Raw genomic sequence first — 72,089 nt, 5'->3', positions numbered from 1 at the left:
TAAATAGTTTTGTTTTCACTGCAACCTCAACATGACATTCGTAAAAAAGTTCATTTATTTTTATCCAAATTCATGAAGTGAAGCATGAGGATGAACATCAGGGATGCTTCTAGATATACAAAGCTGTGATCCTCTGAAACAGCAGCAAGAGCCAGGACAGAACAATATTCACTGGTAAAGGACCAGGAAGTTCATTACAGATCAGGAAGGGTTTCGGTTCTTGCCCAAGGGTAAGAGGAGAAATGCGGGGAGAAAAAAACCTGCTGTTTGTGTCATCTTCCGGAGTGAAGCAATGAGTGATGAACAGCCAAAAATGCTTAATGCTTTTGGGTTCCATGTTACCCAGAGGATGCACCTCATCCCCAGCAGCATCACAGCCCTGCTCAAGGCAGAGCAGCAGTCCCTGCCTGGGAGGTCAGTTATATTGTGACCTTCATGAAAAAGCCAGTTTTCCAACCCAGAAGCCAAAAATCTCCAGCCACAACCCAGTCATCTTCCCCCTTGATTTGCACCAGCTTGGGATTTCCTGCCAGCTCCAGGTGGAGCAGCAGGAAGTTGGGGAGAAAGGCCATTTTTCACTCTAAAATTGCTAATGCACAGAATTCATGTTGGATATCACGTCCCCTGCCAGATGTGGGGCACCCTGGGCATTCGGGGACAGAAAGAGGGGTGGGAGTTATTTCAAAATCCCCCTGATGGTCATTGCTGAGCCTTTATGACTTCATCCCAGTAACTGTTCTGGTTTTGAGAGTCAAGAACAACATGAATTTTTCCATATCTTGTGGTTTTTGGAGGGTGTGAATGAATTTTCCTGCTGTGAGTTACTTAGGTATCAGCATCCCGCCCAGCAGTGGTGAGGCCATTGAGCAATACAAAAACCCCTTGGTGGAGATGTGGCAGGCTCACCAGGATGACACATCAGGAGGTCCTAAGTGTTAAAAACCATCAAGAATTGCAGATACTTCTCATGGTCATGTTAAGTCTGCTCAGAGATGTTACCTAAACTCAGAACTTGCAGAAAATTACTTTACCTTCCCTTTCTACATTTGGTTTCATACCTTGTACACATTCATGAATACAAAATGCCAAAAGACAACAGACTTGCACCCTTTCAGACCATCAGGAATGAAGTAACCCCCCAAATCCCTCAGAAAAATAGCTTGTTGATATGTCAACAAGAAAAAAAAATGCCATTGTTGTCTCCCACCACCATGTTGTCTCTTCCTAAAGTTATATTTCAGCAGGAGCTTTAAACTGAAGGACAGGAGTTGGACTTGATGGTCTTTGTGGGTCCAACTCAGGATATTCCGTGATTTTATGATGCTATAAACTGATCTTTGTGAGTTCTCAGGGTTGGAAGAAGCAGGGAGGGCACAGTGAAGGGTGGATCCCAAAGCCTGAATGCTTCCCAAAGGCAAACTTGTGGCCATGGTGGTGAAGGCTACTTTACTCCAAAAACATCTCTGTTTTTCCATGTGTGCTTGTCAGCTCTGCTAAAGCCCACAAAAAGATGTGGACCTGCTGAGGAGGCCATGGAGATGCTCCAAGGGCTGGAGCCCCTCTGCTCTGGAGCCAGGCTGGGAGAGCTGGGGGTGTTCACATGGAGAAGGGAAGGCTCTGGGAGACCTGACGGCCCCTTCCAGGGCCTAAAGGGGCTCCAAGAGAGCTGGAGAGGGACTTTGGACAAGGGTCTGGAGGGACAGGACAAGGAGGAATGGCTTCCCACTGCCAGAGGGCAGAGTTAGATGGGATATTGGGAAGGAACTGTTGGCTGTGAGGGTGGTGAGGGTGGTTGCCCAGAGAAGCTGTGGCTGCCCCATCCCTGGAGGTGTCCAAGGCCAGGTTGGACAGGGCTTGGAGCAAGCTGGTCTAGTGGAAGGTGTCCCTGCCATGGCAGAGGGTTGGAACTGGATGGTCTTTAAGGTCCCTTCTAATCCAAACCATTCTATAATTCTACAAAAAACACACAAAAAGCCTCCGTTTTACTCACTGGCCTTTTGAATCCAGTTCCTCCATAAAAAAGTGCAGGAAGAACAGGAAGAGGAGGAGAGACCTCATTTAAAACTATACAAGGGGAAATTGCAAAAAAATTACCTAAACCTTTAGGACCATATTTATATTTTGATTTCATGTAATATTACTTCCTGGTTTCCAGCACATATTCTCTGGGCGTCCCCTATCAAATATCAGGCAGTATTAAATCACTGATCCCTGATCCCCGTAGCTCTCAGAAAAACATCTGTACTAATTTGTTGGTTTTCCTTAACACAAGGGCCAGCTGAACTCCTCCAGGGCTCAGCCAAGTGAGATCGCTGACAGATGCAGAATAGGAGTGCAAAGATTTTTCCTTTATTAAAAATAAGGTTCCACACTCCAAGCCCTGAGTTTGTCATCTGCCAAAGTGATGAAATGACACGCGGCAACCTTGATCCAACACTGTTGTGGAGACAAAAACAGGGTCTTACCTAATGCAAACGATTCCTGACAGCACAGCCAAAGTGGCACTGGCCAACAAGGTGAGGGGTCTGGCAGTGGGATATAGCCCTTTTCTGCTCAGGGTCTCTGAAGTGTCTCAAAGGGAAAGAGTTACTTAAGTTCATCGACCTGGGAATGCAGCAGATCTGGCTCCTTGCTCACCACTTTGAGGAGCTTGACTCTATTTAGGACAAGCTTTGCTGCAGCAGCTCAGCACGAAGCTGCTTCAACAGGGACAGAAGTTCAGGTAGGGCAAAATCATCAAGGACTGGTGGAATAAACACCAAAGCCCCCGAGGGATGAATCAGCAACATCTTTGGTGTGCAGCTCCCAACACCTTCCAAGGCTTTTGCACATACAAGTTAAACTCATGGCACAGGCATCCCAGGTAACCTACAGGAGCACATGGAATTAAGAGCAGCCTTCCCTTGAAACAGAGTAGTTTTCCTAAGAAAATTTTCCAAGTTCAGAAGAGTCCCAAGTGACAACACAAGACCTTGTTTTACTCCTTGTCTGGTGGGCTCTGTGATATGGACACTCCTCTTATGCAGAACTTACACATATCATACAAGATGAAGAGGTATCAGAGGATGCCCTTGAATTAATGGGAATATTATCTGAGTGCAATCCAGCTGCCAGAGAAAGACCTACTAGCATGAATAACCTCAGCCATGTGTTTCACCCCAAAAGACTCACCACAGAACTTGTCAGCACCATGTCTCAGCACAGGACTGACTCACTCCCTGTGCCAGTGTTGGTGGTTCCCAGCAGTCATTTCCCTGCAGGAAATTCTCTCCCCAAGGATGACCCAGTGAAAATGCAGGAAACCCCGCACACCCACATCCCTCCTGCAGCAGCCTGGGGATGATTCCCAGCCGGGGCACTGAGCAGCCCATTGACAGGCTGTATCTGCTTCCAATAAACTTTTATAGCCTGTCAATGCGCTGAATCCTACGCAGTAAAATCGGTGTCAGAAAAAAGTCTTGCAGTGCCAGTGTCCTTTTGGTTTTTTCCCTCTCTTTTTTATTTGAGGACAGCTGGGAGGGACTGATTCAGAGGCCAAGTTCATAAGATTATTTTTTTTGAGGGGGAGAAAAAAAATGACTCTAAATTACAGTGGGAATTTTCAGAACCTCCTTCTGGGGAGAGGAGCCATTTTCAAAAATGACTTCATTTCCAGAGCTGGCTTTCCTCCCATTATTTGAACAAGCAAGGAAAAAAAGAGTTCAGAAAGTAGATGAAGATTTCAAATTTGGCTTGACTGGTTTCAAATTTAACGGTCATAAACCAGCCTTTAGAATTCCAGGCAAATTTTAGGATGGCTTCTCTTATCAGGCTGCCAGTCCTGAACCTCAGCCCACTGAGCAGAGATGACCCTGCACAGCATTGCCCTCAGGAGGCATTTGGCACACAGGCAAGGAACCTGAGGACCTTCAGCTGGTAGATCTGTGCATTTAGCCGTGCAAAGCTTTTCCTGGGCTTTTATAAGGTATAAGGTGTGAAAGCCTTGCTTTGCATCTCTTCCCTGGGATGCATTTTTGTGGCAGTCGTTAAGGGCCATATTTAGCCAGACCTTTCAAGTCCCTGTCCCAGTGAAATAGGGAGCAGGGGACATTTAGGAACAATTCAGACTCCAGTAAAGCACCAGCTGGAGACACTGAGACCAAGGAGACTTTTGAGCAGTAAAATCTCTTTAGTCCCAACTTTTAAAATGCAGATAACATTGTTTTCTTAACGAGCACATTAGAAGATAAATATCCTGCCAGTGGTTAATAGGCTCCTTGTCTCCCAGGATTTGCAGCCCAACTCCCAATCCCACCCGGGACTGTTTAGGGCAGTTTCCACCCTGGCTCGCCGCTGTTTGTAATTCTTGGTTATCAGGAAAAGCTTTCCTTGGGAGGAGCAGGGCTTTGATAAAGCTCCTACAAAAAGCTGTAAGCAGGAGGAATTTTCCCCAGCTTGGATTGTCAGTCACCCCAAGATTTGTTGATCCATCCACAGCAGTGACTGATGGTTCTCTCCCCTAGATGTCAACTTTCACTAGAGTTTTAGAAAAGATAAGTCAGTAATGATCGCTGTTTAAATGACTCTTGGCAGGGAGAACAACACCAAGAGCCTTTATGAAGAGCTGCTCTTTGTCAGAATAGCAGAACCCGTTAATTTTATTTCTTTTGTTTCCATCCTATATGTTGTCTCAGGGGTGGGTTGGGGGATGCATGGCGGGGAAAACTGTTTTCCGAGTCTTCTAGACTAGATGTTAATGTCCAAGATGTGGTGGACTGGCTGCTGGAGTTCCACAGCTTCATTTCTGGATATCACATCTTCAATTTTAAAGTGTTGGGGTTTTTCTGTTTGTTTGTTTGTTTTTGGTTTTGTTTTTTATTTTTATTTCTGGTGAAAGGGGTGATTGACAGCTGTGTTTGAATGGCCACAGGAAAGAAGGAAAGCTGCTCTGCTCTGACAGAGGGACCAGCTTATTGACCACACTGAAGGGGCTGATGGGTGGTCTCTGTCCAGCCTGGTTTCCCACAGCATCCCACAGAGCAGCTCCTTGGAGAGCTCTGCCAGCAGTCCTGCTGGCCATAAATCCAATTATGTAACATAATCAATGCCTGTTCTCCAGGTGGCACTACAAGGAGAGAAACCAAAGACAACAAGCTGATGACAGAAACCTTACTCCTAATTTCTCATGACTTCAGGAGTCATTCATTCCTGCTTTCCTGCTTACCCTGGATGTCTCCTACCTCTTTGGACTTCAACATCTTCAGTACACAAAGGTTTGCATGGCAGCAAATACCAGATTTTGATCCAAAATAAGTATATTTAAGTCAGCATTTCCCTTTGTAAGGAGCAGGAGAGTAGACAGTGAAAGGGCACTGGAACTGCAGTGAAGAGAGCAGGTTTTGGGGAATCTGGGTTTAAACCTGTCCCATATGACCTCTAAAAGGCCACACTTTCCCCCTCAGCCTCCCCATCTGCAGGGAGATCATGGAATTCCAGATTGCCAGCCTGCCCTACCAAGTGGTGAGAATTAACTGGTGCCTGTCCAGCTCATTGGGAGCCTGGGATGACAGGTAGTACAAAACTGCAAACCCTATTATGTCATCCCACCATCCCCTTGGCCAAAAACCTGCCTTTGCAGAGAAGATCCAGACACCAAACACGTTATTAAGTGAGGATATCTGACAGTAGTTCAGCTACGTAGAAATGTTAAATAGCAATAATAATGAAACTCTACTCAGCATTTGAGGATGCTGTACATCTTCAAAGCACTTCACCAAAACATTAACTGATTATACCCAGAATAAATTGCTCACAGCTGTTGGAGATCCATGAGGTGTTCAAAGAAATGGCTGGAACATCATCTATCCTGGATCATACAGAGGATGCATGTATTGCAGCGTGTAGTGGTTTGGTAATCAAGAGCTCTAATGAAACAACTTGCAGGGAGTTCAGCTTTTAGTGCTCTTCTGTACACCTCAAAACATGGTTTATTGTTAGAGAAAGCAGCACAGACCTGAGCTCCCTCCTCTCAACACAGAAGAAAAGTTGTGACAGAGCCAAAGCCTTTATTTAAAGTCCAGTGTCATCCTGTGAAAATTCCTATTTCAACCTCATCTTTGCAGAAATAGCCCCATGCCAGACAGCTTAAAGCATCTCTACAGTGTTGAGACACAACCAAGATTTGGCTCTTCTGTAATAAACACAGCAGACCCCTCCAACAACCCCTTCCACACTTGTCTGTCTTAATTTGAGTGTGGATTTCACTACTGCAGTTCCACACTACATCAAAGAATTAAGGCTGCCCCAACCAGATCCCATTCATGGCTCATAAAAGCATCCCAGCTCAACTCTCTCATCCCAAACCATTCAGCTGGGAAAAAGCCCTTGCAGGTGCCCAGCAAAAAGCTCGAAGCTGCAAGTGCCAGGTACCACAAACACCCTCAAAAGAGCACCAGAGCACCTTAAATAAACCCAGAAGGATTATTTCCACACACAATTGCTGGCTGGCTTTCCAACACTGGAGCAAGTTCCTGGGCTGTTCCTACCCAGACAGATGCCTGGAAGGACACAAGGAAGGACCTGGCATCTGCAATAGCCATTAAGGTACAGAAGGAGGTTTGTTCCCAGAGCTGCAGCCTCAGTTAGAGGCACAGCTGGTCACTGCTCACTCTTGACCCACTTTGTGGTTTGCCCACATTCTCCCATGGTCCCTGAGGGCAGAGCTCGGAAGAAAACAAGCCTGGGAAGCCCAAAACCAACCATTTATTTAACACCACTTGACCACAGCATTAGGCTTGGCCTGTTTAGTCTGTCTCTTCCAAAAGCAAGGCAGGTCACCCAGCACAGCAGCAACACCTGATCCCTGATCCCCTTGCAGCATGAACACCAAATTCCTGATGTCCTCACAGCAGAAGTACAGCAAATCAGGGCAGATGTGCTGTAAAATAACAGGAGAAAGGATGGAATATGCCCAAGGGTGAGGGTGAAGGGCACACAGATCATCACCCTTGGTAAAACCTGCAGCAACCAGAACAAATCAAAACTGAGAGCTCCACCAGAACTTAATTTTGGGGGATGAGGGCAGCAAAGGACAGAAAGACTGCAATGTTGCAGTGGAGAGATCAGGTGAGATGCAGTTCAGAAATAGGTCAGGACTAACACAGAGGCCCAAAAGAGGAGCTTTCCACATGCCAAAGGCCAAGATCAAGGCAGAGCAGCCAAACCTGCATCTGCACAGGGAGCAGGCAACAGAGAAGCCAAGCCTTGCTGGGAAAGGGGAACACAAAGCAAGAGTGAAGACACACTGACACATCCAGAGGAAAGCAAAGCAGCCCCTCATTTTCTTTAATATTAAAGCTCAGTGTGCAGGCTCTCACAGGAGTTTTGGTTTCAGCTTTCCCCACATTTGCAGGTCATGTCCTGCCACCCATCATCACCATCTCCACAGAATCCTGAGGTGAATGCCTTAAAAACAGAAACCCCAGCATCCTCCAGGGATCCCTTGGAGACAGCAAAGGATGAGCTATTTAAAAGCAGTAGGCTGTGATGCTTTGCCAAACCCTCCTCACCTGAAGAAAGCACCATAACACATTTCTTTGTTTGCCCCAGTTCACCCACTCAGAAGCAGCGGGGGGGCTTGTTTTGCAAACCACAATTTAGAAGGGGGTCTATGTTTTTTCAGTGATTTAGGCTCTACAAGAGGGAATCACACCCTTAGTGTGCTACAGCTTAACTTGGTCTATGTGGATTATTTTAAGGAAACTTTTAACACCCAGCTCAAACCAATTTGAGATAGGGGCTCAAGGGCTTGAACATGAAATAGGGGCTGAAAAGGCCATCCCTACCCCATGCATGGCACAAAATATCCTCAGAAAATCACACCAGCTTGAGGTATCAGGTCTGGTCTGATATCAAGGGACATTGCTACACTGGAAAACATGCTGCAAGGGGCACTGAGGATGTTGGTCCAAGACTCAGCTTCCTGTGCAGCTCTGTCACTCAGGATCTGCAGCATAAAACCCAAGGCACGCTGTCAGTAGGTTGCATTCAAGTCTGAAAGCACAGCTAAAAGATCTCTGTGTGGGCCATCAGAGTGGGAAGAGCCAAGACCTACTGGGAATCAGCCCTGGAGTGTGTTGGCAGAGCTACACGAGAGCTCCCAGCGTGGGTATGAGCCATGCCCAGTGCCCAGTGATGGTCAGAAAAAGGTAGATTTGAGGAGCTTCTTGTGGCCACCCCTCACCCCAAGTGCCGCAGGAGGGTTTGTGCACCAATAAGGGAGGAGAAACATGGAAGGGCAAAGCACACACACCACCTGCTCAGGCTGTGCCTGCATCCAGGCAGCTCTGTCAGCCTCTCACTTGGAAAAAAAGCCACCACAAATATAGTTTCTCCCATCCAAGCCTCTCTCCTTCCCCTTCTGAGCTCATTCATGGCTCAGGCTCCGGGACAGCTGCCAGGTTGCCAAGTACCCCCAGATCCCAGAGCAACACAATCAGGATGATGGCAGGGCCAGCTGCTGGAAATCACTGCAAGATCCAAACAACTAAAGGCCATGCAGGGGAAAACAATAAACCACCAGAAAGCCCCTCACTCCTTTCCCTCTGCCTAGACATTGTGGGCTTGTTGTTACCACTATCCTTAAATGGCCAAATGAGCCCTGGCCAAATTGACAACTCATAATGAATTTTTAAAAATATTTTTAAAATACGCTGTGTGGGGACTGAATAGCCCAGGGAACAGGCAGTGGATTTTTTTCACATCTAAGTGATTGTTTTGAACGCAGCTCAGGTCAATAGAAGTGACCTTGACCGAGACCAGTGCCAGGTGACTCCAGTGCGAAATCCCCTCCTCCAGGCATCATCAGGAGTTTGTGGAATGGCAGAAAGGTGAGCTGTGTGCCTAAGGGATCTGTTAATCCTGGTTTAGTAGGGTTCATACATTTCCATATAGGCTCTGCTTGTAAGAGCTGCCCAACTCAGCAAGCTTAACTCAAAGGCAGAATCCCCTCCCTACGAGAAAAAAATCGCTTTCTAACTACAGAATTACTGTCTCCTGCAACAAAACTCTCCAAATTAATTTTAAAACTTTAAAATTTTGTTTAAATTAGAGCACATTAAAGCAAGCAACAACATCCCTGTATAAATAACTGTAAGCACGTGTCTTCCCATGGTGGTTTGCACAGTGGGCTACCAAACGTCCTCAGCTGACACCAAACATCAGCCAAGGGACATGGAGAGGATGGAGAGGAGAAGGATGCCTGCTCTCTGAACACATGGGGACCAGGAACAACACAGCTCAGTGAGGAAGATGGGATTTTGGGACACAAATCGCCACAGGACCCCCACTGACAGCAGCTAGGCTGGGACTCTGGCTTGTTCTTCCCAAAAAACAAGGGCAGGGGAGGGAACCAACCAAAAATATTCATTTTAGTTCCAAAAGTATCGGGGATGCTCCTCATCAAGATGGGGGGAACAGAGGACAGGTTGGGATGGGCCTTGGATGCCATAAACACTGGTGTGCTGGTTTAAAGGTAAACCGGCAGGAGAAATGAACCCAACTCAAAAGAGATTATAAATCAGAGTTACAATTTAATAACAATAATACAATAAATACAATTGTACAGACAAACAATTGGTTTTAACTCACAAAACCCAGATGTATAACCCAGCACCCTGACCCACGAACAGAGTGGTGTTCATTGGCCCCCGTGCTGAGCCCCACGTGGTCCCCCTGAGTCCAAGGGAATAGGGGAGGAAAACTTGCTGGTCGAGAGTGCTGGTTGCAGTCCAGTCAAGGGTGGTGGTTGCAGTCTGGTCGAGGTTCTGGTCCTCCTCTGGATCCAACGAATGGGGCCAGAAGTCCCAAGACCCCAAGATTATATACCCTCAGGTTTGAGTGGGAATGCCCAGTACCTCCCCCAGGGCAGGGAGTTCCACAATGGGTGATTGTGAGTAGTGAGATATTTTTGGAATCCTTGATGGCCCATTAGCAGACATGACCCCTTAGGCTGGGTGTGGAGGTGCTAACGACTCCCTGGAGGGGAGTTATCACACCTGAGTCATTGGTGTGAGGATAGGAACATCCTCCTATCTCAAGGGCTTTTTAAACACCCAGCTTATAGCCTGAGGGGTCAGGTCTCCTCTGGGCAGCTGCTGCAAATGGTCTATTGTTAGCAGTTCCTGGGAAATGACAGAGGATGTAGAATACGCAGTGATGAACTGGTCCCGGCTGCTCTAACTAGGACAACTGGTGATGGTGACAAAGGACAGCTGAGGAAGAGCAGCAGCACTCAGGCAGTTAAGAACATAATATGTTACCAGCATATCACCCTACTCCAGCTCCACAGCCTTCCAGGCAGGGCTTTCCAGCTCCTGTTTCCAGCAGGCAGGATGGGAACTTGCAGCTGACTTGAATTTGAAACCAGAACTGCGGGATAATGTTGTTGTCCCCCTTTCCCTCTGCTCTCTGTCAGGGCTGTCCACAGTGGCAAAGCCACTCTTTCTACACCCCACTACTTCCACGCCAAGGCACACAAGTCTGGGACTTTCCCTCAAGATTTTAGGTGCCTCTGGGGGTGGGAAGGGGATCTGACTAACCTGGCACTCTGCACCACCAGCCCCACAGGTGCCCAGATATATCCTGAGCATCAGGACGCTTAGGAAAAGCCCCCACACACCCTCCATGCTGTGCCAGCTCCACAGAAATAGAGCCCCAACCTGTCAGCTCTGTTCAGCTTTGCTCCAAGCACATTAGATGAGGCAAAACCAAAGGTGCTGCTCCCCATTACAAACCTGGAAATAAGGAAAATAAACCAGAGGGGATACAGTTCTAGGCTGGGCTTGTCATCAATGTGCCTCCTGAGCCATTTTCCACCACCGTGGAAAATGCAGTGTATATGTGCAGAGTGTTTCTCCAGCAGTGCACTACAGTGTATATGTGCAGAGTGTTTCTCCAGCACTGAGTCCTCTCCAGTTTCACTCCCCTTTTAGGGCAGCACATTAACCTTAGTGTGTGGCCATCCAAAACACCCTGTTCCTTGTGGTGTTCCATGAGGGAGAGGAAGGATCTGCACCTTTGCTGTTCCAGAGACTCTTGGTTTTTCAGAGGAGCAATCACTGTATGTGCAGTCCAGCAGACCCGTGGGCTCCCACATCTCAGCACGTTAACAGCTGACTAGTTCATTATTAGAGTCTGGTCCAGCTGAACTCCTCCCTTCCTGTCCTCTGCCTTCCAGATAGAGGGGGAGTTCCCTATGGAGAAGTCTCTCACCTACAGCAAAGGAGAGCAAAGGGTTTGTCATTTTTGGTGGGAACAGGAGCCACTACAACCTCTCGCTGAAATTGCTTTTCTTCACCCAGCTTTCATCAGAAGCATCCTGACAGCTTGTTACCCTCATTGCATCCCACAAGCTCACCCCCACTGTCTCCACGTGCATGACAAGCCTGTTCCTGCCTAAACACCACTCCTGGGCAACTGGCTTCTTTCTCATCCATTCCTTTATCCTCCAAGGCTTTGCTGTGTGCATGGAAGACAGGACAGATGTCCAGGCTGCTGCAGTCCAGGGTGCCCTGAGGGACAGGAATTGCAGGATGAGGTAAGGCAGGAGGAAGTGGGTGCTCGGGGTGCCCTGAGGGACAGGAATTGCAGGATGAGGTAAGGCAGGAGGAAGTGGGTGCTCAGTGCTGAAGAGAAGGACAGCTGTGGCTGCTCCCAGGATCTGGAGCAAGTTAATTGATATATACCAGAGTTGGACCAGAAGGAAAGCTGGGCACTCACAGCCAAGAGAGCTGAACTGCTTTGGAAGAAGCCCTGGCCTTTGTTGGGCAATCTCTATGGAAGACACTCACTGTGCTCCAAGAGCAAAAGGCAAATTAGGGATAAGTAAACGCACACCCCCTCACTCAGTCATGCACAGCCCAAAACACAGCTCAGCACAGCCCTCCAGCTTCCCACCTCCCAAAAAACAGCCTCCAACAGCCAGCCCGCAGCTCATCCTGTGCAGCTGCCCCTGAGGAGCTCAATGTGAGAAACAGCAAGATTCCAGCCTTTCCAGGGCTCGGGGAAGTCCAATGCACATACCATCTTGTACAGCCAGGGCCTGTAACTCCCAGTGCCTGACAGTCTTTGAGAGCTCAGGGGAGGGTCAGCAGCAACTGGGACCTCAAGCTTTCTTTACAAGGCAACATTAAATACACAGCCAACTGCTCAGTAAATAAAAACTGCAAACCCTTTATTTGGAACATTTACAACAGTCAGCAATACAACCTTGCACTTCTTTGGACTCTTGCAGTTATAATTCAATAAAAGAAAACTCCAGTTGGTTCCTGCCACCCATAAGTTCAGCCAAATCCTATCCTGTCACACAAGCAGCAACTCAGACCCAGCCAGGACTTCCTCTGTTGCCATGTAGTAGTTCAGGATGCTCTGTTACAGAAAGGATCTGGAAACAGGGAAAAAGAAAGGTATAAGCCTTCAGAAAAATATAAAACACTCCTCCTTGCTGCTCCTCAAGCCTTTAATGTCCTCAGTCACTGCAAGCTTCTTACTGCAAAGGGAACATCAAACACACCAGGACAGCTGCTTTTCTCATCCCTTCCCTAGAAAACTCAGCCCCCCCCGAGCCTCATTTATACAACTTCATGCCCTCATGCACCTGTGAGGACAGGTTAATTGGAGCCACAAGCTTAACCTCCTTCTCTCCTGCAGGTGGGACAGTTCAGTTTACTTTGTCCTCCTCGTTTCCCAAACAGTCAGAGATGGCCCAGGGAACTGTCTTTGAGATGCACTTTAAAGCCTTTGTGGGTGACTGATACTGGAAGATCTGGGAAGCCCTGTATGTTTCCACTGTATGTAAAAAGCTTCATAAGGCTTAGCAAGAATTACTGAGCAAGAGAACTCCTCTGAGCCACACGTGCACCCAAACCACCTATACATTAAGCTTCCCTTTTTGCATGTGCTGACACATCCACAAAATTACAGATTTAATTAACAAACATCACTGCTGTGCCCTTCCAGATGATAGAAACCCCCTCTGTGCATGCACACGCAAAACCCTTGTGCACACCCTTGTGTGCAAATGATCTGTGCTCCATTTGTGTTTGGCTTGGCTGCACAGCCTGCGCTCCGTGGGCTCAGCCAGGAGATATCCAGGCTAAGATAAACACCAGGCAGCTGCTGGGAGCCAGGGATACTTTGGTGATTAACAGCTGTGTGGGGTTTACAAATGAGCCCTCCAGAACAGCCTGTGTCATTTCAGCTTTCTGTTTGTCAGGAGAAGGCTGGGAGAGATCAGAGGACATTGTCTGTGAAAATCACAGGTGGGAAACCTGATGAGGAGAAGCTGTTGCCTAAAATCCTGTCCCTTTCCTAGCACTCTGGCTTTGCCCAGCACCTCATGTGCAGCCACAACTGTGAATGTGATTATTTCAAGGTTACTTGAATCTATTAAGCTCTTTAGAGAGTGGCCAGAGGAGGGCAACAAAGATGGTCAAGGGCCTTGAGGGGAAGCGGTGTGAGGAGCAGTTGAGGGGCACTTCAGCTTCAAGGAGACTGAGGGGAGACCTCATTGCAGTTAAGTTTTCCATGGGAGGAGAAGAGGAGGGGCAGGCACTGAACTCTACTCTGTGGGGACCAGGGACAGGACCCCAGGGAATGGCCTGAAGTTGTGTCAGGGGAGGTTTAGGTTGGAGATTAGAAAAATTTCTTCCCCCGGAGGGTGGTTGGGCACTGCCCAGGCTCCCCAGGGCAGTGGTCATGGCCGCAAGGCTGACAGAGCTCCAGGAGGGTTTGGATGATCCTCTGGGGCACAGGATGTGACTCTTGGGGATGGTCCTGTGAAGGGACAAGAGTTGAATTCGATGATCCTTGTGGGTCCCTTCCAACTCAGCATATTCTGTGATTTTGTGAATCCATGAACGAATAGCAAAAAGCTTCTGGAGCAGCCTGTTCTCTCCTGGTTTAACATAACCAAATATTTCAGAAAAAGGTCCTATAAGTGTTCCATTTGTGGCTCTTGACAAATGGGCTCTTCCAGTGTGGACAAGCAGCAAGTGACAGGCTCGTCCTGGAAGAGGAGAAGCTGGGAAAAGGAGATGGACCTGGGCTTTAGAATAAGAATGGAGCTTATGGGGATATATGGGGAAGATATATGGGGAATATGTGGGAAAGACAAAAAACAATATTATTACCCCTTCATACCAAGAAGGAACAGGATCATAGATTCCCAGAATGGTTTGTGTTGGAAGGGACCTTAAAGATAACATAGTTCCACCCCCCTGCCTTGGGCAGGGACACCTTGCTCAAAGCCCTGTCCAACCTGGCCTTGGACACATCTTAGGCCTTGATGCCTAATGACTGTAGCTGATCATGTCCGAAGAGCACTAGGAAATTCCCAGTCTGACTTTGCCACAGCTAAGGCAGGACTGCTGAATGGAAACCCATCTCAGCAGCCCAGGATGCCTTATGCACCATTCCAGAGCCAAAGATGTTTTGATGGAGAAAAGGGGTGAGAAGTGAAAGTTGTTCACAATGCGACTGTAAAAACAAAGTCTGGGGATTAGTTAATAATGTGTGGCCTGAGAAAACACATCTCCCCATAAAGACCCTGGTTCAAATGAACTGGGGCTGTTATTAAAACTCACCATCTGCATGTCTGTTTTCCACTGGGTCTAGTGTGAATTTAAAGGGAGAAATAGTCCTCTCAATATCATCCTTCAGGGCACTTCGAAATCCAGATATGGCTGAAATATGCTGTGGCTTGGACTCATCCCTGCATCCCGTTTATATTGAAACTAAATGTAGAGAGCTGCAAGCCCTCAAGCTTTTATCTAGGAAGCCTTTGTTGAAGGCAACAGCTCCTTGTCTTCAAAATGCTGAAGGATCTAGATCTGGATCTCTACTCCTCCTTTCCCTCTTCCCCACTCCCAGCTCTCTCCTTGCCCCACACCTGAAAAACCAGATCTAGTACTAACCCACCTGAGCTCAGGGGGAGTGGAGGCCTCCCTGGCTTGGCTCAGGTTGCCCTTTCATGCCTGATTGCAGCTTATCAAGGACCAAAGTCCTTGGAAAAATGGAAAAAGGAGAGCTCCCTCTGACAGCTTAACTGATGGGTGTAACTAGGGACTGGCCCACACAGCTTTTCATTAGTGCAAGGCACAGCATAGGCATTATTATGGCTGTTGTGGAGGAGTCCAGGAAAATGGCATCTCCCCCAGCCTGCAGGGAAAAGGGGAACAGAGAGGCATGGTACAACCACAATGCTCTCTGTCCTCTTAGGGATTCATAGCTGGCTATCAGGGTGTGTTTCCAGTGCATCCTGGGTACATCCAAGCACATTTTGGTTTCATTGCATGTGGTACATTTTGAATTTTTTAAACTTCTGCAGCACCCTGGTCACCACTGTCTGAGTCTCTGAGTCTGGAGTCTGTGCTTCCTTCCCTCCAGACACTTCCTTCTCTCTAGAAGAGCCCGACCCTCTCTTTCCTGAGCCCACAGGTTGCTGGTTTTGGCTGTGGTTCCTTCTCCTCCCCTCCTGAGTGCTGAGATGTCCTCCCTCAGTTGTTGCTGCTGGGTACCTGAGGTGTCTGTATCACTTCCCCTGCTTTCCTTCCTGAAATATTATAAATATTTTCTTACATAGCAAAACACAGCCATACTAAGAAATACACTACTTTTCTAGGTAGAAACAAAGTCCCTTGTCTCCCTTCCTCCCTCTGCCTTTCCAAGCAGAACTGGGTTCTCTCTCCTATGTTTCAAACAAGATTTGGGATTTGTTAGTTTGATTCTGCAGCTTCAAGCTTTCTTACTCCTGGGCAATGCTCTTCTCGTGGCTGCTTTATAGAAGAACTTGTGATTCTAAATGGCAAAGTGAAGGAAAAGGAAGTAAACTGAATATTGTGCCAGAATCACTCCTGGCACTCCTCCCATTTCTATTTTCCCTTACTTCATAAAGCTGGAATAAATCAAAGTGAGCAACACACCAGTGAACTGATGAAAGGGTAGCAGAATCAGCACTCTGGTCCCTTGTACTGGTATAAAAAAGGTGTACTCCCAGTTTGCCTGAATTACAAGTGGTGGGGAAGGAGAATAGCCCTGGAGTGTTTATTAGCAGTCATAACCTTAATCAAATAACACTCAAGGATATGTAAAGGAATCTGTTCCACTGCAGCCTCCCAAGCCAAATAAAGGAGTAAATGGGACTTCTATCAAAAATCCCTTTTAAAACTCATGCATGTTGGGCTCTTAAAAAAAAAAAAAAATTTCTCCCAATGTCTTGGGGAACAGCCAAAGCTCCAGAGGAGCCACCCTGGATGAAGCCAGAGTGCCAAAGACTCAGGCTCTGCGGGAACCATCTCTAGCACTGGAGAGAAGTGATGGGACAGGGTGATCCTGCCTGCTTGGAGGAGGATGTAGAGGATGAAAAGGATGCTCTCCAGAAACATCAAGGTCAGGTTGGACAGGGCTTGGAGCAACCTGTCCCTGCCCAAGGCAGGGTGTTGGAATGAGGTAATCTTTAAGGCCCTTTCCAGCCCAAAAAATTCCAGGATTCCATGATTATATGATCACTGGCCTTACAGGCATCTCCTAGCTCAGAGATTTCCATCTGCCCATTTCACTTTTCATGGCAGGAGCCTCATTCACTCCCTCTCCCCGTCTGTGGGGCTGCTTCAGTCCAGGTTTATATTATTATGTAGAATTACTTGGGGGGAAAAAAAGGAAAGAAAAGAAACAGACTCTGTGTAATAGAGGTACATTAGTAAATAGTCACTGCCCTAATCCCCTCTGACAATGAAAGATATCCAACCAGAAAATGTTCGAGCCTGTAACTCAATCTGAAATTTAAGCACAAGGAAGTCATGTCAAAAGGGGACTTGGGTTCCCATAAAAGCCTCTTTACTTCCAGACCCTGGGCCCCTTAGCCAAAAAAACAGAGCAAACTTCCAGACATAACATCTGAGAAGTGCAGGCCTCACAAAGGGAGTCTCTAACCTCTGACAGAGAGACAACCACCAGGAAAACAAGTGGAGCAAAGGAAGCCTTTGAGCCCAGATAAAGGACCTGCCACAGAACAGGGGCACAGTTTCCATCAGAGATCAAGCAGGCAGTGGTACACTACCCCAGGAGGGCTGGAGAAAGCCTTCTCAGGGGAGTAATTCCAAACCAGACTGGATAAAGCCCTGGAGAAAATTTGTGGCTGGAGTCTGTTCTCCTTCACTTTTGTGCAACAACCCTGAAGAATGACAGAAGAAACTGGCTTGGTGTAGGAAGAGGAGCCCCTGGGCAGAGAGAGGGGGATTAAATAACCTAATTGTGGTTTCAGTTCTCTAGCTCCATCACTTCTATCCCACTAAGGACACGCAGAGTGTGAGGTCCCCCAGCATGGCACGGGCAGGGCTGAAAATCCTCCTGAAAGCAGCACATGTCACCTGGGGAGGAGAAGGCACCTCCATTGGAGAGATTGTGAGGACACCTCTGTGTGAGGGCACCTCTGTGTGAGGGCACCTGAGATGAACACCTCCTCTGCAGTCAGTGATGATACCAAAAAGAAGGATTATGGGCCAAATTTCAGGCTACTTTTAAGAGTAGAAGACCAGCCCATGACCCAGCCTTTGTTTTTTCAACAAAGGAAGAGAACCCCTAGGACAGCATCATCTTTTCCAGGACTGGCAGCCATACTGTTCCATTCCATGTCTCCACTCACTTTGCCTTGCCTGCCTGACCTCAGCAGCTTCTCATGGACTGCCAGAAACCTAGATCCTATTCTTCCAGCCATGAAGCACCTGCCCAGAGTGTTTCAGAGTCCCCCCTTACAGCAATGTCCCACAGTCCATCAGAAAGATCCCTTGGGGGTGCAATTATTGCTCTAGAGGAACCCCAAACCTAAAAAAAGAAGAGCTGCCTCCATAGCACACACAGAAATTTTCCTCCACAGTCAAGCCACAGGACTAGGGACTGTGAGGGGATGTGGGAACAGCATCATTCAATGAGAACAGGTAACTTAGAATCCCAGAATGGTTTGGGTTGGAAGGGACCTTAAAGCTCATCTCATTCCAACCCCTGCCATGGGCAGGGATACCTTCCACTATCCCAGGTTGCTCCAAGCCCCATCCAACCTGGCCTTGGACACGTCCAGGGATGGGGCAGCCACAGGTTTTCTGGGCAATCTCTGCCAGGGCCTCACCACTCACAGGGAAGGACTTCCTCCTAATAGCTAAACTTGCTAATACCAGAACTTGTTAATACCAAATTTGCTCACCTTGGTTTCTCCTGTTATCTCAAATTTCATGGTCCCTGTTTAGCTCAGACCCCCACCAATGCAGGATGAGCTACTGGAGCACCAGCTTGTGCTCCCAGTGCCTCCATGGCCCTAACAGGTCCTGCATCTGTACTGCTGGCACACTGCACCCTCTGCCTACACGGAAAGCAGCATCACCCTGATGAAAAAGGAATGTCTAGAGGAAAGTGTTGGGAAAACAAGGAGCAGCCTGCAGAGAACAAAAGCTCCTCAACTGCAGGACTCCAGAGTGTGCCAGGAGCAGTGCTGGCTGCACTTCACCCCTCTTTATCCCAAGCCTCCAGACACAAGACTCCACTGGTGTTGAATTCCCACCGCATGTGACAGGATCTCTCCCCTGATACACCAGGAAGTCCCTCTCTGCTTGTTGGGAATTTTCCAATATGATGGTTTCTCATCGGAAAATGCCAGTACACTGAAATCAAAACCTGTGGTGGGAATGTACCAGTTGCAGGGAAAGTTTCATGGGAAACTTTTCTTCAAGCCCAGGCTGGAGCTTCCCCCTTGAGAACTGTGAGCAAGGGCTCTCTGCATCCCACATCCCCATCCCCTGGCAGAGCTGGTGGTCCCCCGGGATGGGGACACCCCCACCCCTCTCTGTATTTCCTTCTCCTCCTCTCCCCACCCCAGGACCCTTCACTGGGAGGCTCATGGCTCTGCAGACTGATTTTATCCTTTATAGATGCTGTAACCCCCAGGGACACAGACCCTTCACCCTGCAGGCAGGACGTTATTTCAGAACATGGGAAGTGCAGGGGGGATGTGAAGCCACACTTGTTTCTCTTCAAGATTACTTGTCCACCAGATTTTCCTGAGAAAAACTGAGCAGAGCCTTGGGATCACCCTGAAGGAAACAGGCTCAAATCTGGGAGAAGCTCCCATCCAAGAGCTGGGCTCTGGCCTGCACAGAGCTTGCAGGATGCTGTGGTGGCAGAAGGTTCACGAGTGTCCCCTGTCAACAGTGGCTTTCCCTTTTCCCTCGCAGGATTTGCGGTGGCTGAGACAACAGCACCATCTTGTGCCTCTGCTTGGCCTGGGGAAAGATTTTAGTGACAATCACAAAGCTCCCTCTCGTGGATCCTGCAGCCAGCAGGTCACACCAGCCTAGATGCTCCTCTGCACATCCAAAGTTGCGCATCAAGGCCAGGTTGGATCCCCATGGCAGGTGGTGGAACGAGATGAGGTTTAAGGTCCCTTCCAACCCAAACCATTCTGGGATTCCATGATCCCTTGAATTGGAAAGTTCAGAGCAGGTGTGAGGGCAAAACCAGACCTTGCACTTTGCCTGCTCTCCAAATCAAAGTGAAGAAACCACTCCTGGGCATGGCAGGATGTGGCATGTTCATGCCCTAATCAACCACAACACCTGGGGTTCCACACAAGGACATTGTGCAGGCAAAGGTTTATCCTGTGGGTGGGGAAGTCTGTATCTGACAGCTCAAACCTGCCCCTGAGGATCACAGCACATTATTTTAGGAGCTACCAGGTTAGGTTTAGGAGCTACTAATTTTGTTCCCAAAAAAAATCTGAAGGGCTTGGGTCCTTCTAGAGCTGTTTGAAGACAAGGGAGGTATCTCCACCCATGATCTGCAGAGCTGGGGCCCACAGGCACTCACGTGACAGGCAGCATAACTTAAACTGACAACTTTTTTGGAAGTTTAAGGTTGTTGCAGGAGGATGCTCCCTGCAAACACTGTCGGTGCCTGCCAGGCTTTCCACACCTCCAGGGTCAGAGCTGGCACTTTAACCGGATTCGGCACAGCACCAGGGGTTATTTGCTCATACAAAAGTGTCCCTACCCCTACTGCAACCATTTTCTAATTTCACATCGTGATGAAATCGGGTCCTTCTGAAGTTTTTCCCCCAGAAAAGGATCAAGATTGCAAAATCTCTCAGTGCCATCTCATCTGTCAGTGCTTGTGCTGCACTCCAGGCTAAACACAGCTGCTGCCAAGCAGAAGAGATAAACTTTTTCTTAAGGACAATACAATCCACAGACCAAACATAAAGAGCTTTTAAAAGGGTATTAGTAGCTTTAGAGGGAACTTTAGCTCTGTGTTTGCCACCTGAGTGAAGCAATGACTGTAGCCCTGCTCTCTCATGCTGATCTCACACCCTGATGTCTCAAGGCACCTGATGTGTCCTCCTCTCTCCCACCCACAGAATTTTCCTCTCAAGACACAATAAAGAAGTGCAGATTTCACACAGAATCACAGAACCACTGAACTTGGAAAAGTTGATCTTCAAAGATCAAGTCCAAACACCAACCCAGCACCACCATAACCACCTCTAAACCATCAAGGGTCACATCCAGAAGCCTTTTGAAGACTTCCAGAGACTGATTCCATCACCTCTCTGGGCAACTTATTCCAAGTTCAGCCTTCCCCACGTCCCTCACCATGCACACTGAACCTTCCAGGGAATATCAGGCCTGCCAGCCTTGTTGTTGTTCACTATCGATGAGATAATGTCTCTTAAATCTGGATCCCTGACACGAGAGTGTTCAACCTCCTTTTGCCTGTGGCTGCGTTCCAGTTTCAGGACAGAAATGACCAGGAGAAATATGAGAAGTTAGTGACATTCTTGGCTTGGGAATCGTCAGCCTGGCGTGGAAAGGAATGTGATCAGAAAGAGACATTGCAGTGGTTATTTTCAAGGCCTTGCTGTGTGAAGTGCTTTCATCCATGCTGTTCTAAAGTGGCTTTTGGGCTCCAGGTGAACCTTAGGGGTAGAACAGGTTATTTTCTGTTGGGTCAAGAACAACCTTTAAAAAGGAATTGCAGCCCATTGTGGCTATTTATACCCTGGATGCTGTTTACCTCAAGATGGACAAGAATGTATCCTGCTTTTCCAGGCAGGTGCTGGCAGGAATATTGCCAAGTAACACTGTGCCTGCCTTGAGGGATAGGGGGCGTTTCAGATGGGGCTGCTTTGGAGATGCACATGAATCTGGGATAAAGCTCCTGGAACATGCAAGGATGTGTTTGAGCTGAAGTGTGTTGGGAGTGACAGCCATAAAAGCTAGTTTATTAGAATTCACTTGCACGGACAAAAGGAAAAGCTTAATGGAGCTTGATGGAGTGTCGGGAGCCCAGAGCAGCCTTGGTTCAATAAAAGCACATTGGCTTTTGAGATAGTGATGAAGTGCAGCCCTGGGAAGGCTCCTCACATGGCAGGAGAGCTCCAGGCGCTTTGTCTTCATCATTTTGTCACAAAAGGAGCAACAAGAAACAATCTGCGTCCTCTTAGCGTTACTCAATTGTTCCAATGGCAACTTCCTCTCCCAAGGCCGCATCCAGAGGAGCAGGTGAGGCAATCTGGGTGAGAAATAAAGCATGTTGTTTGTGCTGGTGGCTGGAGCACATGCATGGTGGTGGTGAGGGAGGAATACAAGAATTTTTATTGGTCTAATTACTCAAAAATGTGAGATACTTCAAAAATTTGAAATCCCCACCGGCACAGGAGCACACGCTTGTCACACAGACAAATTCTCTAGTGGCCCCGACTATACAGGAGGCAGATAAGCATCAGAGCATCTGTGGAGGAGACTACCCAGAGCTAATGCTCTAAAAGGGACTGCAAACATGAGCAAACTAGAGAATATGTTGCAGACAGAGCATCCAGCAGCATTTTTTGCAACAAACACGTCATGAGTGCCATCAGATGGAGGCCACTCGCTGGCAGCAAGAGGGGAGGTCAGGACCATGTGTCCTGCATGCTGTACCAGCCAGACATGGAGAGGATGAGCCCCCAACATCATAACCTGATATTAATTAACACCAGCTCAGCTTCCACAGCTCTTTCTCCCCATCCTGTACTGCGAGAGCTCCCGAGGCACATAGGAATGGCATTACTTATAGAATCCTAGAACAGTTTGGGTTGGAAGGGACCTTAAAGATCACTTTGTTCCACCCTCTGCCATGGGTAGAGACACCTTCCACCAGGCCAGGTAAGGGGAATTCTAGTCCTTCTAGGGGAATTTTAGTGGATTTCTCCAAGAGAAGCGGCTCATAGCTGCCCTCACATGGATGTCACCACCTCACAGCCATCAAGTGAAGCTATTAAATACCAAGCACTTCCCATGAGGCTGACATTTTTAATCCCCACTCTGCATTCTCTTTTCACACACTGGTGACTGAGGCCTTTCCCCACTGTGAGGGCTTTCCCTTCTTCCCCATTTCTCCAGCCTTATTGCTCCCTCCCACTCGCAGCTGAGAATTAAAAGACATAATAAAGAGCCCTTGAACCGGACGGCGGGGTGGGGGGTTGAAAAAAAAAAATCAGGTCCGTTGTTTGAGGCAGGGATTCATCTGCCTCTCCCTGTGGAGATGAAGAGGCCCTTTCACCCCAGCAACCAGAAGGTTGAAGCTGGATATGTGCTCACCAGTCTGGCTGTGGCTGGGAGCTGCCAGCCCAGGGGCTGACAGCAGTGACATTTCTACCTCAGATTAGAGGGGATGGTGCAAAAACGTATTAGAGTTGCTGGGGAGACTGGCCCTTCATAAGGCTGCACGCCTGGGAGTGGGCTGGGGTAGCTATGAAATGGGGCCACAGCGTGGCTTCAACCCTCTTTGCAGATTAAGGTTAATCAGAGCCTCACCAGCCCATCCTGCTCTCCCAGCAGAGTCCAGACCAGCTGGAGGTGGGAGACCAGTGCTTCCAATATCCCCACCCAGTGCCCCTGCTTTGTTCTTTGCTTCTGCCGAGTGACTTTCATTACAAATATCCTGTTATTATGGAGGGAGAGAGGGGGGGGAGAGGGCCCACACAAAGAGAAAGAAAAGGCTGCCTGCTAGAAACCCAGTAATTACAGGGCTTTGGCTTTCCTGGAGGAGGATTCATACTGATTCGACATGGCTGTGGTTCACACGTACAGCTCCCTCTGGGGGCAGGCTCCTGGTTTGATTTCATTATCAGCTGCCAGGGGAACTTTTGCCCCAAAATGAGTTCCCAAAAGGGGATAGTTGCACTTTTATTAGTTGCTTTGAAAGCAGTTTTGCTGTGCCCCCAGAAGCCTCCACGTTGGAGGCTTGGCCACAGGATGGGAGAGCACAAGTGCCACGAGTTGGGCTGTCAGAGCAGCCTTGTTATGGTCAAAATGTATGGAAAAACTTCTTATAGAATCCCAGACTGGTTTGGGTTGGAAGGGACCTTCAAGATCATCTTGTTCCAGCCCCCTGCCATGGGCAGGGACACCTTCCACTAGATCAGGTTGCTCCAAGCCCTGTCCAACCTGGCCTTGGACACTTCCAGGGATGGGAATCCACATCTCTCTGGTCTGTTATTGATATGCAGTCACCACTTATTTTAGCAAAATCTGGTTGAATCAACCTTTCAAATCTCTCCTAACCCCACACATGTGAAGACACTGTTCTCACATTGCTTATAAAGATAAGTCAAATCTCTGTTTGTCCTTTTACAAGGCAGGTAAAACATAATTCAGGTATAAATGTGTGCAGGTAAAGTCTGGCAGGACCCAAATTTGACCTTTCTGTATTCATTCTTAAGTGTTGCATGATTTTTTTCAGTTCAAGCTCAGCACCCAGAACATTCACTGTCAGGACTTCTGCACAGCTCTGGGTCAAGTACCAACCCCATTTTACACCTGGGTGAAACAATGGCTCAGATTAACCAGGCCAAGTTCATGCTGGAAATCTGAGAAAGAACAACCCAAACTGCCTCTTCCCTGCTCAAAAAGCATGTTAGACACCCTCTCCCCCTCCCTAATGCATCTTTACATATTGTACACAAACCTGAAAAGGGGCCTGTTTGGGGTAATTTTACACCATTCCTCTGGGAAATGTATTTCAGAGCTGGTTTTTCATCTCCCCTGGTGATTTACCAACAACTCTAGGACATTTGTAGGACACCTCACAGCAGCAGGGCTGATGATGAGACAGAAAACTCAACAGGAAAGATGTTTCTGCCAACAGCACATGGACCTTTAGGCAAGTTACCTCAATCCTTTGTGGTTTTATGATGTGCGCAAGACAAGAACCAGCACATCAATTCACTACAGTCTCAGAGGGGAGTATAGTCATTAGATGACAAATAGAAACCTCCTGTCATGGACAGTGCCCCAAAGTACCAGTACTTCAATCCCTGTAAGCTCACAAACTCCACTCCTGTGTGCTTCCAGGTGTCCGGATCCATTAGTCTTGGAACGAATGCAAAGTGCAGAGCTGGACTGAAGTTTGGGCTTCAGGCAACTCCAATCTGCTACTAAAAAATAGTAGAATGGTTTGGGTTGGAAGGGATGTTAAAGCCCATCTCATTCCACTCCCTGCCATGGGCAGGGACAACTTCTCCTAGACTAAGGTGGAGGTCGCTTCAAGTCCTGTCCCAGCTGGCCTCGAACACTTCCAGGGATGGGGCAGCCACAGCTTCTCTGAGCAACCCGTGCAAGGGCCTCCCCACCCTCACAGGGAAGAATTTCTTCCCTCTATCCAATCTAAATCTACCCTTCTGTGGCTTAAGACCAATCCCCCTTGTCCTTTCCCTATCCTTGTAAAAAGCCCCTCTTCAGTCTTCTTCTAAAATCACTTAGGTGAGCATTGGAACTGAGTCCCAGGTTTATGGTTTGGCTCCTTGTAAAGACAGGCCCACTCACAAAACTCAGCCCCAAGCTCAGCATTTGGTTTCCAAACATGCTGAACGTTGCTTTGGTTCTCTCTCTTAATTCCCATCATCTTTCTCTTCCTCTCTTTATTTACTTCTTAATTTCCCTGGGTCTTAATTTCCTGCCCCTTGAGCCCTCCTGCGCCCAATCCCTGCCTACATGGGATTGACTCCACAGCTTTTCCCTCTTCAGGAGAGGTCAGGGATGAAAGTTGGTGTGGGGAGAAGAAAGGCAGGAGCAGACAGAGAGGGAGCTGTCATAAAGGTCTGGCTGTGAAGCCTCTCTGAGAGAATGCCACCTGGGGAGGCTGTAACAGCTTTAGTCTGCAGTACAGGGGGATTAAAAGACTAGTTCTCACAGGACAAAAAGGAACGGAAGGAGCAGAACAAGGGCAGAATGAAGCTGCAAGGGGAGGAAAGGAGAAAGTTAAAGAGCTCAGCTCTAAAGAGCATCGGGGTTTAAAGAGCTCCAGTTGGAGCGTAAAAAATGTGAAGTGGCCTGCACAGAAAAGGGGCTTTGGCCAATGGTTCTGCTTTGCTTTTTCACACTAAGCACACACACTTCAGGCTGCTTCAATCAAGGTAATTTGGGATGTTTGGCTTTGTTCATTTTCAGGGGCAAAGGAGTAGGAGGGGGCAGCAGAAGGTTAATGAGGCTTCACCAGATGCGACAGACACTCGAAAGGAGCAGTGGCCATTCTGTGTTCTAAATAGCGGCTTATGGCTTTGATCCTCACCCCTCCTGTCCCTCAAATCCCCCTTGTCCTTGAGGGCCACGGAAGAGTGAAGGGGTCTGGGAATAGGAAGGAAGTACGTGGAATTGTGGGATACCCTCCTCAAGTGCTGCTTGAGCAGCCTTTTCACCCCTTCCACGAGGCCTGGAGATGGAGAGTGTGACTGAAAAGGTAAGGAAAGAAGGAGACTTGAAATGCTTTCCAAAAGAAAAGAAAAAACCCAAAACCTCAATGCATCAATTGCAGGACATGTAAAGGCCAAGGAGCCACCAACATGGACAAGCAGCTGCACTCCAACAGGGAAACCTGGCACTCCAAAACTTCTTGGAGCATTGCTCAGGTATTGCAGGAAATGGGGCTTCTTAGGGCTGGGTAACCTCAAACCAAGGACTGCTTTGCCAAATTAGCAGGGTTTGGACATGGCCAATATCCTTGTGAATAATACAGTATATTCTTCTCAAAGACAGGAGGATTTTTCCAGTTTAGTCTTCAAAAACCTTTGAAGCAATGGCAGCAGAGGAAGGTGAGACACCACCCATGAGTCCAGAGTTCCTCCCATGAACACACGCCCGAGCCTAAGGCACTCAGAGAGTAGAGAAGCAGGTTTCCAAGCAGCCACAGGACTGTAACATGTTCTCTCATCTTTGATGTGACCCATCTTCCCAGCTTCACAGGCTTCCAAGCCAGGAGAGATGCTTCAGGCACAGTCAAATGTCTAAGGCAGGTTTTCCAGGCTATTTCAGCAGCTCAGCAGAGCTGGGGGCTGGTGGTGCTCTGTGCACAAATTCTACTCAGAGGGGAAAAAGGAAAGACTTTGTAACATAATAAGCAAGTTCCAGACAGGAATTAGAGTGCAGCACATCCAGCGGAGACAGGGGCTCGAGTGGCATTAAGGTAGGAAGAATATAATTACCTGACCTGGACTGTGGCCAGGATAAAGGTATTAATTTATTTCAACAAAGTCACAAGTGCCAAACCCTGGATTTTACATTTAAACCCAGATGATAGCAAATCACAGCACCCTGATTCTATTCTTCCAACTTTTGGCTGGAAGGGACAGTCTTCCTGATAGGTTTTCATCCCTAATGCCTACCTTGAGAGCTCACCCTCAGCTTCATTTGGGAAGATCAATGCCATCCCAGTAGCTATGGATCTGCAAGGCAATCCCTGCACCTTGCAGGACAGAGGAACATCTTCCCAGTCCCCACAAATTGCCTGCAGGAGGTGAAGCCACACTCGGTGTCAAATTCAGCCCCAAGTTCGATCTGGTATTAATTATCCCCTGCTCTGATGAGATAAACGCTTAATCCTCTGGCTGTTGACACTGGAAATGGCCCAATCCACGCCGGGGTGGATATTATCCCAGGGAACTAGGCTTCAGCCACGATTCCCACATCATGTGCCATACGAATGTTCACTAGCTTGCAGGGAATGGATTCCATGGGGTGAACAGGATCCTTCTGTGGCACAGCTAATCCACAATAATACATGACCCAAGCATTGATTGTATCAGGTTTTTCTTCCTCCATTTTTTTTCCTTCAACATAGTATTTCAAATTTCACATGGAATTTCTCCTTTTCAGACATTCCCTACCTCCTTAGAGCTTACCAGCTTTCCTGCTCCAAAGGGAACTTCCTAAGCTCCACTGCCCAAGGGACGTGGGGATGGGTCTGCACAATCCCTGCTTCTCTGGGAGTCTTTCTCTGCCTTCCAGGAGAAAGGCAATAGATCTCCACATGGCTTCCCTGGTTTCACATTCCCTGGCAAGGCTAAACCAAGGAGTTTGTGTTGCAGGGAGAAAGCAGGAATGCTGATGCTGCCAGAGGTGGGAAACTGTCCTGATTCCTGATGAAGCTGTTAAGGACTGTGGTCTTTCCTGTGTCTGAGCATGTGTGTGCCAGGAAAGAAAACCACTGTGTGCCAGGAAGAAAAACCACTGTCCCACACCCCACTGTCACCTGTCCTGCATTTTGTGACACCTGGGAGATGCTTGTCCCCACCTTCCCACTGCCACCTGGCCTTTCTGGCTTCTCCCCTACTTGCTCTTCTCTTCACAAGGGCTGCCTTAGAGACAGTTGCTGATCAAAGGCAAATTTCAAACCCAGACAAAGAAATAAGTTTGAAATAAAATATCATTGCACACAGGTACTTGGGAGCGCAGGTTTGCTTCCCATTCAACAACAAAACAGGTTTTCGAGACAATTCTACCCAGATTCAAACAGCAGCACCATAAACAGCTGATACAAAGGGTTGAATATAGGAAATACAATGGGGAGTCAGTGCGTGGTGGGACTTTTCCCCCTAAAGACACAATTAAACAACCAAGCTTTGTCTCAACACAGGAATGTTTAGCTTAGAGTGGTGCCCTGAAGTTCTTACCACTGTATTCTGTTGTCCACAGGAGCAGCTCCTGCTTCCAAGGAGCTTCCAGTCAACTAGGGAGAAACTGAGGCAGGGGGAAATAAATTCTTTCCTCAATGCCACAAAACCAGCACGAAGTGAGATGGAAGAGATCACACACATGCAGAGGGACCCTGGAGAGCTGTCCCCCACCAGAAGCACATGCTGCTCTATATGTAACGTGACACAAGGCTGCAACTCTTTGAGATCAAACCTGGCTGCTCTCCCCACCCTCCCTTTAGCAAGAGGTGGCTGAAGTGTTCTGCAAATTCCTTCTACAAATTCCTGCAGAAAAAGGGAATACGACACATACAAAGTGAGCTAAAGTTATTCTGTCAACCTTGCTTGTTTTACCAAAGCAGTTTTTCTAGTCTTAGTCCAATGGAAATAAACTTCCAGCCCATCTGAATACAGAAGTTTGCCTTTGCCATCATTGTGCTCAATTTAATCCCAAAATTACAGTGAGGCAAAGAACTAGCAGGAGAAAAAAGCTGAGCTTTTTATTGGATTTTTTTATTCCTTAACAACAAGATCCAGAGAGGGGCTATTTGCTCCTGGGCAACTTCACCTCAGCTGTGAGACCAGACCAAGGAGGGAATGGGAGATTGAAGCCCAGCCAGTGAGAGCATGAGAAAGGGCTCAGCCTAAATGAGACAAGAAAGGGGGTTCTGGAGATTAAAACAAAGATCTCGCAATCCAAACTCCTAGGTCTGTTTCCAACTCCAATACTGACTTCAAAGTGCATGTAAGTAAATCTACTTCATCTCTCTCTGCCCCAGCTCCTCCCATGTAAATAAACACAGAGGGGGATGTTCCTGCTGGTACAACCCCAAATCATGGCTACACCATCCCAGCAAAGCATCAGCTCCCAAACTGGCAGTACCCACAAATTATTTCCTGAATATTCAGTCATTTGCATAATTGCAGAGATGAGGTTTAACAGCAGAGATAACTTGGGCTTCCTGGCAAAGGAAAAGCATCAGCTCATTCTTCCAGTGCCATATCCAGTGTGTGTAAGGACTGTGCTAGACTTTTGCCCTGACCTGGAGCTGGTAGGGCATAATTTACAGTCCTTAATTTAATCCTTAATATTATCCCTAATTAATGACAGACCAGGGTCCTGGAACTCCAAACCACACAATTAATTAGGAAGCAATAGCAAACAAGCACAACAAGAGCATCTGGGAAGGCACCAAGCACAACAGGGCTCTGCTGCATCATCCCTGGCCAATGGCTCCCGCTCCCACTCCTGACAGCTGGGACAGTAAATGGAAGCAACAGGAAAAAGAAGAGAAACGAGCCTAGCAGTGAAAGACAGGGTGAAGCAGCTGCTCTCCAAGTAGGTATTTAAGGATATATTTGAGCCCTCCTTCCCAATAATGTCTGCTTTGGGACTATCCCAAAGCACTCTCCAACTCTTTGCCTAATACACTTTACGCCTCCCTCCTTTTCCAAGCAAGTGGCCAATCTACCATCTCCCAAGTGTTACTGCTGAGAAACAGCTCTGATAAAGTGATGCAAAACTGCTTTGCTTCATTATATTGGATTTTGCCTAATCTTGGCATGTCCTTAGAGCTCCCTAAAAATATATTTGCAGACAGCAAGCCAATCCCTTCCTGTATTTTCACAAAACACACAGAAGCAGGAAGCAGCTCACACTGCTGTGGGTCCATTATTAAGCAGCTCTTCTGGGAAGAGCAGAACAGGCACATTGGAGCTGCATTGCCTTCCCTTCAAATGTGCCATGGAGCATACAGCTCCAAGGAACAGCAGGCAGTCTCTTCCTACCTGATACTTCACGATTCTATGAGATGAAATGCCTCATGTAGTACTGTAACAGACAGTAGCTGTGATCCTGCATGATTCCCTCTCCTTTGCTCTGTAGAGAATGCCTTGATCAGCTACATCCAGCACTGCTCAGATTATATTTCTCCCAGAAATACACCAAAAAAGATCATCAATCCAGTCTGTTGGTGCATTTCTGTCCTTTTGTACTGAGACCTGAGCAGCATTAGCTCACAAACCACTCAAGTCTTGGACAACCTGGGGAAGCAGCTGCCAAATCCATGTCCATTCTGTGCCAGGTAGGACATGGTGACCTGACAAGCTTCCCAGAGCCCTCTGCACAGAACTATTGCACAGCAAACCAAAGCAGGTGACACACAATCAACACCAGAGCTCAGGTGGTACTCTCAAGCCCTTTGCTGTGATCTGACCCGCTGGCTGTTCATCCCTGGCTGTTTCCTCCTCTTCCAGAACTTCCCGTGACAAGCACTTTTGTGTGGGAGCTGATTTCCTTGCTGTGTCACACATGGGTCAACTTCTTTTCTCCTGTGCCTGCCAGGTGACAGCCCCAGGGACTAAAAGGTGACTCAGAAGGGGAATCCTACAGTCTAGCCAAGCTGCCATTCCTCCTTAGCCTGAGGAGAGTTCTCTTTCCCAGGATCACAGTCCACCTGCATCCTACTGATCAGGAAGATGATGAAGAACTAGACCATGTCAGAGCAGTGGCAGTGGGAAGCAGCTGATCTTTGTCACTAAGGCAGGACAGCAGCTTTGATTCCTGCACTGTTCTCACCTCCCAGGTATTTGGGCAGCTGGACACTGACTTCAGGACTATCACCACATCTCCACACTCCATTCCCTCCCCATCTTCTTTCTAGTAACACCAACTGGGCATTGCAGGCACAAGGTAGGATGATTAAAGAGCAGGGACAGCATTTCCCCTCCCTTCACCTTCCTGCAGGAACAACAAGATCCCATCACATCAAGTCTCTCTGTGCCAGTGCCAGGTGAAACCCGATGCCACAAAAGCAAATCTTACGTGCTATCTCTGCCTTCAGATGTTACAGTTGTTCAGAAATATGGGCAAGACTATAGGGTTTGAAAGCAGCCTGAATATCCTTCTCCAACTGCTCAGGCATCTTCATTCCAGGCTCTCCATCAGGTCAGCAATGGAACAGATACACAGCAGATGTTCAGTCCCTGACACTGGGTTTAATCCACCATCTGGCCGGAAGAGAGAAGCCTGGAAGTAGCTTCCTTTAGCACTGGCTGGAAATATTCAGTACAAGAAGCTCCCAGACATGGTTAGTAAACACTGAAAATCAAATCATCCCATGCCTGTGGCTGCTTCTCTCCCCCACTGCTGGCTCAACCAGTCCTAGTGCTTTGTCCAGTCCACCATAGGCAGATGGTGCCACAGCTGCAGCCTTGGGCTCCTCACTGGAGCCCTTCAGGACCAAGAACTCCAGAAGAATGTCCAAGAGGCAGAAAACCAGGTGCCTGAAAGAGAGAGAAGACAAAGCTTAGGCTGGTCAGGGCACAGGAAGCAAAGCTCACATGAGAAAGGTGTGTTCTGACTGCCATCAGGGGAAAGAGGAATGATCTCAGACCCTGGAAGAAACGTTTTAAGGGATGATTCAGCTTTTATTCCACCTCCCCCAAACCCTTCAGTGTGCATTGAAGCTGCTGAGCAGCACAGAAAACACAAACACACCTCCTGGAGGGAGGTGGCACATGTGTTTCACAGGATCACTGAGGTTGGAAAAGACCTCTGGGATCATCGAGTCCAACCTTTGACTGAATGCCACCTTGAGCACCGAGTGCCATGTCCAGTCATTTCCTAAACCAGGAATGAGGACTTCAGCACATCCCCAGCCAGCCCCTTCCAGTGTTTAACAACCCATTCAGTGAAGAAATTCCTCCTGATGTCCAGTCTGACCCTCATTTCTCTGCAGTCCATTACCAAACCCTTGCTTTCCAAACTCACAGCGCTGGGCATAGACAAAAATACCCCCCTACATGGATCTGCAGCTCCTCCAAAAACAAACTAAACTAGGATTTGTCTTACTTCCCTGACATCCCCTAACTAAGCAGGCCTAACAACATAATTAATATGACTCAATAACCTCCAGCCAGACCAAGGTCCTGGACATGCACCCTCATCACAAACAAGCCAGATGCCCTCTAATACTGCAAGTCTGGGATAATGAGCCGGATAAGTTTCGTGCCAAGCAGCTGGAAGCAGGAATTGCATGGCAAAGCCCTGAGCACAGCTCACAGACCCCATCAGAGGCCATCAGGGTAAAGACTAAAATCCACATACCTGTTTATCACAGGCTGGCTCAGGGACTCCAGCACCAGGTTCCAACTCATCCGACACTTGCTGGTCCCAAGGATTTCTTGGATCACATCTGTAAAGAGACAGTGCTTTAGGAACTGCACATTTCCACAGGTCAGTTTTCTCCTGGTGGGTGCTGAATCGCAGCTTGTGATGGTGCTCTGAGCCCGAGGCATCTCATGCCCAGCATCACCATGACAGGGAACAGCCAGGGACAGGACGGACTGCCAGGAAAGTGTTCCAGGCTGGAAGGGCACATACTGGCAGTGCTTTTTGATTACCAAAGGATAGTGAGGGCCCCTTACACTGCAGCAAGGAGTTAAAAGTTCAGACTGTACTCACATGGATTAGCCAGCAGGTGCTTTAATGCCTAAGGTCCCCAAGTAAAACTTCAAGAGAGGGAAATCCAGTGCAACTGGGCTAAGGATTTCAGTCCAGTGGAAAAGCCGCAGGCTTTGCCTAGTGACTCTTCTCTGCCATGGGACCCTTTGGCAGCAGGTGGGAGCACAGTGTGCCTCTGGTTTTCCTAAGCCCTGCCTTGGGTGAGGTGGCTTGGCAGGAACTGCGTCACCACTCTAAGCATGTGGGAATCACCAAGACACCCGTCCTTCTTCTCTGAGCTGTGCTGCTCCCCAAATACTTATGCAAACTATCCAGAACTGGGAAACTGATTTTTGCTTGCAGGAAACCATTCAAACTTCAAGGGTCATGAACCTTTCCTAGTGCCTTGGCACAAGCAAACTCCATCTCAGTGTTTAACCACATTTCCACAGATTCCAGTGCACTGGAGGGTTCTCCAGCCACTTTTCTTTCCCAAGGGCAACTGACAAGTCCCTGGGACACACTTACTAGGCAAAATCCCCATCAGGCTCTGCAGGGCCTGATCTGCTGTTGCCTTCTTCTGCTCCTCTGTCCTGGGGGGTTTAGGCACTGCTGGTAAAACTCCTCCGGGCCAGATGGATTCCTGGAGCAACTGGAGGTACTGGACCCAACGCTGGGTGCAGGTCAGGTTAAAAATCTGCACTTCCAGCCACCTGTGGGCACAGGGAGACAGAGAAAGGTTAGGAAAAGTCAGGCTTGGGACCAAATCAGGCTATTTCTGCCCATCAGGAGCCCTGGAAGGGTTAAATCAGCTTGCTGCATTTGTTAACATGCAGTTTTCAAGTCTGCACAGCAAATATTTTCTTAAGTATTAATTAGCTGAGTTTCCCATGCACCAGAAGTAGGATATGATCCCTTTGTTATGGACAAACATGTGTGTAAAGTCACAGGGGAAAAGCGAAGGCCATGAAAAGCTCCATCATCCTGCTAATCACAGGAATCCAAGTGAATCACTGATTCCTAATGGAAGCAAAGCTAAGGGATACAACTGGTCTGAAACTCATAAGTTATCTCTATGCACAAGCCAATACAGAGATGGAAAAACTGGTGTTTTAACTAAAAACAACACCCAGGAAAGACTGGAAGGACATAAGCATGTTCTGGCAGCCACTGTTCCTCTCATCAGTCCCTCTGCCACCAAGACAGTCAAGGATGTCTTGCCTGGAGACCAAAACAAGGTCCAAGGATGGTAAGTCATGAATATCCTACTGCTTTGCTCTGCTCTTGGTCCTCTGCTTTCCTACTCTTCACACCTGCTCCATCTACTGATGGCAAGCAATGGAATCATAGAATCACAGGATGATTTGGTTTCGGGACCTTAAAGACCATCTTGTTCCACCCCCTGCCATGGGCACGGACACCTTCCACTAAACCACATTCCTCCAAGCCCAACCTGGCCTTGAACACTTCCAGGGATGGGGCAGCCATAGCTTCTGTGAGCAACCTGTGCCAGGGTCTCACCACCCTTATAATAAAGAATTTCTTTGTTCTCATCCAAAATCCAACAGAATTGCTGGTGGGCCCTCCTGCTGAGTCAGGACTGTGTCCTTTATACACTAACAACCTGCAGACCCTGAAATGCTGCTCCACAAAACAGGCTGGAGGCATTTGCAGCTGCACCGGGTTTGTCCCCACCAGACAAGTGCTGGGAGAGTTTCTAAATCAACCATATGGACCCTCTTTCCTGGATGTGAAATCCCTTCCAATGTAACAGCAAAAGCCAGAGCTGTCAGTCAGAACCTGCCACTGCCTGAAATCTTTCCTCTCAGAATTAGGAGAAGCTATGGATGAATCCCTGATGCCACAGGGTTTCCCTGTGGTCCTCTGGTTTAGCAGGACTTGGCGATGAGGGTCCAGTGCCACTGTCCTTGTCGGCAGGAGGCTTTGGAGCAAAGACGGGAAAACCAGCACAGTGCTGGGGTAGGGAAAAGGCTTGTGATTTTGCCAATACTTCAAGATTCCCAGAGCAGAGGAGTCGGCCAGCAGGGCCAGGAGACCCATTCCTCTTGGCAGCTGGTGTTCGTGCTTGCAATTCCGTCACCACTATTCCCCAGCAGCTCCCAGTGCATTCAAGAGCACAGGCCCTGCCAAGGCAAACTTTATTTAACCTGCGCTCTGCCAGACTGTCTGCATTCTTCCCAGGCGAGCCATTCAGGTCAAGGGTGTCTTTACTTGGGCTAATGTGAGTGGAGAGTCGGGAATAGCAGCACCTAAAGGTAACCAGGGCAAAGGAAGCAGGTTGTCATCAGGGACAGTGTGGCAACATGACGTTCCCTTTGTCAGTAGGAAATGAGGTGCCAAGCTGCAAGTCTTGAGGGACGAACACCCAAGAAATGTCCATTAAAAATCTGAAAAGGAGCCTTGGTGCAGCAGGAAATGAGGTGCCAAGCTGCAAGTCTTGAGGGACGAACACCCAAGAAATGTCCATTAAAAATCTGAAAAGGAGCCTTGGTGCAGCAGGAAGGTCTCGTATTCTCAGATTAAGGTCCTACTGGAGCATGGGCAATGATCCCAGTGATCCCACTAATGGGAAGACACATTCTTTATGCTCAGCCTCACCAGGGACCACACATACTGATGTTGCTACAAGATCATGCCAGAGATCTGAAGCTTCCACCTGTCTTAGAGGACAAAGTGTCCCAGTCCTGCCCGGGAAAGCCCATGTTGGAAATACAATTAAAATTGTTTTAATATCCAGCCATCAGCAGATTTTAACACTTTGGATCATGTTAAACCCTCCAGCCATTCCTAACCAAATCAGAGTGTTAAACTGTGACTTTCCCAGGGCCAAGAGCTTTCATTAACATAGTTTTTTATTAACATGTTTGTCTACACAGCCTGCTTTCCTGGCTGAGAAAACATGTGACAAGCAACAGAAATTCAGAGCCTTGGGGAGAGAGCTGCCAACAGTCAACCTGCACCAAGGAGATCAGATTGAACATTGACTTGAACCTCATTACAGCAATAGCCACTTTCCAGCGTTAAAAAGGTTGCAGAATGCAAAGAATGAGCTTTCTTTTCCTTAGAAACATTCCTAAACCAGCAAAATATCAAGAAAACACTGAGCAGAGAGAAAGCTGAACCTAAAGACAGCACATGTTTCCAGGCAGCTCAAGGGCAAGCTGAGAACTGATAAATGCTGGAAGGTCCCACACAAACAACATCACATTTTCAGCCCATTTATTTCCATAAAATCACCACAATTAGGCATCAAGACCTATAAGTAACACCAATAAATCTCATCATATGTGCACATACTGTGATTAGGTGAGTGCTCACAGGTCTTGCATCTCACAGTTGTGAAACACCATTGATGGTTTTTCTTCCTTAGTCTGGCAGCTCACTGCCTTCCACTTTGGGAAGCAAAGGGCAGGATCTGGGAATGGCTCCATGGGTCTTGCACCAATAAATGCCACAGCTCCATGCAAGTTCCTGAGAAGAGGTCAACTTGCCCCATCACATGGCGCTCAGACAACTGATGAAGAAGCACCCAAACGCACAAGTATACAATAAAAGAAGGAATTAAACAGGAAAAGGGACAAGAAAGAAGGAGAAAACAAAGCTGGGTGCACATGACACAAAGACTAACGCAACTCTGCTCTGGGTCCCCTTTTGCTAGTCTACCAGGGTGTGGAGCCATTCCAAAAGCACCGGGAGAAGAACTGTCTAGACTGGTCCATCTGGCTCTAAATCCCCCCTGGGAGAGCAGCTGATGCTCTCAGATACTTCAAAAGAAAATATCCAAACCTGACACAAAGAGTTTTCCAACCTCCGCTCAACCTGAATGTGTTAAAGTCACCACCGACACCCATTTGGAGGGAATAACATTCCATTTGCACAACATGCACAGGGGGAGCACCGGGAGCATTTAAACTGTGAGGAGCAAAATAATTCATAGAATCATGGAATATCAGGAATTGCAAGGGACCCACAAGGATCATCAAGTCCAGCTCCTGGCCCTGCACAGGATACCCCAAGAATCCCACCTCAACTCCCACTATTGTTGCAGCTCAGGGAGGGTCACACCAATGTCATTGAAAATTCCTACCTGAGTAAACCCCAGAAAACGGAAAACTGATTTTTCCACCAGGCAGACTTGCTGCACCAGGATGGGGATTAACAGCACAGGAACTCCAAAGATTTGCTGGTTCAAAGCTGACCTTCGCCAGCAGGTCACAGATGATTTTTTATGCTATTAAAGGCCTGAGCATTTGAGATCCATGTGCCACATTGAAAGCACACACAGGCTGTTCCCAGGTAGAAATAAATCCACCAAGAAACACAAATAGACCTATCTTTTTTTTATTTTTGGGTGGCTGATGGGTTACTATTTCCATTCTGCTATTTCATGAAGAAATAGCCTTAATAAGAAAGACAGAAAAAACACACCTATCACTGAGCCATCTCCTTACACTTCAACTGAGACCAGAAATAGATAAAGTGACCTCCTGGGCTCAGACATTTGAATGCTTTGATAATGCCCAATGCAAAGAGACAGATTCCAAAGGCTATGGGGTCCTGGAAGATAATCTGGAGGTGCATAACTTGCCCATGTTGTAAGGGACCTCTGTTGGAAATAGCTGCTGGTGGGGGAATGAAATGGCTGCTAAAAAAGAGCCAAATTAACGCCGTGCCTTAAGATGGAACTCCAAAGTCAGCTGAAGGGATCCATTAAGACTGGAACACCCTGGGAATGAAAAACAAGGCCTGGCGGGGACATACCTGGGCCTTCCTTCAGCACCTTGATGCAACAAAGGCTGCTAAGAAGGAGCAGCCTATGGAAAAGGCAGACTGGGAGTCAGGGACAGGCAAGACACGGCATCTGGGATCAGTTTTACCTGGGTGGATGCACTCACTGAAGTGGACTATCCAGAGGGTTCACCTGCAGATGGAGGGAGCTCAGCAAAGAAAGGTTGGATAGGTTGGATTTGCTTAGTCTGAAAAATAAAGATGGACCAGGAATGGCCAAAGACATACAGTACTCCAAATTTACTAGAAGCTGGTCAAACTCTGTTTTTCTCACCCATCAAGGTGAGGATAAGAACTGAGATCACTTGAGCTAAGGAACAGTGAAGTCAAATTTTTCTGATTATAATTAAAATCTGAAGCTATAGCAATTATGATTTCCCCAAAATTGGGGATTTTAAGGATTTAGACAAACACAAACTGGAGACCACATTAGGAAGAAGACTAAGATGAGAGAGCCCCTCTGCATTAGCTGTATAAATACAAACAGCTCCATAAATATACATGAGCTGAGTGTAAGAGTAGCAAGTCCTGCTCAACACTGACCACCTTCCACCGCAGAACAAGGCCCCCCTTTCCCTGAGGAATTCAGCATGGCTATCCAGGAGCTCAAAAAAGGCCCATGAGACTAAGGTAGTAAAAATGATTGAAGAAAAAGACAACATCTGGAAACCACAAGTCATGCAAACATGACTCTTGCTGAAATCAAGAAAGGCTGGTGCTTAAATCACCAGACCAAACCACAGAATATCCAAATTCCTCCCCAAACTGTGCCTTGAACCACAAGAATATCCTTGACTCAAGAGGAGCAACATTTCAATGCTGTGACTGCAAAACCTTTCTGAGCAAAGCCTGTAAAAATGAAGCAGCAGCTGCAGTGGGCACAGTTAAAATTGAGAAACATAAATGGAGACTTTTTGCCCCCAGGCTCAGCTTCGAGCACCTGCTACCTGAGCCTAAATACACCTTCTCCAGACAGCCACAAGCAGAGATGTGCAGCAGGCTCAGCTCAACACCTTCAAAGCAACCCCACACTTGTCCAGGTAAACCCTGCACCAAGGAAGGAAATAGGAAAGAAAAGAAAAAATCCTCCATAAATCTAAGAACACCAAGCATCCTGAGTCTTTTTAAACTTCTGGCCAATGACACATGATGCGCAAAGTGAACTATCCTTCTTTTCTTACTAGAAGTGTTCCTCTCCTGCTGCCCTATCGCAGTTACAGTTGTGAACAGCCCATCCTATACCCAGCTGAACACAGAGTGATGAAGTGTTTGAGTAGGAGGCCAAGTGTCTTCCCTCAAACCGAGTGTCTTGCCAGGGTCCCTCTCCCCATTTCTGCACTGAGGGAAGCAAAAAACAAACCCAGCTGCAGGAAGTTCACACTGGTGGCATCTGCATCCATCATTCCTTATCAGAATTACCCAGGCCAGACATCCTGGGCAGAGGGATTTTCCTACCCTGGGAGATGTGGGTGTGCAGGACATCTTATGGTGGGGCAGAGAGGAGAAAAAAACACATCATTCCCTACACTAAGGAACCATTACCCCCTGTAGGCACGAAACCACACCTCGGTGCTGGGATTTCTCTACCATTTTATGTGTTGCTCCCTCAAAACACACCTGCTGCTAAAAGAAATCATGGAAACACACAGGACTCCAATGTCTTTACCCAAACTGCTCTGGTTTTGCTTTTATCCACTTGGATCTCCCTGTGATGCTTTGGGGCTTAGGGAAGGGGGGGGAAAGCATGTGGTTAAAAAAAATCCAAACGTCCTTGATTTTTCACAAAGCATCCTGGCTTTTGATAAGATCTTCATCAAGCATTCATTGAGCCAATTAAGCTCTCAGTGGTGCCCCAGGGAGAGGCCAGGCTGTCTCAGCCAGGCCCTGCTCAGAGCAATTGCTTCATTAGCCCACTTCAGAATGAAAATACATAAAGCTACTAATAACCCTTCAAAAACCAGGGCAAATTAAAAACGACAAGGACACATTAATTTATCTCCATCCTTTTCTTCTTTGCTCTATCTGAAATAGGAATTTGTTGTGGTTTTTTAAATCTAGAAAAAAAGTTGGCACGTGCAACTGTTGAAACAGAATCCTAGTTAAAATAATGTTGCAATTGTTATCAAAGCACAGAGTGCTTGCTTCATTCTAGTGGCTGTTTTTGGAAGAATGCTGCTTCTAGAAGAGGGAAAAAAATTTTGTTTGGGACAGAGATTCAAAGCCAGATCCAAAATTTCCAGGTGGTTGGAGACAGCTGAATCGAGGCCCACTTCCAAGCTGATTTGTATTTACTTTACATATACACACAAAGACACATACAGTCCTGAAATCACTGTTCCTGACATACCACAGGCCTGTGATTCCTGCTACTACTTACAACACAAATAGCCAAATCCAGAGAGGAAGATTAAGATGCCATGAGGTTGGTTCCCCTATTTACTAGGTCTGGTGCTGATTTTTTGGCTTGGTTTTTAGGGACAAGGACTTTGCTGCCATGACCCTGGGCCTGCCAGCACAGCCCCTCCACGTGCAGTCCTCCCCAACATGCCCAAATCAACTCCTCCTGATAACAACCAGAATTAGTGGATTTAGTTGCTCCAATTGCATTCATATTGCAGTTCTGGCTGCTTGTTTCTGCCACCAAAACTCCGAGATGCTGCCCAAGGCTAGAGTGGGAAGCTACTGCTCCACAAAGCCAAAGGAAAGTGGGACAAGCCACAGCTTTAGCATAAACCTTCCTGGCTTCTCCTGGCACCTGCAGAGCATGAGTCAACCCTTGGCTTTAATGCCTTTTAAAGATAATGCAGGGAGGAAAGAGGCAGCCTCCACAGGGAACGTCTGTCCACACACAGCCATATATCCCACCCCAGGGCACCACCTCTGCTGGGTGACATGTATAGCCCAGCTTTGGGTTGACCCCCACTTGCAGCAGCAAGATGAGGCCTGGGGCACCATCTTGGCTGTCAAATGTGGCCCCTGCATGGCTCCAGGGCTGGGCAGAACTCCCTGACATGGGCATTGTGCTCCCAGCACTCCCATCCCACAAGTGCTGCCCGAGCACACAGGCTGACTCAGGGACATCAAAGAGGGTCAGACACTGGCAGCACTTTGAAGTCAAGAGGATCAAGGCAGCTGCCAAGGGTCTTTGTGCCAGTTCTTTTGGCACAGAGATCAAGGAAGAAGAAGAGAAAATCAGATAAAAAGCACGTAGCAGGCAGCTCCCTGAAACTACAGAGTTCACTGACTTAACAGCGGTAGTTGCACAAGTGTCTGTGACACCTGGGCTGACAGTGATGGGCCAGAAGAGCCCCAAAGCCAAGGTGACAGCAAGAACTTGGAAGAATGCTCTCAAAAGCCTTATGGTCACCTGCAGTCAGTCTCAAAGCATCCCTGGCTGTCCACCTACAGGTCACAAGGACTGAAACGTCACCTCCCCAAACCCGCCCGCTTGAGGGATGAGGGGACAGGGGACAAAGCCCAGAGCAGCAGTGGAATCACCCAAAGCAAAGAGTAGAGCCAAGCAGTGGTGAGCTCCTGGGTAAGGCAGGGATGATTTGCATTTATTTTAAGTCACGTCAGTGGAACATGACACTATCAAAGCTGTCTGAGTAGTTCTACATGCTCCTTTCAGAAACAGGCACTTCCGAGCCCAGCACGGCCTCTGTGCCCCAGCCTCGCTCAGGTTTCAGGGGACAGACAGCCAGGGTGAGCCAAGACACTTTACCCCACTCAGTGGTTTGCACTCTATGGCTTTCTGTTGTGCTGCACAGGAAAGAGCTAGGAAAAGCTTACAGACCTGTATCTGCACCTCAAACACTCCCAGATCCATCCTTGGGATGCTGGCACTCTGCTGGGGCTCCTGTCTGGAAAGTGGAGCAGAGGGAGCAGGGGAGCAGCAAGCTGGTGGCTGTCCCTTGGCTCCACTGCTGTCTCGAGCTCCTCATGGCACTGGCAGACCCCTGACCCAGTGGGGCCAGACTGAGGGCAGGATGTGGGCCCACAGCCACAGCATGGTTTGCGTGCTCATCATATATTTTTAACACCTCTTTGACTCACAAGGCTCTAAAAAGCACCCGGATTCTCCAAATGCTTTTGAACTCTTCCACCAAACATCCCCGGAGCCCAGAATACCCCCAGGTAGTCCACTTTGCAAACAGGTTCCTGTTGCAGCCTCCCAAGGGAAGAGAGATGTGCCTTTCCAGCCCATGGGAGGGGAGCAAGAGCTGGACAGGGGAAAGGAGCGGAGCTGGAAAGGGGCAGTGGGTTTGTTTACAGGCACAGACCCAGCACACAGAGAGAGGCTGCTGGAAGCAGTCCTTGGCCCCAGGGTCATTCTCACCCCTCAGCCCATCCGCCTCCTCTCCACCCGCCTCTCCTTTCGGCTCCTAAAAAGGATCCCTCCCTGTTACATAACGGAGTAAGCAGATTGGGCCTCGCACACACGGCCTCCCTTTACTTAACAATACCTTTTTCGGTCATGGAGCCTTCCTCTCCCCCTGCCATCCAACTGACACTCAGGGGAGATGGATAGTGCCTGGCTCCAGCTATTCCAGCTACGGAAGGAGGGGAAAGAGGAGTCTGGTGGGATGCTCCATGCAGAGAATGGTGAACAGAGCGGGTAGGGAGATCCCAGAATGGACACCGTGGTCACAGCAATCACTTGATGTCACTGTGAAAAAGACCCCAAGGGAGAGGGAGATTGGCTCTTGGGAGAAACTGGTTCTTGGTATGCTTTTTGTTGGTTTGCGGGTATTTCTATCACTCTGCACTGAATGTGCCTCATGCCAGAGCAGAATCATCTTGCAGCTGCAAGGAGGCAGCAGGAGCAGCACCTACTCACCAAATACAAACTGGCAGAGAAGCACCTAGTGGCAATCTCCTTCCTAACACTCAAAACACTTCCAGGGCACCTCCTCTCTGCCCCATACCACCTCACCCACTGACAGGAACAGGGAAGGACCATCTCTTGAAGGGATGATGCCCTTGCCTGTCTCCTTCACATCAGACCTGTGGACTATTGACTGTCCCAGAACAAGAGCAGAGTCAACCTCAACATGTGGATTTCAGCATGGACACAGGGTTTGTTCAAGGGGTTGTATTTGCACCCTGTCCTGATGGTGACACGGAGAAGCCACCGTATCACCTCCAGGCAAAGCTCTGCCTGCAATGGGTTTACCCACACCTGTTGAAGCAGAGCAGCTACAAACACACTCCCTTCACTCTGCTCCACCAGCACAACTCACAGAGTTCCTGCACCTTTCAGAGCTAGGCATGTGCTGTGTGTATCCCAGCTTTCTAGTGGAAAATACCAATGCCACACATGGGTGCTGCAGGTTCCCTGGGTGAGCAGGACACAGCTTAACAGGAGGTGATGACGTGCCTGTTCAAGCTCTCATACCTCTCTGCTTACACACAGGGATTGGGTTCCAGCTCATTTCCCAAGAGACCAGATCCCATTTTGGAAAAATGGCAGCAACGCCCACCTCCTGCCACCCAAGGGAACAGACCCAGGAGTCAAGGCAGCAGTGCCTGACCTCAAAGCACTTTGGCAACCTCTACTGAGTGCAGTTTAAGTTACCAGCTCAGTTATAATGTGCTACCCTGCACATTCTGATGCCAACTCTGGATGCCTGCAAGAGCGGGAAAAGCTCTGCTCCAAGATTCTCCCAAGCCCAAGTCCTTCAGGGCTCTAAAGAACCACAGCCTCAGTTAGTGATAGCCACCAACCTACACCAGAAAACAGGAATGCTCTGTTTGTGTGTCTTGGCCTAGAGCCTTACCACCCAGAGACACTGGCCCCAGGACAGCTTGGCGAGTCCATCCTAGCTGGAAAGGAAGCCTGTTCCCACTCCATGTGCATGTCCCTGCCCCAGGCATAGGCACTGCTGGCCCAGGGCAGAGCAGGGGGTGCAGCAGTGAGAGCAGAGGCCCTGGCAGGCCACACTCTGAGCTGTTTTTGACAAGTTGCTGTTCCCTCGGCCTGTTTACTTTCCTTTTGTAGATAGAACAAGCTGAGCCACTGGGCAGTGAGACCAGGAGGCCGGTTCTCTCTGGAGAGCCAAGGAGCTGGGCACTGTTGCCTTTTCATGAGGCAAGACTCCCATTCCCAGGGCTGGATCCTTCCTTTCCCTGTTATTAAGGGATAGCAAACTGCCTGCTACAGTTGCATCCTTGCTCACAGGGAAAACAGTTCCTAGTGCAAATCTCTAAGAGGTTTCTTTTACACAGCACCTTCTTTACAGAACCTTGTTTGATGCTCAGAAAACATTTACCCACACTCAGGCATGAGCTCCATTTAAGACTGTGACTCCAAAGGGAATTTACCCTCCCAGAGCTGCCAGGTTGCTCATTCAGGCTTTACCTTTGAATAAGGGTCCCAAAGAGCAGGTTGAAGACCTTCTGAATGTTCTCTGTGCACAGCCAGCTCCAGTGATCCACCAGCACCAGGCGAAGCACATCCAGGGCCAGATCAGCTAAAGCTGTCTCAGAGTCTGACAGGAGGAAGAGGAGGGTCAGATGAAGAAACCAATTCAGTGCCTGAGCAAACCTGGTGAAAAGCATCATCCCAAACTCACTCTTTCCTCCAAGTCTGGCACTTTGTGCCACGCACAGATGACCTGCTGCAGCTCAGCCAGTCCGGGGAGCCTGCCCTTACCACTCTTTCATTTCTACTTCCATACAAGCAGCCTTAATCTCCCCACAAAGGGCCACACCAAACCAGAATGTAGTTGCTCCGAGGGCTCAGTTCCTTCTCAGTTGAAGAGAGGATGACAATGTGCCCAAAACAGGTGAGAATGAAAGTAGTCACTGTAGCTAGAGAAAGGTACACTGCTGAAGACTATTTTCCTGGTCTTCCCCATCACTTTCCCCTCTTCCAAGAGTTTTCCAGGCACAAGGTTCCAGTGGGTGGCTGCTTTCTCATCTGTTTTTGGCACACTGCCATCCCTATACGTAGACCGATAGTTGATAAACCCTCTGTTTCACTGAGAAGGAACTGAGCCCAAAAAGGGGAGAAAGCAGGCAGTGACTGCAGCCAGCAAAAGCTACACTGCTGAGGACTATTTTCCTGGTCTTCAGGAAAATTTTCTGCTCTTCGAGAGTTTCCCAGGCACAAGGCTCCAGATGGTGGCTGCAGGCTGCCATCGTGTGGCAGATTCCAATCTCTGCAGGAAGGTGGATAAACCACACGTATGTTAAAACACAAACCCATACACGTCCTCACATATCCCTGCTGACACAAGCCTGGGACAGCACAACCTCTTTCTGATCCTCAGGAGCACATCAAAACCTTCAGTGTAAACACCTTCTACTTGCTGGAGAATTACTTTTGGCCCCAAAGCACTTGAGGTGTTGTCCTGAACAGGCTCATTAATGTGCCACAAACCCGCCTGGGGTAGCCACTCCTAGGCCAGTGCCCCGACCTGAGCCTAATGCCAGGTTGGCCAGGTGAGATCAGGTGCAGCAGCTTTTCCTAATTTGGATTCCCTGATGCCTCATCTTCCAACCACTCTGCCTATAGAAAATTTACAAACACAACCTACTGCTGAAAATAAAGGGAAGAGGGGTTCTGGACCTTCTCCTTCCCTCCTCTTCCTCTCCCCACTGCGTACACGCAGGACTAATTAACTCCAGGCCACTTCACTTGGAAAAGACAGGGCACTTGGCCCTCTTGCTCTGGGCCATGTCTAAGCTATTCCTCACTTGCTTTGCCCTCTGATACTTGACTTCCCAGTGCAGAGCCAGAAGCAGGCTGTCCAGTTTCCCCACAACCTCATAGAGGGACCATCCTCAGCAAACTCCATTTATTTCTGGAGCATTCAAGTCCTCTTCCTCAGAGAGATGCTGGCCAACCTCTTCCCAGTAGTCACTCCATGAGCAGACAGGGACACAGGCTGCCTTTTTATCCAGCTGCTCCAGACGTTTGTTCCCCTCGCCCTGCCAGCCCAGCCTGAAACATCCCAGACCTGCAGGCATTTGCCATCACTGACATTCCATCTCCCTCAGAGTTCAGGGAACTTGGTGCACAGCCCTGGCCTCCAATGCCAGTCCTGCCTCCCCAAAATCATGTGTTCCAAGATTATAGGCAAAGCTGGTAGCACAAGCTGAGTTTCAGAACACCAGACCCATCCTGTCACAAGCACATGTCAGAGCTTGCCCAACTTGAAACACTGGAAAGAAATTTTGGGGAAGTTCCAGCTGATACAGCTCAGCAATTCCAAGAAAAAGATTAGAGAACATATTTTCGCTTGTGTTCAAGATAATCTTGTAACTGTTTTGAGAAGCTGTGGCACCCCTGTGCTTCAGAGGAGGGATCTAGAATCAGAAAGGGAACATCATTCCTTGAACTGGGATTACATTTTTGCTACTCCCATCAAATCTATCCAAACTTGATCTCAAAAGGTCCTTTTATAGTGCATGGACATATCAAGGCTAATTCGAGACTACCAAGAAACTGCAATTTGGCCATTTTTCAGTTTCGAGGAGCTTGATTTTATAACATTGCCAGTTAAGCACTGTGTCCTTAAAAAACTTATTTGTGCAGTGACAGTGCTGAGTCCGCAAAGGTGAAGATCCAAGAGGAGCCAAGACTCAATTTGCTTTCAACAAAGCCCAGAGTAATCACCAAACAGGACTGGAAAAACTCAGTTTGCTTTCCCTTCAATCAAGGGCAAGAAGAACAGGTCCTGAAAACACTGTAAATTGATTGGAGCTGTTGGAGCTGTTGTGGTCCCAAAGGAGAGAAATTAAAGCAGTAACAGAGGGGCTGAGCTCACCGGAGTCTGTGTCCAGATGTGTCCCATCCGCATCCTCCTGCACAGAGCTTCCCTTAGGTTCTCTGCCTCCCTCGCCTTCAGGAGCTTTGCTAGGGATTGCTTCCAGCAGCTTCTCCTGCTTCTGGATGAAGGATTCCATAGCAGCCAGCGACAGGGTGCCAGAGACCTACAAAAGCCAAGCTGTATTAGTACCACACAGGCCTGGATCCCACTGATCAGACAACTACCCACCTCCTTTGTCTGCACTTGGTGTAGCCAACAACACATCCAGGCTTGCTTACTGTCCACCTGGCACATGGGAATAAGGCTGCAGCAACCACAACCCTCGTGCACATGGATTATTCCAAGTCAGCACCCAAACAGGGCAGTGATTGGGATCGTGAAAGGATTCCAGGAGGGATATGAACTTACAGCACTGCCCTCCCTGATGGAGTACACTATCCTGTCATGAGCTTCACTCACACTCAGCACTGGAGTGATTTTACTAGATGAGAACCTCAGCCTGGACCTGAAAAGCAGAAACATGGCACAGTCAGTTTTCTCTGCAAGTTGTTAGTGATGAGTTTTCCAGCCTCCACCAAGACCGAGGACCAGCCTCAGCCAAGACCCAGGACCAGTTATCTTTGCCCAGTGCCACATCCAAGCTAGAAAGCCTGATTAGACCTCATCATGGCTAGGCTTCGCGAACGAAGATTTGGGAAGGCTCTATCCACATTTGTTACAAGCATGCTGGTGGCTTATGAGGCCAATACGTGACAGACATATCCGATTGCAAAAGGCACAGCAGAAAGACTCCTTAGATGGTGTATTCTGCAATACACGGTTCTTTCTGCGTTGCCTTTTCTCCTCGAGAGTGATCCTGCGTGTGTTCTCAAAGGAGACAGCTGCGTTATAGATGGTGTGTCTCCAGGCCTCCCGATTGGAGGCCAGAGTAGACCAGTTATGGTGATCAATATGGCCAAGGCTGAGATGCTGTTTCAGGGAGTCCTTGTATCTTTTCTTCAGGGCTCCTCTTATGTGGCAGCCAGTGGCAAGTTCACCATAAAGCAAGATCTCAGGGAGGCGGTGGTTGGTCCTTCATCCTGGAGACGTGCCCTGCCCAGCGCAGCTGTGTTCTCATCAACATGGCCTCAATACTTGTGACAGCAGCTTGCTCTAGAACAGATGTGTTGGTCACATAGTCTGACCAGTGGATGTTTAGGATTGTACGGAGGCAGCGTTGATGGAAGCATTCTAGGAGACGCAGGTTAGACCTAAAGTGGTTCAAAACCAGCACCTGCGCCCAGGATAACTAAGAGGTAGCAGCAAAACCAGGCAAAAAAACCATTAAAGCATTTTTCCTGACCTACACCTGAGCCAAGGCTTTCCAACATTCCACACACAGACAGGTGTGTTACACGGAAGCCAACAGGCAGATGTAGGCAGATATCAGTAAGGTGTGAACATTCCAGCATACTCAGGGAAGTGTGCAGAAAAGCCTCTGAGATGAAACATACTCAGCAGGATTGTGAAATCCAATCATAAAGACACACAGAAAGGAGAGTATAAAAGGATGCTCAGGATTATGGGACAAATCATAAAATAATGTCTATCATTAAGGAATGTCCTTTTCAGCCAAGATGGTTCCAAACTTGTACTTTTTTGGTTTGTCTTTTTGTTCAAAGCAGCTTTTTCCAGCAAAACATCACTTTTTGGGAAGAAAAAGCACTATTTGTGCAGAAACCTTCCCTTCTTCAGTGAGGGAAGAATCACTAATGAGCACAATGAGGTTTGGCACTGCCAGCAGCACCAATAAACACTTGGTGAGCAACACACATGCAATGACCTTCAATATTACTCCTAAATAAACATTCAAATGTGTTTTTTGCAAGGCCACTGTGTGGAACACATGGGAGAGGCAGGAGGTAACCTTCAGGTAGATAATTTATAGCTGCATTTTCCAGTCACTCATGACATATATGGGTCATGCACATGTTTAAGGTTAAAAAGGAATTCCCCGGGAGCAACAGTGTCTCTGCTGGTAAATGGCAGCACATGACAGATCCCCTGGGAAGAAAACCACCTTCTGTGGAAACCTGAGCATTCCTGGGAAATCCTTTGGATAACAGTAAGGGAAGAAGAAAGTAATTTGGTTAAAGTACAACAACACATAAAGCACCAGGTCAGTTCTTTCCCACAACGGGCTTAGTTTATGCATTAATTCCTTATTCTGCAAAGCTGGAGAAGCCCTTACTTGGTCGCCTTCTTCCCATCTGTCTGGGACTTTCCATCCACTTCAGACTCGCTCAGATCCTCCGTGGGGCTCTGGGGCTCTGACCTGGGGAATGCCGTCTTCAGAGTGTCCACAATAGCATTGACAACGATCTGCAAGGCCAGCAGTGCCATTAATTACTGAATAGATCCTTACTCCTTAAAGATATTAAGAGTTTTCAAATTTGCACTGTATTTGCTATTAAACCCCAGGTTCTTTGAGATGGGGTCTGACCCTCCCCAGCTTTATGGCTTTCTGAGCAAGCTGAGCCCAGCTACAGAATGCTGGAGTTTTTTGGCTCCTCATAGATGCTGAAGCCTAAGAGAGATGTCCAGGTGGAAGGGGCTCAGGTAACCAGTCTCCTGCTTTCCTACCTTGTCTATCCTGGAGACAACAAAGGGCTTCTTGACAAATGCGATCCTGGCGTCTGTGTTGAGGGCAAGAAATTCCTGCACCTCCTCACTGTTGGCAATTTCAGGGACTGCACACAATTGCTGCAAGGAGAGATGGAAATTTAGGGTTTTCTGGAGTCAACTTCCCAGCTTGATCATGTAATGTAGAAGAGATCTGATGTCACATCTGCTTTTAGCTCACACGGGCACACAAATATCTCACCTTTAAGAAGGATTCCAGCAGACTTTTCCTGGCTTCCACTTTATCGCTGTCCATGTTTCCAAAGGGGAGATCAGGGAACAGTTTCTTTGGGCCTTTGATGTCTACAAAGGAAACAAAGCCATGAGCACGTTCGAGAAAACTGGAAAAAAATTAATCTTAATTTAAAAGATTTTAAAATCCAAGATTAAAAATTAAGATTTTAAAATCTAAATACAGATTTTAGTCTGTATTAAAACCTTAATGCTCTCATAGTTAAGACTATCACCACACACTGCCCAAGGCAAGACACCCCTCGAACCAGGGTTGTTGAATCAGACCTTCAATCCATATGGAATCTGTGTTCTGCTGGATTTCACATCTTCCATGCTTTTAAGTTAAAAACAGCAAGAACAAGGACTCTAAATTGCTCCAAGAGCCCGAATATTCTCAACAAAGCAGTTTTGTAGTCAATCTGTCAGAACCAAGGAATTATGTTGGAACATGCTAAACTCCATGGAGCTTTATATAGAAGTAGCATTAGAAGAAATACTGTTTTCTTCCTAAAAAAAGCTCATGTTTGACACATATTTCTATTTTCTTCTATGCAAACAAGATTCTTTCAGACACCAGTGTTTCCACTCACTGTTAAGGTGCAAAGCTACAAAACTGGGTGTTGTGATCAAAAAAAAAAGAATATTTTGAAACACTGGAATTTGCAGCCAAAAGAGATAAACCCTCCAGCCAGCTCTGCACAAAACAACAGAGATGTGTGCACAGACAGGGCAGAAAACCCTCAGAGCTGAGAAGCATGGAATGGGATGAGAGGGAGAGGATTTACTCCAAGAGTTAATGCAGGCACTGACTTTTGAGGAACTTGCGGAGCTCCGGTTTCTCCTCCAGCCGGGTCTGCAGGTTGAGGAACTCCCGGTAGCGGCGGTTCACGGTGTGATAAGCCACCTGCTGAAGGCTCCCTGCACCCTCACCCTCCAGGACTGTCTCATACTGAGGAGGAAGGCAACAGGAATAATCCTTACACATTCCCAAAACAATCCCAATGCGCTGCTGGCCCCAAAATTCCCAGGACCCTTCCATCCTCACATTAACCCTTCCCTGAAGATGAAGGAACCCATCCCAATGGAACAACTGGCAAAAACAGAACACAAACGACTCTAGCAGCCTCATGTGACCCTTGGCTAAAAGTGGGAACTCCTATCCCGCACCCTGTGCCTGATATTCCCTCACTGCCAGACAAAATTTGTTGTGGAGACACTCACAGAGCAAATCCTCACCTCCAAACACCAACCAGTGCTCCAGTCAGGGCAGGGATTTGGGAAAAGAGGTGAATGCCAGGGGAGCCCTTACCTTGACAGTGTACAGGGTATATGGGTGGAAGCCAGTCCCACTGTGCTCCCGGGCAGTGATGGTCCCAGTTATCCGCAGGCTCTGGATCACGACCGGCCCGTCAGGGCTGCTCAGGGGCTCAAAGCTGAAGGTGCTCATGGAAGCTGTTGGGGAGGATGAAAGCAGGGGCAGGGACTGCCCGGCCTCTGGGGGGATATGTGGTAGGCCCTCTGCTGCCCCCAGATCTCTCCCCAGAACAGAGGGTCTCTGCGAGGAGAACTTCCTGGGGACTGCTGGGCTTTCCTCCTCCTTCTCCACCACCGGCTCAATCTGGATGTCAGGGCAGGAGCTCAAGGCAGAGGTGGAAAGCAGCCCAACATCTGAGCTGGGGGCAGGGCCCTCCTCCAGGTCTCCCGTTCCATCTTCCAAAGAGGCCAGGCCCTCTGGCACAGAGGGGTCCTGGGGGGGCTCATCAAGGAGCTCCCCAGTGGGGGATGGTGCCAGCAGGTCCCTGTCCTGGCCCACACTGGGCGTGGAGGATTCCAGCTCCAAACCCTCGCAGGGGAAGAGGGATCCCAGGGCTTGGGGGCGCAGGAAAGGCTCCTCTGTGTGGCACGACCTCCTTATCTCCTCTCCCTCCTCGCCAGCAGTCCCTGCCTCTCTCCTGAGCCCCTCCACAGCCCTCGGGGAGGGAGGTAGCCCGGCAGGAGCCGTATCCATCTGTGCTGGGAAGGGCAAGGAATCTGGCACTGGGGGTGCAGTGTGGGGCTTCCCACTGCGGGGCTTCTTGGAGAACATCCCAATGAGCAGCTGATTGATCCAGTCGGGATCAGACATCTTCCTGACGGCCGGCAGCAGCACATTGCAGGCCACCAGCTCCACCACCACGAAGCGTCCCGTCCGCGTTTCCAGGTGTGGCCACGGCACCAACGCCTGCAGCAGCGTCTCCACGGCCGCGCGGGCACATCCGACCTCGGCCGCGGGGCTGAGCAGGGCAGGATGCGGCCCTGCCAGCCGGCTGTACTCCTGCCACAGCGTCCCACCGCCTTTAGGGTCGTCCCTCAGGGCGTCCCGTGCCCGCAGGAAGCTCTGGAGGTGTTGCCCGCAGAGCAGAAGCAGGCGGCGGGCCAGGGCTCGGCGGTCTACCCGCGCCATGCGCCGCCGCAGCTCCGCAGCCAGGCCCACCATGGCCCTCTCCACCTCGGCCTCGAAGGCCGGCTCCCTGCTCACCGTGCGGTACCACGAGGCCACGAAATCCCGCACCACCTTACGGATGGTGCTGGCGATCTCCCGCTCCAGCCGCGCCTCGTCCGCGGGGCAGCCGGGCGGGGCCCGCAGGGAGCTTCACGAAGCGCTCCAGGCAGGCAGCCGGCGGCCGGGGGGAACAGGGCCGGGGGGCCAGCCAGCCCCCCAGCACCGCCAGGGCCGCACAGCAGCCCCAGCGCCGGCAGGTCCAGCGCAGTGCAGGGCCAGCAGCCCAGCGCGACCACCAGGGCCAGCAGCGGCCGGGCGGGACCGCGAGGGGCCCTGGCCCGGCATGGTGCGGGTGGGCGATGGGGCTGCCAAGCGCCAAACACCCGGGCTGGTCAAACGAGAGACAGGGCTTGGCACAGCTCGACCCGTACCGGCTCTCGTCACGGACCCTCCCAGCTCGGGCTCCTTGAGGGGGTACTGGGGCTCAATTGAGCAGGACGCTCAGCAGGCACTGGAGTTCGTCAGGGAGCCCCAGCCCGGGCTCTTCACTGGGGCTCATGGAACACAACAGTCCAGGCCCCCTGACTGGGTACCAGGGCTCAACCACCCAGGACCCTCACTGGGGCTTGTCAAGGACCTCCAGACCGGTCCCTTCACCGGACCCCGGAGCCCCTCAGGCCCCCACCGCCCAGGCCCCTTCAGCCGGTACCGACAACATAAACTCCCACAGCCCCGGCGCTGCCAAGCCGACACCACCACATCGAGACCCCTGGCCCCGACTCACCACCCCGGGCCCACCGGCGGCACCGTCCACTACTTCCGCTTCCGTCCCGGTGCTCCCTACAGCGCCCCCTGGCGGCGCGGAGGACGCACGGGAGTTCTCGTAACCGAGTCGTTGAGATTTAAAAATGAAAAATTAAAACAATAATAATTTTTTAAGACTTCGCAGCAGCGCGAAATAAGTTTCCACCTCCACATGTTTTATTTTAGATGCGTTAGGAAAAGTGTAAAACCGCAATCAATTCATCTTTTATTTATCCTTATTGCTATTATTCATATGGATGAGAAATAAAATTTAAAAATTAAATTTATTTAATTCATTAAAATTTATTATGAATGTGTTAAAACTAAAATAAAGGAAACCCGAAAACTATTATCAACCCCATAAAAAACCTATTATTCAGCTAAAACTTATTAAAACTAGATAAAGGAAAATAATGTCTTTTTCTACTATTGCTGGAAAAGTTTTGGGAAGGTGTTACTGCAAATTTTGATTGTTCTTAATGATGATGTTTGTGTTTGGTGCTGAGAAACTCCTTGGCTACAACTTAAACAAACCTGCCAGGGATTTTCTGCTTCGTCTCTGTGTGTGGTTGTGGCTCTTGGGTTTGTATTTAGAGCAAAAAATAAACTACAAACGGGAGGAAGAAGTTGCTCCGGCCCATGGAAGTGGGAATTGGATGGGATTTGGGAGCTACAGGTGCCTGGGATGGGGAGCAGGATGTGAAATTGCTCATTTGTAGTGAAGAATTTTGCAATGCTATAATAATTGCCCCAAATATGTAATTTTTGAGAGTGTCTTTTAGCTGTATGTGAGTGGTACAGAAGGATAAGGTAGCAAAGAAAACTTTGTTTAATAAAAACCTTATTTTTTAATCAAAACCTTTTCATTTGAATCAAAGGTTTCCTGGTCTTTTTTTCCCAAAGGGTGGTGGTTTTAAGCTTTCAAAGGGGTTCTTTGCACCCTGAATCCTCTGGGAAGCAGAGCTGTGATGCTGGTGTGGTACATCCCTGAAATTCCTGCACATCCAAGGGTGGGTTTGGGTGCTGGAGCTGCTTATGTGCAGGTTGTGCTGTGCCCCTCATGGTCTGGGTGCTGCCGCCCCTATTTTAGTGTATTATGGTGTAAATACTTATGTTAGACAAGCCCCAGTACCTGGTATCATGTGCCAGGTGGGTGTGAATAAATGCTGAAGCAGGTTTGGGGTTTTTTTGGAAGCAAAATGTATCTTATAAACTGTTTCTGCCTCCAAGGTTTGCTCCAAAATATACACGGAGAAGGGAGAGCTTGAGTTTTTGGGGTTACAAAGCTGGGCAGCGGAGCCTGGTTTATCCTGCTCCAGGATTAAGCCTCTAAGAGATTTAAAACCTTCTTTTCTGCTGGATCTCACTGTGCTGATCACATAGTTAAAACATTGTGCCTCAGTTTCCCTTCGCCTCCAGCCTTTTCCAGATGTTTCCCTTCACTCTTTGAGAGATATTTTGGACTTGCTATGAGTTTCTGGTTGGCTGAGAGGCCTTACCTGTATAACAGGGTACCAGAGCTGGAGAATGCTGACCTGCCAGAGTAATGCCAAGACTTTTTAATCATGATGCCAGAGGTGACAAACATCCCTGTCCCTCCAGTGGCTTTTATACTGAAGGTGGGAGGGGGCAGAGGGGTCCTTGGGCAGGTAGTAATGCTTCTGTACTGTGTAACTGCAGAAAAAGAGACCCACTGGCAGCTGTTGCTCCTGAGCTTAGCTGGGAAGTGAGGACAATTAAGAGTTGAATTTATAATGGGTATAAACCAGGAATCTGAAAGCTCGTTCTTCATGGAGAAATGCATAACACGGCACAAGAAACAAGCAGCCTCCCTGATATCGGGAGCCCTTTGCCCCAGCAAAGAAAGCCCATAGCCTGGGTGTCTCAGGTGCAGTTGGTGGGCCTCCCAGGGCACTCCACGGGCAGCAAGACCTTTCTGTCCTGGCCCCTTTTGCCTGGGAGGAATCTTCATCCGTATTCAATTTTGGGAGGTAGAACCACCAATTAACACCTAATTAAGCATAACAATCATTCACATATCTGAATCAGCACCTAATTACACACATTAATGAATCACATATGCAAACTAGGCACCTAAGGTAAGGGAGGCAGCAGGCAATGCAAGGCAAGGGAGGGATCAGTAAGGGAAGAAAAAAAAAGGGGTAGGCAAGTTGAGGCAGAGAATGGGTATGAAAGGCAATGCAAGGAAGGGAGAGGTGGGCAGAGAGAGGCAAGGCAAGGTGAGGTGAGGCAGTGAAGAGGAAGGCCATTCCCTTAAGAGTTGGACTTGACAGTCCTTGTTAGTCCCTTGCAGCTCAGACTATTCTGTGAAATGTGTGAAGGCGAGAGCAAGTCCAGTGAGAGGTATGCAAGACGAGGAGAGGAAGGGGTGGGCAAGACAAGGCAAGTCAAAGGAGGGGAAGACAAGGCAAGACCAGGCCAGGCAAGCAAGGGGTAGGCAAGACAGCAAGGCAGGGGATGGGTATGCAAGGCAATTCAAGGCAAGGAAAGGGAGCAGAAGGTAAGGCAAGTCATGAGAGGGGCAAGTAAGGCAAGGCAACACAGGAACAGTTAATGCTAGGCTTGCAAAACAAGGTCGGTAGGGGTGGTCAAAGAAAGGCAAAGCAAGGTAGGGGAGAGGAAGGCAGGGTAAGGCAAGGTATGGGTAGGCCAAGCAAGGAGAGGTAGTGGTGCCCATGGAGTGTCCCGGCTGGCCCACCAACTGCACCACAAAGCCAAAGCTTCCAGACTTTCTTTCCTGGGGATAAGGGCTGTTTGCTTTTTCCAGCCCTGCACTGAAACTGCCATTCCTCCCAGACAAAATTCCAGAGGGACCAAGATTTTTCCCGGACAAAAGATGCCAGTGCAGAAAGGTCTTGCTGCCCATGGAGTGCCCAGGCTGGCCCACCAACTGCACCACAAAGCCAAAGCTTCCAGTCTTTCTTTCCTGGGAATAAGGGCTGTTGTTTGCTGCGCTCAAACTGCCAGCCTGACTCCCAAAATTGCATACGGACAAAAAAGGTGCCACACCAGAAAGCTCTTGCTGACCCTGGAGTGCCCAGGCTGGCTTACCAACTGCACCAGAAAACCAAAGCTTCCAGGCTTTCTTTCCTGGGGCTTGACAAGTTGTCAAAGTACTACTTAATGAAATTATCCCCAAGTTCATAGTACCTGACATCATCTCCTCGGACCGAGGACCACATTTTATAACTAAAGAATAAGCAGCATTCTGCAAATTGATTGGCAATTACATACTACATATCATCCACAGGCAAGTGGTCAAGTCCAGTCCGCTCTCGTACAGTCAGGTTCTTCTAACACAACCCTTCTTGTGGTGTATGTGTGGAGATTCCTCCCTTGGCTAAGGATGCCCTCCAAGGTCACTCCTCGAGGTTGAGAGAAAGAGATCACCCCATGAGCATTGGTATGGGTGAGTTACATCAGACCTCTACTTAATAATTATTTCTTTTCACTAGCTTTAATATAACTGCTTCAATAATTTCTTTGTTACAGTGCACAGTACTACTTTATGCTATATTATACTCTACCAGTAGATTTTTAGTGTTTATATCATGTAGTAAATAGTTTTGACTAAGATCTGTCTGATGATTTGTATAAAATAAATTATTCATTTTATATAAATATTATCATTTTGCCAATAATTAAAACCCACGGGACAAAAGTTGTTTAATCACACCTCTATAGTTCCTTAATATTAAACCATTAATATAATCCGAGGCTAAGATTGCGTTTAGCTGCACCTAGACTCCTCTCTGAGAAGGGGTTTAGAAAGCAAGGGAATCCTTTTTGTGCCTTGAAAATCACTGACAAGGCTTTACTTTTTAATAACTTTGTCTAAGCTTTCCACTCCCACCGTTGATACCCCTCATGCCCCAGTCAATACAACACAGACAAGGCTGCCCCATCCCAGGTGCAGAATCTGGCACTTGCCCTTGTTAAACTTCACACAGTTAGTGATTGACCATCTCTCTATTTTGTCGAGGTCTCTCTGCAGAGCCTCTCTGCCCTCGCCAGAGTCGACAGCTGCTCCCAATTTAGTGTCATCGGCAAACTTACTTAGTGTTCCTTTGAGTCCTGTGTCCAAGTCATTTATGAAGATGTTGAAGAGAACTGGGCTGAACATGGAGCCCTGTAGAGCCTCACTAGTGGCTCATCACCAGCCTGATGTCACCCCAGTCACTATAACAACTTCGCCAGTTGCTCACCCATCATGTAACATGGTTATCCAGCTGTATGCTGGATGTTTTGTCCAGAAGGATAGTGTGTGAGAGGGTATCAAGACAGATATCACTTAAGAAAATATCTAAGGAAAAGGAAAAAAGAGAAAGAAAGGATAAGAGTAGATAGTGGAGAGGAAGGCTATCACCACCTGTGGGTCCAGCGACTAGACTTCATTGTTGCAATTTGGATGTCTGTTGGTCCAAGTGACGGTCACATGCCTCAATCCCTCCAAGGCGGGGAAAGCCCGTGAAGCAAAATTTAATGGGTTCAGGTGGGAACACCCAGCTACCTTCCCTGGGGATGGGAGTTTTACACTGTTTGGTGCAACACTATGGATCATGCACAGTCCTCTGGTGGAAGGCCCCCGAAATTAGTTTGGGGGCGCTTCAGTGTTTTTGGTGGTCGCAGATGCCGTGTGTCCCATAACTTGGGGTGATCTTTGTTTGACTGGTGATATGTGTATGAGCAATTTCTTCTTTTCACACCATTTGACACAGTGAGAATATTTGTCCACTTGCATTAACCAGGATGTGCTAACCAGACCTAACCTCTCCCAGGCCTGGAATTACTGCCTTCCTGTCACAAATTCCTCCCTTCTGTGCTTATCTCAACTTCCCACTGTAGAGGCTTATCTTACAGCAAGTTCCTTCTGCAGCCATAACAGTGTTTGAGATGGGCACTTGTGCTCTTTAACTCCTTACAATTAGTCAGCACCCTTCACCAAAAGCTGCACACATGCACAATGCTATCTGCTAGATAAATACAATGATGTTTACAAAGCCCAGTAATACAAAGGCAGCCATTAGCCTTCATTTCTGAAATCAGCTCTTGCTGGGTGGTATCTCCCATCTTACACAGTTTATTTCTTAATTTATTCTGAAAAGCAGCATGCAATAAGCCATCCTGACATGTATTTATTGGGTGCTCTTCACAGCACTGATGCTGTTGTTAAATTGCTTCCTAGGCACCAAACTGTTCACAATCAATATTTTCAAACTGCAAACTTGAAAGTCCTTCGGCTCAATATTGTGTATTTTGTAATATATTCTTATTGTGATAGAAGGTAAACTTCAGTAGAAAGAGAACTGCTGCAAACTAGAGTATAGCACATATATTCTGACACTGTTTCAAGCTTCTTTTTAATACGGAACCATTTGGATGTAGCCTTTTTAAAAATTATTAGTAATATAAACGCATATAGCACCAAATAAAGAACAAAGCATGCCAAGGGGTAAATTGAAATAATTTCTTTGGCCTGTATAACTTGCAGTGTTTGCTATTTGCATAATAGGAAAACAACAGCACTTTTATATAGAACAGTGCATACTGTATTTTGCATTTGCTGGGCAGTGCAGGGGTAGCAATGAGCTACAAGTACAAGCCCAGCTCCATCCTGCTCAAAAGTTCTTTCACTTTGATCACTCAGGGATTCAGTCTGCAATTCATCAAATACTAGCTGTTGATTTTTTTTAAAAAAATTGCTTTCTGTGAAAAGACAGATCCTCAATACCTTAAGCTGCAACAGAAGATCAGTGGTTGGGATACGGAGAAAGAAGTTTACTTCTCTTCCATCATCTGTTATTGTGCTCCAGGAAAGCCAGGCAACAGGCCCACTAATAATACACTGCAACTGCCAGGCCAAGAGACAAGCAGGTTCTTTAACAACACACAGTGCTGCACATAACTTAGCCATTAGCACCGGCTTCCCAGTGCGTCCCAGCAGGCATGACTACATCTGTAGCAGAGAGGTTTTCATTAGCACCACCTAGGATATTAGGGTATTTAAAGACACTTGTGCTTTCAACATTTCATTCTGGATGAGAGAGGATGTTGCACGAAAAGTTTATTACCAAGTTTAATGAATTCCGTAAAATGTCATTAACATTTTGTTCCTTGATTTTATTAGATGTTCAAATCTTCCTATTTCAATAGAACCTATGAACCCCTTGCAGAGAACAAGAGGGCCAGCATTGGAAAGATTAGCATAACAAGCTTTTTATTCTCTACTACTACACTGTGCAAGTGTAGCTTGATGTTGAAAGTTCTTTTACTGATTGAACCCTCCATCTGCTCAGAATTATGCCTCTGGTCAAGGATGCGACAGGAGCCAGAGGTCTCAAAGACCAGCACACTACTCTTCCAGAGTCTCCACAGACACATTAAGTGCTGTAGGCATGAACCCCCAGTGCAGCAGTTTGAAAGGGCTGGTCAAACCAATGCAAAAGTTACTTCAAGCTGAAAATGGAGCATTGCTGCAGCTGAAGCCTGTGGACACACAATGGCAGATCTCAGGGGAGGATCACGCCTATACCACAGTCAGCACATTTTAGCCCAATGTACCTATATACCACTATGTGAATCCACTAAGTCTGCAAAGTTCTTCATGTATAATTCCTTCTGCACCTCTAGTGGAATTAGTTCAACAGCTAAACTGCTTCAGATAATAAATAGCCTGGCTGTTTGTGGTCTTTTTGTTTTTATTATTTGTTAAATACATTTTTTTTTGAGCTGACTCAAATCTGAAAACAAAATCTTGCATGAAGGCTTGTGTGCTGGTTTAAAAGTAAACTGGTGGGAGAAATGAACCCAACTCAAGAGAGATTACAAGTCAGTTACAATTTACTAGACCCGGAAGCCCGCGCGGCTCCGCGGGGCCGCCCCCCGCCCCCCCCGTCAGCCTGCGCGGTCCCGGGCCACCCCCAGCAGGGAAAGGGAGAGGGAGCTCGCTGTGTGGCTTTGTGCTCTCATGAGAAAGGAGAGAGAAGAAGGAGTGGAAGCCTCGGAAGGACACAGAGGTTTGCCGGTCTGGTTTGGGGGAGGGAGAGGGGTGGGGAGGAAAGGGTTACCGGGCGGGCTGTGGTGTCCTCGGACTGGAGACTGGGCGGGTAAGCGGTGCATGGGAAGATATGTGGTAACACGGTGGGGGAGGATAAGGTCAGGGTGATAATGGTTTCCTCTGGGGGTTGGGGATCTCGGCCGGGCTCGGGCCTGGAGAGGTACTCGAGCCCTAGGTGGGTACGGTGGCCAGAACAGTTTTGTTCATTTTTGTTTTTGGCTCACCTGCGGCTACTGCCCAAGTTCGGTATGTTTTGGATATATTCGTTACATCCTGAAAGGGTGGTTAGGACAAAGGGTGCTTCCCTGGGTGTTTCCCTGGGATTGAATATAGACAGCTGGCAGAAAAGTAGGAAGTGTAAGACTTGCCCTAATCGTTTGAATAGTAGGAGCGTAGCCTGTGTAATCCTATGCGGTTGCAAGCTATGCTGGCGATGGTACGTGCCTTCGGTAGGGTCGCCCATGCCAGACAGGTCAAAACCGTAGGGTAAGATACAATATATCCTTGGGCAGGATGAGCTCGTTAGCCTTCTGGCAGTCATCCTAGGAGAGGGACAACTCCAATCCCAAACCCAGGCAGATGGAACTCGCTTAGCCCTGTAAGGCCATCCATCTAAGAGAAGGTCACTCTAATCAAGCCTACGTCCCGAGGACCTCGCTGCCACCGTCCCAGCTCGCTCGGCCCTGGCAGATGAACCTCAGGATTAAAGGGTGGGTTCAGTTCCACGCATACTGCATCTCACCTAAAAAATCCATTGCACAGGCTTGAAGGCTTTACCCACATGCAAAAAGCCCTGTAGCGATGGGCGAGGGTCGAAACGGCAGGTGAGAGGTGCACTGGGAGCCGCAGACCCAACCCTGCATGCAGGAGGTTCAGGATATTGGTCATTTGAGACTGACCGGAGATGACAGTCTCTTGGGGCAGCACCCTGAACCACCAAGCAGCCTTTCCAAGGACAGCACTGCTTGCTCCACTCGGAGAGGGGCCTAGAAAAGGTGGCCTAACCAAAGCTCATCTCCACTTTCACCCGGTTGGTTAACCGCAGGCCAACAGGCATCTTCTTCCAATGTGGTTGCCCAAAGATCAAAAGACAAAGGCACACACCTGCCTCCAAAGGTGTACCTAAATTAACTCTAGCATGTTGGAACATCAGAACAATGCTCGATTCTGCGGATAGTGGACGTCCTGAGCGACGTTCTGCCCTAATTGCCCATGAACTGTCATGTCTCAACATCGACATTGCCGCTCTCAGTGAAGTTCGCCTTCACGAGGAAGGCAGCCTCAGAGAACATGGTGCCGGTTACACACTCTTTTGGTCAGGGAAGCCCAGAACTGAAAAACACCTCTCAGGAGTCGGCTTCATGATCAAAAACTCCATTGTTCCTAGACTCGAAAATCTGCCGACAGATCACTCTGACCGCATTATCTCCCTACGCCTTCCACTAAACAACAAGCAACATGTTGTCCTCTTTAGTATATGTGCCCCAACTCTCCAAGCTGACCCTGCTGAAAAAGATAAATTTTACGCTGACCTGTGCCGCCTTACCCAAAAGGTGCCTGCAGATGATAAGATCATTATCCTTGGTGATTTCAACGCCAGAGTAGGCAAGAATTTTGAAGCCTGGAAAGGAATATTAGGCAAGCATGGTGTTGGAAACTGCAACGATAATGGTTGACTTCTGCTAGAATTTTGTGTGGAGCAACAACTCACCATCACTAATACTATCTTTCAGCAGAAAGATAGTCTGAAGACAACCTGGATGCACCCCAGATCTAAGCATTGGCACCTCACTGATTATGTCTTGGTGCGACAGAGAGATGCCCGCGATGTCCTCCATACCCATGTGATGCCCAGTGCAGAATGCCAAACAGACCATCGGCTTGTGTGCTGTAAAGTCAACTTCAATCTCAAATTCAAACCTAAACGGGGCAGTATCCCAAGGAGGAGACTCCAAGTTAACAATCTCCAATCAGCCACAGTTAGAGACAGATTCCAGGCAAACCTTCAAACTAGGCTCGAAAACCATTCCACAGATTCTGCAGATTCCTCTCCCGAAACAATTTGGCACCATATTAAAAACAGCATCCTGCAATCCTCCGAAGAATCCTTAGGGTTCTCCCTCAAGAAGAACAAGGACTGGTTTGATGAAAACAATCGAGAAATCCAGGACTTGTTGAGGAAGAAGAGAACCGTCCACCAAGCACACCTTGCACTGCCATCCTGTCATGCAAGAAAACCAGCCTTTCGTCTTGCATGCAGCAAGCTCCAACAGAAACTCCGCGACATCCAGAACAAGTGGTGGACCGATCTAGCTGAAAAAACTCAATTATGCGCGGATACAGGTGATCACAAAGGTTTCTATGAGGCCTTGAAAACAGCATACGGGCCTACATACCAGGTACAAAGCCCTCTACTCAGTGCAGATGGTCAAACACTTCTGACAAATAAAACCTCCATTCTGAATCAATGGTCTGAACACTTTCAGACTCTTTTCAGTACCAACCGTGTAGTCCAAGACTCAGCAATTCAGTCCATCACACAACAACCAGTAAAGTATGAATTGGATACTTCCTCCACTTTAGGAGAAACCCTCAAGGCCATACAGCAGGTGAAAATCGGCAAGGCAGCTGCGATTGATGGAATTCCACCTGAAGTCTGGAAACATGGGGGCCTTGCACTCCACACCAAATTTCATGAGTTCATGGTGCGCTGTTGGGAACTCGGTGAACTACCATCTGACCTTTGTGATGCAGTCATCATCACTTTGTATAAGAAGAAAGGAACTAAATCTGACTGCTCAAACTATCATGGTATTACTCTGCTCTCCATTGCTGGCAAAATCCTGGTTAGAATACTCTTGAACAGACGAATACCCACTATAGCAGAAGGAATCCTTTCTGAAAGTCAGTGTGGTTTCAGAGCCAACAGGAGTACCACAGACATGGTGTTCATTCTCAGACAACTGCAAGAGAAGTGTAGGGAACAGAACAAAGGTCTTTATGTAACCTTTGTCGACCTCACCAAGGCTTTTGATACTGTGAGCAGAAAAGGTCTGTGGCAGATTTTGGAACATTTAGGTTGTCCCCCCAAGTTCCTTAAAATGATCATCTCACTCCATGAGGATCAGCATGGCCAAGTCAGATATGGCAACACACTTTCTGAGCCCTTTTTAATTAAGAATGGTGTGAAACAAGGCTGCATTCTCGCTCCTTCTCTATTCACAGTCTTTTTTAGCATGATGCTCCAAAGGGCCACGGCAGACCTCGATGATCAGGACAGTATCTACATTCGATACCGTACTGATGGAAGCCTTTTCAACCTAAGGCGACTGAAGGCCCACACCAAGACCTTAAACCATCTTGTCCAGGAGCTGCTTTACGCTGATGACGCCGCCCTTGTTGCCCACACAGAAGCAGCCCTGCAGCGTTTAACATCCTGCTTTGCAGATGCTGCTGAGCTCTTTGGGCTGGAAGTCAGCTTAAAGAAGACAGAGGTTCTCCATCAACCTGCACCTCAGGAAGTCCCCCATCATCCCCACATCACCATTGGCCAATCAGAGCTCAAATCAGTCCAGCAGTTTAATTACCTAGGTAGCCTCATCTCCTCGGATGGCAAAATTGATGGGGAGATAGACAACAGGTTAGCAAAGGCATATAGTGCTTTTGGAAAACTCCACAAAAGAGTATGGCATAATAAACACTTGAAGAAAAGCACCAAGATCAGTGTTTACAGAGCCATAGTGCTGTCTACTCTCTTATATGGTTCCGAATCACGGGTCATCTACCGCTACCAACTGCATCTCCTAGAACACTTCCATCAACGCTGCCTCTGAACAATCCAAAACATCCACTGGTCAGATTATGTGACCAACACATCTGTTCTAGAGCAAGCAGTAGTCACCAGTATAGAGGCCATGTTGATGAGAACACAGCTGCGCTGGGCAGGGCACTTCTCCAGGATGAAGGACCAACCACCGCCTCCCTGAGATCTTGCTTTATGGTGAACTTGCCACCGGCTGCCGCAAGAGAGGAGCCCTGAAGAGAAGATACAAGGACTACCTGAAACAACATCTCAGCCTTGGCCATATTGATCACCATAACTGGTCTACTCTGGCCTCCAATCGGGAGGCCTGGAGACACACCATCTATAACGCAGCTGTCTCCTTTGAGAACACACGCAGGATCACTCTCGAGGAGAAAAGGCAACGCAGAAAGAACCGTGTCTTGCTGAATACACCACCTAAGGAGTCTTTCTGCTGTGCCTTTTGCAATCGGATATGTCTATCTCATATTGGCCTCATAAGCCACCAGTGTGCCTGTAACAAATGTGGATAGAGCCTTCCCAAATCTTCGTTCATGAAGCCTAGCCATGATGACAATTTACTAACAAGATTACAATAAATACAATGATACAGAGAAAAACTGGTTTTAACCCACAAAGACAGATGTATAACTGCACCCTGGGACAAGAACAGAAAGGTGTTTGTCAACCCCTGTGCTGAGCACCATGTGGCCCCCCTGGGTGCAAAGTAAAAGGAAATGAAATCCTGTTGGTCCAGATGATGGTCACAGTCCTGTTGACGTAATGATCACAGTCTTGTTGAGAGTGGCAGCCGCAGTCCTGTTGGAGTTCTGATCCTCCTCTGGATCCTATGAGTAGTACCAGAAATCCCCAAATCTGAAAATTCAGGTGGGAACGCCCAGTACCTCCCCCGAGACAGGGAATTTCACAATGGGTGATTTAAATCTGTGAGTCATGGGATATTTTCGGAATCTTTGATGGCACGGATGTTGCAGCTGCCTGTTATGCTAGCCCATTGTGGCCTATTAGCAGAGATGACCCCTCAGGCTGCCTGTCAAGGTGTTAATGCCTTTCTGGAGGGGAGTTATCACAGCTGAGTCATTGTTGTGAAAACAAAAGAACACTCCCCTGCCTCTGGGGGTTTCTTTAACACCCAATTTGTAGCCTGAGGTGTCAGGTGTGCCCTTGGCAGCTATTACCTGGCATTTATTACCAGTCCATCAGAAATGGCATAGAGGGTGTAGAATACAGTTTCAGTTATAGCCACATAGTGACAAACTGGTCCCAGCCCCTGTAACTAGGACAGTTTATCACCAGTATTTGTGATATTTTCTTAAAAACTATTAATCCATAAAAATAATTCTGAATTACAGTGTAAACAAACATAGCATCACCATCTGTGATAGATAAAGTCATTAAAATATTTCACACATTTAAAGGAAGGGAAAAAAGAGAGGCTTCTTTCACTTCTCAACCTGAGTAAATTATGATAGATATTAAAATAATGATGTGATCCTTATTTCTATTACTGCCATTATGGAACTTTTTCTTCAAAAACAGATTATGCTCAACTTAAACAAGAGGAAACATTTCCTGGGAAGAAACCATCAGAGAAATTGGCTGAAGTTTTAACTCACTCAAAATCTAGTAGATGAGAGAACAGGACCAAAACAGGAATTTCCATGAAAAACATTTGTAGTCATGACTAAAAGTAAAAAAAAAACCAAACCAGACAAATGAAAAAAAACCTGACCCCAAACCAGATCTCTAAAAGGATTGTAACTCTGGAATCAGATGAGAACACCAAGTTCTCCTTTCATGCCAAATCAACCTCTCCCTCAAACTGAGGGATTTGATAATCTGAGCAAAAGGACATCTTGGCTGTCTTATCACCCACCCTAGAGCCCTGCTGTACTTTTGCACCCTACACAGTTCCATCGAGAGCAGTCTAAGGTCAGTGGGACTTGCACTTTTCCTTAACTGATGTAAGGGAAAGCTGGTTCTTTGTATGCAGGGAACAAACTAAAAACAATCAATACTCATTGCAATTAAGCACTTTATCTACCCTGCCCAGTGGCATGAGATAGGTTTTCCTATAAAGCCTTCTTACCAAATAAATTCTCTGCAGGGACACAATTGCACTAATAAAAAAATCATTAAAAGAAACGTCTTCAGCAGACAGCTTTCTTGACTTTCTCACAGTTCATATTACTGAAAATTCAATAAGAAGCAAGGGCTTCATTAATGAACTAATGAACTGGAAAGGGAAATACATACATAGGTTGATATGAAGTTTAAGGTCCTGCTAAGAGATGAAGTTTGCCAGTTCAAACATGAGGACTGAGAATAATAAAATTATTGTTCATGTTTTACCTGGAAGACAGCAACCAAAACATTTTGTACACAAACAACTTAAAACTGAGTGCAAATTTAAGCCATTCTTTATTTATGACAAAATCTTCTCCATTAAAATGTAGACACTAGCACCTAAATTTTTAATTTCCCTAAAATCCTCCTTCAATATCTCAAAATTGAAATATCCGTTTTAGAATTCTAACAGAATGAACGTCTCATACAATTTCGATGATATTGAAAATGAAAAGTTTTTATATTGTGCAAGCAGAAAAGCTCTGAGGATATGATACAGTATTTTTAGTGTGACATAACACTGCAGCAAACAAGGTAGAAAAAGCATAACCAGTTGTGATGATTCACTTGAAACTAGGAAAAGAAACCAAAAAGAACTGCTTTTTGTGATTCCATCTCATGCTTCTGCTCTCATCCGAAAAAAATGCCAACTTTAATTCCCACACAGAAAACAGAATGGAAAAGTCTGCATTACTGCACTTCCATGCACATAAGGCAGTTGATTTAAGCTGAAAAAATGTTTTTTTCGCAAAGAGTTTCAGAAGGGAGAGTAAAGGTAACTTACTTTAATTTTTGGCCTATAGAAACAGCATTCTCCTGAACATGGAGCAACAGACTTCTTTGAAAGAATAAAAATCCTACCAAAAAGATGCTTCACATAATTTTATTTGGCATGGGCAGATTTGGGGTTTTTTTGTGCTGATTTTGCTGTTGTTAAGAAACACACAGAGGAGCTCTTTGATCTCTGTAATACATTGTTTGATATTAGTGTATCAGTGCACCAGAGAAAAGATGCACGTTGATAAAGTTGTACCATGACAACTGCTTGCATAAGGTATTTCTTTGCCTGGCTCCTCTGTGCCTTTTCAAGCTCAGAGTCCTTCCTCCTCCTTAATCCCTTATGCAACTTCATTCTTTATTTTCTAATACAGCAATGTCTTTACAGCATAGTCTGTCATGTAGAGTCCATATGACTTTGTCTGGTTTGGAAACCTGTACCAGTTAACATGGAGTTCCACTGTAAAGAGGGAAAACCAGAAAGGTTACCAGTAAGTGAATTGCTAGGCCTGGACAATTTGCATCCTAATAAGTGTTACAATTGTGCTACATTATGAAAAGGAAGATGTCTGTGATACCAGATGATCAAATCAAGAAGTGTATCAGTAGTCCATTGATAGACATTTATCAATATTTGAAGCAAAAACCAACAAGAATACCAAGGGACATTGCTGTGTATAAGTGGAGAATACGAGTCCCTTGCAAAACAGGGCTTGCAGGGAGAAATGCTTAGAAAATGCCCAACCACAAGTTTTCAGTCCGTATTTTCCTGATAATTTCTTTCTTTTTTAAAAAAGGAGATATGTGCATTATCTTAGTTAAAAAAAAAAGAAAAGTTTTGCATGAAAGACATAGGCCACCTTTCCCACTAGGTCCTAAACTAAAGGCAAGGTCCCTTGTCATGAGAGGAGCAGTCTGACTGTCATCTACTTGGTGCTTTACTAATACTGTACACAGGTATTTGTTGCCAAGAGGTTACCATAAACATTTGTCATAGTGTGCTAATGTAATACATGTTTAACTTGCTTAGAGATACCTTTGTATAAAGTAGGATGGGGGTTGAAAATCTGGATTACATTACAGCACTGCTCCAGCCTTACAGACGGGAATAGACAAGAACACTGACTGCAGAATTGTATACAGGCAAAACTGAGAAAACCCATGGAGAACACTAAGAAAAGTATCTCAGAGTTCTAGTCCAGTTTCATAAAGAAAAGTGTAAGAACTAAGCTAAAACTAAAAATGCTTACAGAAATAATAGGAAGTCTTAATGAGAACGTCACACAAGCTCCTTCAAAAATTCACTTTCTACTGATTTTCTGCTTCCACATCAGACTCTAAAGAGTGAATAGTTGTTTTGACGCAAGAAGATAACTGGACCCCTCCAGCAGTTCCATACACAGACATAGTGCTTATTTATTCCAGTGTACATAGCTAAGGTCTTGTAGTAAAGTTGTGATAAATACATGAGAAACTAGACTGTCTAAAAACAAGGGATGTTGGGCCTTAAAGAGGGTGTCAGAAGTGGACCCTTGGAAAATAACTGCTTTTAGATGGGATACAGTATTTGGAAAAAGTTGTTATAGTTTTTTTCTTACTCTTTTGACCTGAACTGTACATTGGGAATCTTTATAATAAAAAGGGTGCTCAACCCAGAAGAACAGCTAGATTTGAGTTATTTATGGCCTAGTTAATTTTATTTGCTTTCAGAACTAATATGTTTCATTTTAGCTTTAGCCCAGAGAGGATCATTTGATACAAAGAAGTTGAGAACTTGTCATTTTTGTGCTATGCAAAGAGAGAAACTTCTTTTCCATTTCTCAGATTTTATTTTTATCAGTTGGCTGATAAAGGGTAGCATGGGGCTAAATTATAGCTTAACAACTGGAGGAGAAATAGGTGAAAAGGTGTAATAGGTGGAAAAGGTACCCTTAGGTACTTCAGCAAACTTCTATAAGAAGCAAAATCTGTAAACCTTTCTGTTTAGAGCAAGACAGAATTTAGCGTGTACATCAGAATATGGTGGTAAGTGGCAGGCAGTCAAAGATACTTTAGGCCACCTTCACCACTTCATATAGATTAATGTATCCTGGCTAGAGGGCAAAGAGAGATTTGACTAAACTTCAGGCTCTGCCAGCTGTGGCCCCTGAAAGCAGCACTTGTTAAGTTCATGAGGAAAGGAATCCAATACCTACACGTTTTGCTCAACAGGAGCTTTTTCAGTATGCTATTCTTCAGATTTCGTCCACATCCATGAGGTGAGTCCCTCTCGTTTTCATCTTGAAAGCACTAATAAGGGCTGCAAATCTAAAGTTCATGCGAAACTATTCCACACTTATTTTTTAAAAGGCAAAGGGTGTTTGTGGTAGTTTGTTCTTTAATAAAGTAAGCATTTATAAGGCCTTGTAACACAGTATTCTTTAAATGTTCCTGAATGTTTTTCCTTTCAACCTAGGGAACAAAGTCTTTGTTAAAAATAAAACAACAAAACTCCTGCATATAAATTAAAGAGTGTCTTACTCAGCGTGAACATGGCTTACTGCATCCTCTTCTGCACCTCCTCACTGGGCTTCTGGGACTATTTTCACCTGATTTGGAATGTTTAAACCAACCCAAAGGATCATGAATTTGCTGCAAAAATTTTGCTTAAGTTTTATAATTTTAAAGTGCAATTCACCAGCTTATTTCATCTCAGGAAACACCCACTGTTATTCACAATAATCTAGAAACTCCTCTGAAATATCATATTTCTTCTCTTTCTAAGATGTTTAACAAACGTTCTGCAGTTGAGACACATGAAATTATTTACCTAAAGAGAGAACTGGTTTTAAAACTTTGCCTGACATGTGTCTCTCAAGACCTACAATGGTGGATAGAAGATATTAAAATACTTTAAAGGGGTGAAGACTTAGAGAAATTTCAAATTTCTTTCCAAATGTAAATCCAAGATTCTTGTATTTGGGAATGTTTTAAGAACTAGTTTGTATTCAGGTTATTGACCTTAGCATATAAAAATAATTATTTGGTCATTCTCAGATAAATCATTTTTATAAGAACTTAGTCTTCAACTAGCTAAAGACTGATTTTAGCTGGGCTGAAGACAAAACTGTGAGCATGTGAGAAATGCCAGGCTTTGCCATTAGGCCTGCTTGTTCCTACAGCTCTTGACCAGTCATTTTACAAAATTAGTCACAGCTATTTATTATTCATGTAAACCACTGTGAATATGCAGAGCAACTTTCTTGGAGAGGAGATCAAAAACCACAAGACAGACACACTGCATGTCAGATTCATTGCTGAATTAACTCCTCTGAAAGGAGGAGTTAATTGTCCAGATGACCACATATCCTCCTAAACACCTCACCTAGTAGAATAAAACAATAAATATGTGTTAGGACTATCTTTTGAGCTCCATGATGAAGAGACAAATAACCATAAAAGCAGAAGGGACAGGTGCTTCTCTGAGGGATGTTCATCTGCATGAATAGAAGCAAACAACTTGTGGCTCACAGGATGAGTTGTTTGCCAAGTCACAGTCATTTAAAGAAAAAAAAAAAAAAAGACTGTCATACAGAGGTCCTGAGCAGCAAAGCTCACTATAGATTCTAAGACAACTTGATCAAAAGAACTTATCATGAAAATTGATTTTAATTTGAGTGGGGCTTATTGCAGTTGCCATAGGTCAGACTTCTGCTCCTGGTATTGAGTCAAGTGCAAAGCAAGTATTGCTGCATAACTGAAAAAGATGGCCTTCTGGAGTGGGTTGGTTTCTTGGATTTTTTAGGCCTTCTTTAGCAACAGGGTCAGAAATCTAAGGAAGTATTCTATATCATCCCTTTCCGTACCACAACATATAAAAAGGCGCAGATAAGAGTTCACTCTCTTCGCTCTTCTGGTGGCTGAAGACAACAGGTCCCTCTCGCAGATGGTTTTGCTTGTATAGGCCAAAGCCTGCCTGCTCTGACCTGCCGTTATCTCCGGTCTCTCTGGGAGGCGTGGGGGGAGTTGGCTGCTGCCTTGCACAGCTCTGCTGTCCCGCTCAGGGAAGTATTTAATTCATTTTTATATTTATTCGCTAGTTCTCTGTTGAAGGTGTATATTTAGAAGATATTTGGTTTTAGTTCTTTTATCTCTGTTTCCCCCTCCCTTTTCCTTTTTCCCCCTAGGGAGCTCACTATTGTGTATAATATATTCAAATTGTACATATAATTGTAAATACATGTTATATATATATTTGATAGAATCCCGTTTTGTTCAGACTTCTTTCAGGTTTTTTTCCTGTGGTTCGTTTTTTTTCCCTTGCTTGGGGAGAGCAGGAGGGGGGAGAAGACAGCTCGGACTTGGTGGGAGAGCCAGGCCAAACTGATACACCTTCTATAATATTATCTTCCTTCTGTTTCTGATTCCTTGTAAACGGATTTATGCCCCAACTAGTAAAATTCAATAGGATTTAGCCAGTGACAAAATAAACAAATACCAAAATGAACTTTCTCAGATAGCTTTTACTATCTTATGCCTGACAAGGGAGTTCTGGTCTATGTAAACTAACAAAGAGAAACCATAAGAACTTTTGCTTGAAGTTTTGGTCTATAGGAGTTATTCCGGGCTCTCATTCTTGCAAAGGAAGATTATTACAATAAAAAAAAAACAACAAACCAGGTTGTTTCTCCCGTTATCTGAGGTTATGCAGCCTGCAGGTGATGTGCTATGAAAAATCCAAAATAAACCATAACAGAAGATATCAAATTCATTCTGTCCTTCCTTGCATATATTGCATCTCAATTTTCATACTACAGTATTGTCACGCAAAACTGGGAGAGTCTGAAGATGGATTAAACAATTACGCTTCTACAAAAGCATTTAAAAAATGCTAAATTAGCCTCTGTAAGACTGGCAGCAGAGAGCATCTGAAAAAAAACAGACTAACAGAAGCTTTGAGTGGGCTCCAGCTCTCCACACCCCATCCTTGCTTTGAAGAATTACTTCCTACAGATCTACATTACCATATCCCCCTTTCAGTCTGATTTGCTGTACTCCATCCAAAAGAATTCCTGATTTAAGTAATATTGCCTTACTTTTGCTATTAGCTGCATGACAGGTAGACACAATAGTATTTAGTAAGCATTTAAAGCTTAATTTCCCTCTCCCCCAACTTTCTAAAAAAATAATAAAAAACCCAAAACCAAACAGATATTGTTAAAGAAAAATCTTAGCTCTGTTCTCCCTTCTCCTTGCTTTAAAGAAGTTTCTTAGCATATTAGAGTTGTGAAATAGGTTTGTCTCATATTATCATTTCTTCCTCTTATAAAGACTAATGCACAGTTTGTTTATCACAGTTGGCTTCAAAAGACAGTCTGTGGTCTTGATGTTTTGCCTCATTATGGAATACTGTGAATATGTTCAGCTTGTAATGGTAATTTTGCAGAAGTAATGTTCATAAAGCAAATGCTTCTCCTAGTTTCCTGTATTTATGAGACAACAAATCTCACAAAAAGCAGAATTATTTCTAAGATGAAGACAGGGCACAGTACAAGGTATTAACTCATAAATACAAATGCCAGCCCCTGATGCAAACAACACTTCTTCCAGTTTCTGTAGGAGTGATTAACATCACTACAAATGTATGAGGGAGACCTTTTGAAAACTGAAAGGACTGTGGTTATCTCAGCTCACCATGCTGCCAGTTCAGTAACAATCACTGCACATCCTGACTTACCACATTTGCAGCATGGATTACATTTATGGAATGCTTTAATTTATTGAATCACAAATTTCTTCTCATGAAAGAAGCAATAAGATTCCTTTCAAGGCATCAGCATAAACACACAACTCAACAATTCGAGAAGCTTGCAAACATTTTCAAAGCCAAGTAAAAAACTCCTCAACATTTAGGAGTTTCCCTAAAACACAAAACAAAGAGCTACTACTCCTCATATTCGTAGAATGTGTCAGGTATGGGATGAAAAAAAAAATCAAAACATCACAGCAAACCAAATTTAGGTAGGAAATTGAGAATTCTATTTTACTTTTTATGCTTTCATCAACT

At 46.9% G+C, this 72,089-nt stretch overlaps 1 protein-coding gene across 1 annotated transcript; it reads right to left on the bottom strand.

The window, feature by feature from the left end:
• Positions 1-26,530: 26,530 nt before the first annotated feature.
• On the bottom strand, positions 26,531-51,779 carry SNX19 (sorting nexin 19). The gene is given in 14 exon segments (XM_008929405.3): positions 26,531-31,312; positions 32,136-32,223; positions 33,000-33,184; positions 43,642-43,771; positions 46,055-46,220; positions 46,466-46,562; positions 48,288-48,418; positions 48,680-48,799; positions 48,921-49,021; positions 49,763-49,901; positions 50,262-51,584; positions 51,586-51,664; positions 51,666-51,748; positions 51,750-51,779. Coding segments are annotated over 14 exon segments (2,850 nt in total). The 3' UTR covers positions 26,531-31,134.
• Between the last annotated feature and the right edge of the window lie 20,310 nt (positions 51,780-72,089).

Source organism: Manacus vitellinus, unplaced genomic scaffold (genome assembly GCF_001715985.3).
Source record: "Manacus vitellinus isolate BGI_N305 unplaced genomic scaffold, ASM171598v3 scaffold_41_pilon, whole genome shotgun sequence".
NCBI classification, from domain to species: Eukaryota; Metazoa; Chordata; class Aves; order Passeriformes; family Pipridae; genus Manacus; species Manacus vitellinus.
Note: the sequence above shows the minus strand (reverse complement) of the source record. Positions and strands in the feature narration are given on the sequence as shown.